Source organism: Antechinus flavipes, chromosome 1 (genome assembly GCF_016432865.1).
Source record: "Antechinus flavipes isolate AdamAnt ecotype Samford, QLD, Australia chromosome 1, AdamAnt_v2, whole genome shotgun sequence".
NCBI lineage: Eukaryota > Metazoa > Chordata > Mammalia > Dasyuromorphia > Dasyuridae > Antechinus > Antechinus flavipes.
This window is the reverse complement of record NC_067398.1, coordinates 698,511,471-698,579,581: the sequence shown is the minus strand read 5'-3', so window position 1 is coordinate 698,579,581 and position 68,111 is coordinate 698,511,471. Positions and strand designations below refer to the sequence as shown.

Genomic DNA, 68,111 nt, shown 5'->3' with positions numbered 1-68,111 from the left:
TCACAATGATTGTCCTGATTCTAGGTATACCATTCTATGCACTGTATCTTTTCTCTGCCCACATATATACATATTATGTATATATTTGTAAATCCATATTAATTTCTTAGTCTACATTTGAAAAATGTCAGAATTTGAAGGAACCTCGGGAGCTATCTAATGTAATCTGCAGCTGAAAAAAAAATCTCTACCACATCCCTGGGAAGTGGTCATTTCAGCTTTGCTTGAAAACTTCTGATGAAGGAGAAACCCATCCCACCCTGAGGCTATCCATTTCACTTGGGGAAAGCTCTCATTGTTAGGAAGCTCCTCTTCATATCAGATCTAAATGTTCCACTTGAAGCGCTCTCTCTCTCTCTCTCTCTCTCTCTCTCTCTCTCTCTCTCTCTCTCTCTCGCTCTCTCTCTCTCTCTCTCTCTCACACACACACACACACACACACACACACACACACACACACACTCCTACTTTTGCCCTTCAAGACCAAGCAGAATTCCAGATTGTCAAAGGCCGTGAATGCCTAAATCACATATTTGCTTTTATAGGCATCTGGTAAGCAAAGGGGGACAACTGAAGTTTTGAAGAAGAGCAATAACATCATTAATCAAGTAAATGATTGATAAGTTGGCACCAATAGTCCTTGATTAGATCAAAGTATCAAGCCCAGATAAAATACTTGACCAAGTACTAACAAAAATGGTCAATGAGATTGTTGCACCAGTAACAATCATGGAGAATAAAAAAGGTACTATGGGATGTATTTAGTAGTTTTAAGTCATGTTTGACTCTTTGTGATCTCATTTTTTTGGCAAAGATATTGGAGGTTTCCCATTTCCTTTTCCACCTCATTTTACAGATAAGGGAACGGAGATAAATGCAGCTAAGTGACATGCCCAGGACCACACAACTAATAAATAAATAAAACTAATAACCAGTGATCTAAAACAGGGTGATCTAGAACACTGTGGTCTGGAAGAGGGTGGTCTAGAACAGAAAGATGCTTCTTTTTGTGATCTAGAACACAGTGGTCTATAACACAGGGTGATCTAGAAAGATGTGTCTTGGGGTGATCTAGAACACTGGGTCTGGGATGGGATGATCTAGAACAGAAAGATTTGTATTTGGGGGAGATCTAGAATAGGACATTCTAGAATGGAAAGACTTGTCTTTGGGGCAATCTAGAGCACAGGGGGTCTAGAGCAGAAAACCATGTCTTTGGGGGCTATCTAGAACACCACGACCTGGAAACATGGTGATCTAGAACAGAAAGACATGTCTTTTGGGTGATCTGGAACATAAAAGTCTGATTGCTCTAAAATAAATATTGTTCTGTTCTAGATCACCCTGTCCAGACCACCATGTTCTAGATAGCCTGAAAAGACACATCTTTCCACTCTAGATCACCCTGTCTTCTAGATTGCCCCAAAAGAAATTTCTTTCTGAAACTGGAACCTTTCCCAGTAAGATCTGGAGTGAAGCAAGGTTGCCCACTATCACCATTATTATTTAATATCGTATTAGAAACACTAGCCTCGGCAATAAGAGTCGAGAAAGATATAAAAGGAATTAGAGTAGGCAATGAGGAAACCAAACTATCACTCTTTGCAGATGATATGATGGTATACCTAGAGAACCCCAGAGATTCTACCAAAAAGCTATTGGAAATAATTCATAATTTTAGCAAAGTAGCTGGCTACAAAATAAATCCCCATAAATCCTCAGCATTTTTATACATCACCAACAAAACCCAACAGCAAGAGATACAAAGAGAAATTCCATTCAGAATAACTGTTGATACCATAAAATATTTGGGAATCTATCTACCAAAGGAAAGTCAGGAATTATATGAGCAAAATTATAAAAAAGTCTCCACACAAATAAAGTCAGACTTAAATAATTGGAAAAATATTAAGTGCTCTTGGATCGGCCGAGCGAACATAATAAAGATGACAATACTCCCTAAACTAATCTATTTATTTAGTGCTATACCAATCAGACTTCCAAGAAAATATTTTATTGATCTAGAAAAAATAACAACAAAATTCATATGGAACAATAAAAAGTCGAGAATCTCAAGGGAATTAATGAAAAAAAAATCAAATGAAGGTGGCCTAGCTGTACCTGATCTAAAATTATATTATAAAGCAGCAGTCACCAAAACCATTTGGTATTGGCTAAGACATAGATTAGTGGATCAGTGGAAAAGGCTAGGCTCACAAGACAGAATAGTCAATTATAGCAATCTAGTGTTTGACAAACCCAAAGCCCCTAACTTCTGGGAAAAGAATTCATTATTTGATAAAAACTGCTGGGATAATTGGAAATTAGTATGGCAGAAATTAGGCATGGACCCACACTTAACACCATATACCAAGATAAGATCAAAATGGGTCTATGACCTAGGCATAAAGAACGAGATTATAAATAAATTAGAGGAACATAGAATAGTTTATCTCTCAGACTTGTGGAGGAGAAAGAAATTTGTGACCAAAGATGAACTAGAGACCATTACTGATCACAGAATAGAAAATTTCGATTACATCAAATTAAAAAGCCTTTGTACAAATAAAACTAATGCAAACAAGATTAGAAGGGAAGCAACAAACTGGGAAAACATTTTCACAGTTAAAGGTTCTGATAAAGGCCTCATTTCCAAAATATATAGAGAACTGACTCAAATTTATAAGAAATCAAGCCATTCTCCAATTGATAAATGGTCAAAGGATATGAACAGACAATTTTCAGAGGATGAGATTGAAACTATTACCACTCATATGAAAGAGTGTTCCAAATCATTATTGATCAGAGAAATGCAAATTAAGACAACTCTGAGATACCACTACACACCTGTCAGATTGGCTAAGATGACAGGAAAAAATAATGATGAATGTTGGAGGGGATGCGGGAAAACTGGGACACTAATGCATTGTTGGTGGAGTTGTGAACGAATCCAACCATTCTGGAGAGCAATCTGGAATTATGCCCAAAAAATTATCAAAATGTGCATATCCTTTGACCCAGCAGTGTTTCTATTGGGCTTATATCCCAAAGAAATACTAAAGAAGGGAAAGGGACCTGTATGTGCCAAAATGTTTGTAGCAGCCCTGTTTGTAGTGGCTAGAAACTGGAAAATGAATGGATGCCCATCAATTGGAGAATGGCTGGGTAAATTGTGGTATATGAATGTTATGGAATATTATTGTTCTGTAAGAAATGACCAGCAGGATGAATACAGAGAGGACTGGCGAGACTTACATGAACTGATGCTAAGTGAAATGAGCAGAACCAGGAGATCATTATACACTTCGACAACGATATTGTATGAGGACATATTTTGATGGAAGTGGATTTCTTTGACAAAGAGACCTGAGTTTCAATTGATAAATGACGGACAAAAGCAGCTACACCCAAAGAAAGAACACTGGGAAATGAATGTGAACTATCTGCATTTTTGTTTTTCTTCCCGGATTATTTATACCTTCTGAATCCAATTCTCCCTACGCAACAAGAGAACTGTTCGGTTCTGCAAACATATATTGTATCTAGGATATACTGCAACATATCCAACATATAAAGGACTGCTTGCCATCTAGGGGAGGGGGTGGAGGGAGGGAGGGGAAAAAAATCGGAACAGAAATGAGTGTCAATATATTGTAATTATTAAATAAAAAATTAAAAAAAAATTATCAGTAAAAAAAAAAAAAAAAAAAAAAAAAAAAAAAGAAATTTCTTTCTGTTCTAGATTACCCTGCTCTAGATTATCCTGTAGTAAATAGAACTAGTAAATAGTAAAATAAATAGAACACTGATCTTGGAACTCATTTTCCTAAATTCAAATATGACCTCAGACTGCCTCAGACTAAGACTGATTGTATGACACTGGGTGAGTCACTTAACCCTGTTCGCTTCTGTTTCTCAACTGTAAAATGAGCTAGAGAAGGAAATGGCAAACCACTCAAGTATTTTTGTCAGAAAAAAACCCAAAATGGGGTCACAAAAAATCAAACTAGAAAATTGAATAGCAACAATAAATACTTGTTGACTGATTATCAAATTTGTATATAAAATAAGTCTAGGAAGCATAATTAATACCCTGGGTCAAAGAGTAAAGGCCCCAAAAGATCTTAACATCTTAGAATATTGGATCAAATCTAAAAAATGGAATTTAATAGGAATAAAAGGAAGGGAAGAAGCATTTATTATTCACCTACTGTATCAGGTGCTGTACCTTACAAATATGTCATTTTGATCCTCACAATAATCCTGGAAAATAGGTGTTATTATAATACCCAATTTTACAGTTGAGAAAACTGAGTCAGGCAGAGGTAAAAATGACTTGCCCAGAGCTACTCAGCTAGGGAGTGGTTGAGGGCCAGATGTGAATTCAAATCTTTCTAATTCCAGGCCAGCCAGCCATCTATTCACCACACTACCTTTGTTGTTACTAGACTGTTAAGTAGTTCAGTAGATAGAGTGCTGAGCTTAGAATCAAAATGACTCATCTTCATGCATTAAAATCCAGCCTCAATATGCTTAAGGCTCTTTGCCTCAGTTTCCTCATCTATAAAATGAACTGGAAAAGGAAATGGCAAACTATTCCAGTATTTTTGTGAAGAACCCTAAAAGAGGTCACGACTCTTTAGACACGACTGAACAACAATACCTTCAGATTCAAAAATTCAATTTCATAAATGTGCTGTGGATCCAAGGTTACTAAGGAGTAATTTTTAAAAATTAAAAGACTTGAGTTCTTTTGAATGCTGTGAATTCAATGCAAGAGGTCAATATGATGGAATCTTAGGTTACATCCAGAATGGAATTGTGTCAAAATAAGGGAGATCCCTTTTCATTCTGTCCTGATCAGATCACACCTAGATAGAGCACTATGGTCAGTGCTAGGTGCCACAATGTGAGAAGGATAATTGATAAATTGGACAATAAGGAAATCTACAATACAATAAGTATAAATCTACAGTAAGGAAGTCTCCTTTTCCCTCTTAGTCCTAGAGAGCAGAAATAGAAGAAATGGGAGGGGGAGGTGGAAGAACATTTCTGCTCAATATCAAGAAAGCCTTCCTCATAATTAGAACTGTCCAGAAGTGAAAGGAGCAGCCTCTGTGGATGGTGGGCTCCCCCTTATTAGAGAAAATTAAGGCTAGGGCACATAGTAGGTGCTTAACAAATATTTATTGAATGAGAAAATGACTACTTGTCAGTCACGACAAATGAAAAATGACTACTTATGATCATAAAAGAGTTCGATCAGACATGAGTAAAACTACGTGGTTTCTGAAATGCCTTCCAACTCTGAGTTGGAGGGATTCTGAAATTCTCATTCCTTGGACAGTCAGACACAAGCAGAGATTTGTAAAAATTAAATTGAATTCATTCCTCCTAAATATGTTTCTCTCTTTTCTCCCACCCTAGGGTCCTGACCCCACCTCCTCGTTTTCCTCCTTTGTCCCCTTTGCTATCTTTTTTTCTTCCACCTCCCCCCCCCCATGTCTCAGCTGGGACAACTCGTCTACTACATACAAGAAAAGGCTTAACAACAGTCAATTAAGAGATGGTATTTGGGGCTGTTCTATGGCAAACAATTCTTTTCCGGTTAACCCCAATGAAGACCCAGCCTCTTATCTCCCGCTTCCCTGGAAACAGGGAAAAACACCAGCTGTAGATTCTCCCACAGTCTCTGCCAACAGTTCCCTCCTGTCACCTGTCCAACCTGACAAAAGCTTGCCCTGATTAGGGGAAGAGGGGGAAGGAGACACTAAGATACAAAGAGACCTGTCCGGAATCCACTGGCACTTGCACCCAAATCCAGAACCTTGTCCCAGTTTTACCACCAGTTTCCTGCGTGGTCTTGGGCAAGTCACTTTATCTCTCTGAGCCTCGGTTTCCTCATCTGTAAAAAGAAGAGGTTGAATTCAATGTCCCCTAAAGTCCCTTCGAATTAATTCTGTGACCCCGTAATTAGTGTCTAGGATGGTTTTCGGGATTCTGAGATTGCTCTTTGGAGGAATCCTCACGTGCCGCTCTAACTCAGCTCGCTCTCCTAGGGATGGGGCTGAGAATTGGGCGGGGGGCAGAAAATATTCATATCCCAGAGAAAGAATATATTTCAATGCAGAATACACTACAGTGTGTTGCTCTCCATCTTCCCCTGGGGGCCATCTGCATGGAAGACACTTTGCTGCCCCCATGTGGTTCTGAGATGCTATTTCCCATAAAGTTTCCCAAAATTCCCCAGGCTGCTCTGTTACTGAGTAGTAAAAAGGCTGCTTCTGGGGAACCAGATTTCCCAGCAAGGCTGGGGTCCTTCAAGCAGACCCCTTTATACAAAGGTCACAGGCGGTTTCTGGAAGCCTATTGAAGAAGAAAGAGTCAGGGATCCTTAATCCATCATTAGCAATCTGGGGGACTTTGGCCAAGTGGAATTGCTGAACACGGCAAGCATTTATTAAGCAGCTACTGTATACCGAGCCCTACTTTTGATGCTGGGAAGGTACAGATAGATACAAATAGCCTCTGACTTCTCAACTCTCAGAGTCGTGGAGAAGAGAATCAGAAGGGGTAAACTGAGCCTGATTTGGGAACATGGAGAAGAAATAGTTGGAGGACAATTATATAAAATGAGACATGGGAAGGTCAGAAAATCACAGAATGTGACTTGGAAGGGAACTCCCTGACCATCTAGTTCAACCAATAGCAGAAAAGAACCCCCATCTATAAAATACTCAGTGATCCTGGGAAATGAATATAAACTGCTTGCATTTTTTTTTCTTCCCGGGTTATTTTTACCTTCTGAATCCAATTCTCCCTGTGCAACAAGAGAACGGTTTGGTTCTGCACACATATATTCTATCTAGGATATACTGTAACCTATTTAACATGTATAGGACTGCTTGCCATCTGGGGAGGGGGTGGTGGGAGGGAGGGGAAAAATCGGAACAGAAGTGAGAGCAAGGGATAATGCTGTAAAAAATTACCCTGGCATGGGGTCTGTAAAAGTTATTTAAAAATAAAAAATAAAAAAAAGAGAGAAAAAAATAAAAAATAAAATACTCAGTGATCAAACAATTAATCCACAAATATCTGTTAATCATTAATGGGGCAAGTGATGATCGAACCTCTCCTGGGAAGATCCATGATTATCTAGTCCAACAACTAAAAGCAGAAAAGGACCTTCTTTATAAAATATCCAATAATTAACCAATTAATCTATAATTATTTGTTAATCACCTCTTATGGCAAGTGATCATCTATTTGATGACCTCCAAAGAGGGACAACCTTCTGCCTGTAAAGGCAGTCCATTCCACATTTCAGCTCTCATTTATTAGGATATTATTTTTTCCTGATATTGGAATAATCCAAAATCAGCCTCTTTTTACTTAATCTATCAAGTAAACAAGGTTTTATGTGCCAGTCACTTAATATTCTTGGTTCTGTCCTTCGGAACCAAAGAAAACTAGTCTATTCTCTCCTCCTGTTATGAAACTTGAAAACAATTGTCACATTATTCCTGAGCCTTTTCTTCTCCAGGATGAAACTTCTTAATTCCTTCCAATAGGCTATGATCTCAGTGTGGTGTAGAATACAGGATTTGATGTCAGGAGTTCACAAGTACAGGTTTACAAGTTTTCTTCTCAACAGAGTGGGATCTTTGGAGCAGATAATCTCAAAGGACTTGAAAATCCTGTGATACTCTGGGAAAAGGAAGAATAAGATAAGGGGAAAGGGCTGGGAGAAATGTGAAAAGAAATATTCCACATTAGTGATAAAAGTATGGATAGGATATTTTGACCCCATATTCATGAAGGGAAGTACTGTCTGAACTGGATGGCAAAGAAAAATAGGAATTTCCACAGACAAGGATGAGAGTCTATTCCAAGAGCAGGGGCTAATGAGATCAAAGGTCCAGAGATGGGAGAAATGGAGACAAGAATAGGACCTTCTGGAGGTGACTAGATGGTGCAATGACTAGAGCACCAGCCCTGAAGTCAGGAGGACCTGAGTTCAAATTTGGTCTCAGACACTCAAGATTTCCTGTGTGACCCTGAGCAAGTCACTTAACCCCAAGCGCCTCAGCAAAAAAATAAATAAATAAATAAAATAGGGCCTTCTGGCCCCAAGAGTATAAGAAATGGGGGTTGTTGAGATAAAACTGGAAAGATAAGTCGTAGTTAAATTATAGAGACATTTAATAGCAGATTTGAGAAAATCTATGTTATTGGTGGAGGCACTAGTCCATAGTGCCTAAAGATGCTGGTCCTGGAGTTAGGAAAACTCAACTTCCTGAGTTTAAATCTGGTCTCAGGTAATAATAACTAACTGTGTGACCCTGGGTAGTCACTTAACCCTGGTTGCCTCAATTTACTCACCTATAAAATGAGTCGGAGAAGGAAATGGCAAACCACTCTGCCAAGGAAATCCCAAATGAAGAGTCAGACACAAGTGAAATGACTGAATAACTACAACACTTTATTAGATGTACAATAGGGAGTCACTGAGTTTTTCAGTCAAGAAGGGACTCACTCTCCTTCTTTGTAAATAAGGTAGCTGGATCTGATGGTCTCTAAGGGCCTTTACAGTTCTAGGGTTCAAAGATTCTATGAACTCAATTAAAACCAAGGCATTTTTATTGAGTATTTGCTATGACTAGTCTTGCACTAGTCTTGGGAGACTGGGTTGAGATGGTTGATGCAAACATATAAGGCACATGCTTGCTTGGAGTCTAGTTGAGGAGAAGAAGAAGAAAACAGTTAGACAAGAGAGAAATATTGGAGATTGGAGTGATTAGTGAAGGCTTCTGGGAGGAGGTTGGGGTTACACATGTCACTTTCTCCAGGGGTACTTGCTGAGAGCATCATGTCAGCTTCAGGAAGTCCGATAGAGAGTTTAATCCTGAAGAGAAAATAGCATTTTCCAACCTCTCAAGGCTACCTCCCCCTCCCGCCAAAACCCCATCTTCCCGGTCTGGCTTACGTACCCAACTAGAGCCTCCTGGGTCCCGCCACTCAGCTCCTCTCCAGCTGGGCTCGGAGGGCCTTCAGCTCAGCCTGATGAATGCTGTTCCCACCACAAACGATGACCACTACGGAGCCCAGGGAAGGACTGAGGCGGCCCTCGGCCTGGAACCGACGCAGGCAGCCGGAATAGATGGCGGCTAGCGCAGCCCCACAGGCTGGTTCCACCAGCATCCTTTCATCATCTGTGGCCACAGGAAGGACAAGAGGGATGCAGGAAAAGAAGTGAGACAGAGAGATCCAGAGAGGACTCCGCCCAAAGTACCATGTGGTCCATTGCTTCCTCAATAGTCTCTTATGCTGCAGTCCATATTGATTGTTAGATGATGCGCAAGACACATCATCAAAGCTGAATTCAAATCCTACTCTTCTCAGCTGTGAGACTCTGAGCAAGTTGCTTAACCTGTTGGTCTGTTTCCTCACTTGGAAAATGATTTTGATAATAGCATCTGCCTTCTGTAGTAGATAGGTTATGAGAATCAAATTGTTATAATTGGATAACACTATTAATGCTCGCTTTTATTAGTTCCTGGAAAGGCTGGGGTCTGAAGGACAAATATGGAGAAGGCAAAACCAAACCTAAGGGACCAAGGAACAAGAGTGGAATATCAGGTCTGGGGGAGATTGCAGGGAAATATTTTGAGAGTAAAGGGCTGCTCTCAAAGACCTTCAGGTGACGGACTTGAATGGCCACCTCATCTGCCTACAGGCCAGGTAAACCTTCCCATTGCACTCACCAAGGAAGCGTTCGATGGCTTCTATGGCTTCCTTATCGTCAACCACCTCCGAGATGATCTGGCATTCTCGGGTACACTCCAGGGCCCGTTCAGCCACCGTCTTGGCACCCAGACATTTGGCCAGGCTGGGGGGAGAAAAAAAAAGGATTCTAACGGAAGACTGGAGAAATCATCTTTCCACGTGTGAGAAAGATACAGATCGCAGATCATAAAAAAGCATACAACAGTGGAAAGAGGGTTGTGATTGGAGACCAGGACATAGGGGTTCAAAGCCCAGCTCTGCCTCTTACTAGCTGTGTGATCTTAGGCAAGTCACTTTAATGTTCTTGGTCTAACCGTGAAATGAGATGGTTGGAATGGATAGTCTCCGAAGTTCCAGAGGCCCCTAGTCATCACCACCTAATCCAGAGTCTCGGGGGTCCTTAGTCATCACTACCCAAGCCAAGATCCCAGAAGCCCTTAGACATCATCTAAGCTAGTTACCTTATTGTTCTTTTCCATATGAACTTGAAATTAAAGATCTAGAACTGGAAGGTCTCAGGGTATCTCCATTTATGGATGAGTAAACCCAAAATGGTCCAATAGTCCTGTCCAGTAGGGACAATAGGGTTCAAACCCAGATCTCCTGAGTCAAGTCCAGGGTTTATTCCAATATAGGTGGCTCCCTTTATCCCCATTGCCTCCTTTCCATACATCCATTCCCATTATTGTAGATCTCTCCAGACTCAAACCAACCCTCCAATAACATCTCACCAAGAACTCACAATTTCTTTCCCCTGCTCTAGATACCCATAACCTTCAGTGACTGTGATCCTCAGGTGGAGAAGGAGAATCTCTGGAGCATAAAACTCTGGACCATTAGCTGGGAGATGCTTTGGGATCAACGAAGCCCCTTGAAAGCCAGGAAATGCCCACCTAGTAATGTCAGGTAAGGTGACAAGTCTCCCAGCCCGGATGGCTTGGTTAAAGCAGTCAGCCCCCCGGGTCTCCATGGCGATGATGGGCACATCCTGCCAGCCCACCTCCTTCAATCCCGCCACGACACCAGCCAGCAGGCCCCCACCCCCTACAGAGAGGATAATGGCACCAGGCTGGGTCCCCAGAGTTTCCTTCAGTTCATGAATCATGCTGCCGTGGCCTTTCCTAAAGACAAGAGCAAGAAGAAAAAGGCCCCCATCACCATCACCATCACCACCCACCAAGGACATATCTGATGGAGTCAAAATCCTGCCTCAGATATTTACTACCTTTGTGACTCTAGGAAAATCACTCTGTCTGCCTCTGTTTCCATATTTGTAAAAATCAATTAGTCAAAATTTTATGAAGTATCTTCTATGTGCTTGATTAAGCAATATTATTAAGCACCTACTGTGAGCCAATAAGGATTTATGAAACACTTATTATGTGCTTGATTAAGCACATATTATTAAGCACCTATTCTAAGTCAGTAAGGATTTATGAAACACCTATTATGATTATGTGTTTGATTAAGCACATATTATTAAGCACCTACTGTGAGTAATTAAGAATTTATGAAGTACCTATTATGTACTTGATTAATTACATATTATTAAACACCTACTGTGAGTCATTAAGGATTTATGAAGCACCTATTATGTGTTTGATTAAGCACATATTATTAAGCACCTACTGTGAGCCAATAAGGATTTATAAAACACCTATTATAGACTTGATTAAGCACATATTATTAAGCACCTACTGTGAGTCATTAAGGATTTATGAAGCACCTATTATGTGCTTGATTAATTACATATTATTAAACACCTATTATGAGTCAATGAAAATTTAGGAAGAACTATTATGGGCTTGATTAAGCACATATTAAGCACCTACTGTGAGTCAATAAGGATTATGAAGTACCTATTATGTGCTTGATTAAGCACATAATATTAAGCATTTACTGTGAATCTCTAAAAATTTATGAACCATCTATTATTGATTAAGCACATATTATTAAGCACCTACTGTGGTTTATGATTTATGTGATTTATGATATATGATTATCAATAAAGATTTATGAACCATCTCTTCTATACATGATTAAGCATGTGTTATTAAGCACCTATTACATGCTACTAGGTATTGTGTAAAACATGAGGCACTGAGGATATATATATATATATTAAAAAATGGAAAGACATTCCCTGCCCTCAAGGAACTTACAGTCTAAAGGGGATAAGAAAAGCTCCTATCTTAGAGGGCTGTTATTAGGATCAGGTAAGATAATGTTTGTAAAGTACTTTGCAAATCTTAAAGTCATATAAAATATTAGTGAGGAGGAGGAGGAGGAAGAAGAGGAGAAACACAGAGCTCTAAAATGCCAGGGCAGAATATGGAATATCAGAGCCGAGGAGGACTTTTGTGATCCTTCCTCCTTTATAAAAGGAAAACTGAGACCCAGGTACAAGAGTCATATTCATGATTACACACAAGTTTGTTGTCAGTTGGGAGTAGAATCATAAAAACATAACCTGGTGCTCCAACACTCAAGTTACTGGCTCTGTGGCCAGCCCAAATCCCCCTTCTTGGGACAATTTAATGTTGGCAAAGAGAAAAAGAAGGGAGAAAAGTGTCAGAATCCCTGTGGATAATCTGAATAGTAATGAGACACTTCCCAGGACCCAAATGTTGGAGGTTTAAGGAACAGAGCTGGGAGGGGGAAAGGGTCCATAGTTACCAGATCAGTGGATGGTCAAAGGGGTGAACTTCGACCCAACCATCCATTTTGACCAACTCCTGGGCCTTCAAATTGGCATCATCCCACACCTACAAGAAAATGGATAGAAAGAATCAATGAATTTTAAAAGATGCTTATTAAGAATCTAAGACAGCCAGAGGGAGGAAAATATATGAAATAATCAGGGAATGGGGTCTTATAACTTAATCATATAATCAGGGTTAATGAGATATAGGAGGGAAGGGGAAGGTAGTGTCTGGGTCAGGGATTCAGACTCTAAAGATCTTAACTGAGACACTGGGGATGAGGCTGTGAGCTAGTGGTTAAAGCCACTTGGAAATCCTATCTTACATGGATACCGATATTCAGATTATGTCCCAAAAATGCTTCTTCTCACTCCTATTCCCCTAATACGGACTAGACTGACTTAGGGCCCAAAATAAATAGAAATAAATGTAGCAACTCAGAGAGAGGACTGTGGGAACTGAGTGTGGTTCACAACATAGCATTTTTACTCTTTTTGTTGCTTGCATTTTATTTTGCTTCTCTTTTTTTTCTTGTGCAGCACAATAACTGTATAAATATATACATATATTGGATTTAACATATATTTCTACCATGCTTAACATATATTGGACTACTTGCCATCTAGAGGAAGGCATGGAGGAAGGGGGAAATTGGAACAGAAGGTTTTGCAAGGGCTAATGTTGGAGAATTATCCATGCATATATTTTGAAAAATAAAAAGCTTTAATTAAAAAAAAAAGCAAGAAATGTAGCAGCTTTTTCCCCCCATTTCTAAATCATCCTACAGTATATGAATGGAATAGAATGTTAGTTACTGTGCTGTAATGAACAGGAAGAATATAGAGAAGCATGGGAAGAATTTTATGAAATGATCAAAAGGAAGTGAGCAAATTCAGGTAGACGAGATCCATGATAATGACAGACAATACAGATGGAAAAAAATAACAATGAAGAAAAACAGCAACAAAACTGAGTGAAGTTATAATGACAAATCTTAGGTTCAAAGAAGTTAATCTACAAGAGTTTATTTCTCTTCCTTTTTTGCAGAGGAAAAGATCTAGGGGTGCAGAGTGTTACCTATAGTTTTTGGATTTGGTTGATGTGTTAGTTTTTCCAAACAGGTATTTATTTTTCTCTTTTCTACAGAGAGAGAGAGAGAGAGAGAGAGAGAGAGAGAGAGAGAGAGAGAGAGAAAGAGAGAGAGAGAGAGAGAGAGAGAGAGAGAGAGAGAGAGAGAGAGAGAGAGAGAGAGAGAGAGAGAGAGAGAGAGAGAGAGAGAGAGAGAGAGAAAGAGAGAGCAGTTAGATGGCACAGTGGATAAAACACTGTCCCTGAAGTTAAGAAGACTTGGGTTTAAATCCAGCTTCAGAAACTTAATACTTCCTAGCTGTGTGACCCTGGGCAAGTCAAAAAAGTGACGCTATTTGCCTCTAAAAAGAGAACTAGAGATTGAATGTAGATCAACACATGCTAAATTCACTTTTTTTCTGTGTTTTTTTTCTCTCTTATGGTTTTTCCCTTTTGTTCTGATTTTTCTCTCCCAACTTGATTCATAAAGAAATGTGTATTTTACCTGCCATCTAGGGGAGGGGGTGGAGGAAGGAAAGGAAAGGAAAAGTTGGAACAGAAGTTTTTGCAAGGGTCAATGTTGAAAAATTACCCATGCATATATTTTGTCAATAAAAAGCTATAATATAATTTTTAAAAAAAGAAAGAGTAAAACAAACAAACAAAAAAGAAATGTGCATTTTAAAAGTTAATCTATATGTAAAAAGATAAAATAAAATACATATATACATGACGGGGAGAGAGGAGGTGGTCCTCTAAGAGACAGTGGGAAGAGACTCTGGAAAGTGAAAATAATATAAAAAACTAATATAGGACTGGGCTTGAAGTTAAGAAGACCTGAATTCAAATTTGGACTCAGACACTTCCTAGCTGTGTGCCCCTGAGCAAGTTATTTAACCCTGTTTGCCTCAGTTTATTCATCTGTAAAAATGAGCTGGAGAAGAAAATGGCAAACCACTCCAGTATCTTTGCCAAGTAAACCCCAAGTGAGGTCATAAAGAAACAGACACGACTCAAAAATTGAACATCAAATAAAAAGGAACTTTCCTGTGACAAAAAGAAAACGTCAGTAACTTTTTTCAAAAAAATTGGCTAGAACAATCCTTCCTGAAACGACAAATGTTTTGCTTGTTTGTTCAACAAATATTTACTCAGCATTTACTCAGCACCTAGCCCTGTTCAAGGCTTTGTAGACAAAATAGAAAGCATCATGGTATAGTGAGGACAGTACTGGACGTGAAAACAGGAGAAGGATGTTCTGAACCTCCTTCTGACGAACACAAGTTATGTGATCCTGAGCTTAAACTTTCTTACCTACTTAGGTTTTCTGAGCCTCAATTTCCTTATCTGTAAATTGAGAATAAGAATTCTTTATTCTTTACGTGTTACCTTCATCCAATGGAATTATTTAATTAATCCAATAATTGATTAATTATCAGTAAAAGTTAATTATTCAATAAGATAAAGGCAGTATCACACACTGGATAGAGAGATGCACTCAAATTCAGGAAGATGTTTCCTCTGATACTAAATGTGAAGACCCATAAAATTCTCTAACAATTATCTATTCACTCAACAACACCCTAATGCTTGAGGAAACCACAGAACTTCTGGCTTTTTCCCAGTCCCTGGCTGACTTTTCTCAAAGGGTAGTTGTGAGACTCAAACTGGATAAAGTATGTGACATCTTTAACAAAGCATCCCAGTGTTTGTTCCTAGCCTCAGGGAGTTTACCGCCAAGTCAAGTTAATAAGAATTTACTTAATACCTTGAATTTGATCATTTCAGGAGTATACTAAGAAAGACAAAAATAATCCTTGCCTTCTAGGAGCTCTATCTAATCTTAACAGCTATGTGCAAACAAAATACAGACAGGATAAATTGGAGATGATCAACAGAAAAAAAATATTAGGGAAATAAGAACTGGGGTTAAAGAATTCTAATTTTAAAGCGTTAGACAACAAGAAGAGTTTAAACTGTGGAAACCAGAGAACATTAGTTCAGAGAACTCCTATCTTATTTATCCCCTTCATGCATTTTTTAAAACACTTGGGGGCTCCTTTGATCAATTACTTTTAAAACCCTTCTGTTTTTAAATGACATTAATTTACAACTAATGCCAAAAAAACTGTTATTTTTCCCTGTAAATTAAAATATTTGAGGGAAGACCCAGATCTGTAATTTCCTTGGTGAAGGGACTCCTATATGAAAACTCCATCCACCACTGAGATTAATTACTGTCTGTAATTTCTAACCTCAGTGAGTTAAATGGGGTTTTAAAAGGTTCCATTATTTAAGGATCCTAGATTTGGAGATTTAAGCCATTTCAAAGAACCCCTCCGTTTCATAGATGAAGAACCAGGAAAGTGAACACAACTATGAAGTGTCTGAGGCAGGATTCAAGATCAGATCTTGGTTCTAAATCCAGGACGCCGCCTAACTTCAACAGTCACTACTTTACCCGTGTGTTATTTAGAAATAAGTGTGATACTAGTAGTCATGAACATTTTGTGCGATCTGACCCTGGAAAGTGGCCCTGGCCAAAAAAAAAGAGATAAGAAAAGGTCAGTGGAAGAATAGAATACACAAAGAATATAAATGCACAAAGATTTGAGTGCAGCTCTCTATCCAGTGTAGTCCCATTTCAGAAAAAGAAATAGAACAAGCTATTAATCAACTCCCTAAAAAAAAATCCCCAGGACCAGATGGATTTACATGTGAATTCTACCAAACATTCAAAGAACAATTAGCCCCAATGCTTTATAAACTATTTGAAAAAAATAGGGAATGAAGGAGTCCTACCAAACTCTCTATCCATACTGCCTTTATCCTATTGAATAATTAACTTTTATTGATAATTAATCAATTATTGGATTAATTAAATAATTCCATTGGATGAAGGTAACACGGAAAGAATAAAGAATTCTTATTCCTAATTTACATTGGAATAATTGAAGTTCTCTCTCACCTAGAGGCAGAAAGATAGACAAGATGACCTTGTAGCCTCAGGACCAAAGACTGGGCAAAGCAGGGAGAGGATTAACCATGGATAAGGCATGGGAAGATCATCTATTCTACATATAGTAATAGTATAGTATAGTATAGTAACATTTGTAATATTCACCTGCTCCAGTTGTTATAGAACTTAAATAATAGGGAAATTAGAAGAAAAGCACTTTGTATTCCTTCAGGTATAGAAATGTTGGCCATTATTACAGTATTCATTATAATATTTGTTATGGTTATATTAATAAATGTAATTCTAAGAGAGTCAAGAATACAAAATGGTACTGAAGGTCAGAATGGCCTGGCTTCAGTTCCCATCTTTGACATACAGACTCTGGCGCCTCTGGTAACTCTCTAAGACTGGTGGTTACAAGACTGGTATACTCTGCTGTAGTACGGGGAGTTACCTTACCGGAAGTTGTTTACACACCAAAGCCCAATAAAATATCATTATTATATTTCTAAGACTAAAGAGGTTGAGGAGATAACAGGGAGAGAGAGTCCATTTGCCCCTTCCACCCTCCCAGGGGGCTATGCTCTGCATTACCTTTCCCACCATCTGCACCTCAGCTCCCTCCCTCTCCAGCCTCCGAAGAAGAGTTGGTTGGGCACCCTTGGGCAACACAATGGTGGCGGGGATGCCCAGCTTTCTGGCGGCATAAGCAGCAGCCACACCTGCATTTCCTCCTGTGGAAGCAAGGAAAGGATTAAAGGATCATACATAGTTAGTCTGACATTTGCATGCACTTAGGAACATATGGGAGAAGAAGAGGGCCCAGAAGGAAGCTGCTGTTTTGGTAAAGGACAGTCTTTTTCAAAAAAGGGGAGTTAAGATGTCTCCCAAAGGTCCATATGTATTCAGAGTTTTATCCCCCATATCAACCAGACACTCTGGGATCAAAGATCACAGTATTTCAAGCTACAATGGACCTTAGAGATCATTTAGTCCAACTCCTTCATTTTACAAACGAAGAATCTGAAACTGGGAGAACCTGGGATTTGTGCAAGGTCATATAGGTAGTTTAGTAGAAGAATCAGGATTTGAACCCAGCTCCTACCATACCACATTTTCTTCCTCCCAATTATCTTCCGTCTATCAGTCAAGTCAGCCTACAAACATTTATTAAGCACCTACTATGTCACTTCTTTCAAAGAGCATACCATCTAATGGGAGAAATGCAACATGTAAACAGTACCTAGCTCCTACTGTATCACATTTTCTTCCTCCCAATTCTCTTCCAGCTTCCTCCTGTCAGTCACAATTGATAAATATCTATTAAGCCCCTACTATGTATCAGACACTATAAACACTAGAGATACAGAGAAAGGCAAAATACATCCCTTCCCACAAAGAGCATACAATCTAATGGGAGAAATGCAACATGCAAACAGTTTTATACAAAGAAGTTATATGTGTATGATTGAATAGAGAGAATCAGCGAAAGGTGTGAAAATTAACAGATAGTGAAAGGTTTCTCATAGAAAGTAGGTTTTTAGTTGTAATGGCCTCATTTTTTTTTCAGTAAAATATGATCCATGATTCTCAGGCAAGATAGGAGGAGGGGAAGCCCTGATCAATTTGAGAACAGCTAATATGATGAGTGGGATAATGAATTAATTAGAAAGGAATAAAAAGATTGTCTAATGACAGTAAGGGTCAAGTTGATTTAATATTTAATTTTAAAGAAAATTTGATATAAACTGATAGGACACACAGTACAGTTGCATAATCTTCTCCACTTCCGTTCAGCACCACATGTGTGAGTGAAAAGACAGCGTATGTCAGGAGTGATGCAAGGCTGAGCCTTGGTAGGGCACAATCAGTGATATGATAAGGTAGCAAGTGACTCAAGAAGAGAGTTTATGGTTGGATTGAATTAGATCACCGAGGAGGTTATAACGTGGGATGGAGAAGAGTAGCTAGTGTGGTAACGTTAGCCTGGAAGAGAACGAAGGCTTAAGGGATTGGGAGTCCTATTATGGTCAAAGAACAGCCAAAAGAAGGGGGAGGGGGGAAACTAATAAATTACGATCAGATTAGGAAATTCAGAATTCATGAATATGGAAGTGATGCATTTGTGGGTTATGGCAAGACCAAGAATATGTCTACTTTTGTGTATGGTTGAAGTGAGGTGGAGGAGGAAGTCTCAGGTATCAGGGTTTCAAGAGGAACATGAACCCTTTTTCTAAATGTTCCCCTGAGCTTTTCTTTTCTTTCTTTCTTTTTTTTTTTTTTTTGGCTGAGGCAATTGGGGTTAAGTGACTTGCCCAGGGTCACACAGCTAGGAAGTGTTAAGCGTCTGAGGTCAGATTTGACTCCTGACTTCAGGGCTGCTGCACTATTTACTGCCCCTGAGCCTTTTTTAAACTACAACAAAAGAGTCCAAATGTCCAAAACAGAATTAATATGATAATCCTTTTATACTCTGCCCAGATCATATCTGCAGGTTTTGTGTTCAGTTTTGAACACTATTGACTAAGACTATTAACAAACTGGAGATCATCCACAAAAGAAAGCCCAAAATGATAATGATGATGATGATGAAACCATACCATTTAAGAGTGAATTGAAGAACTGATAATATTTATTCTGAAGAAGAATAGATCTGTGAGGTGGGGTGGGATGATATCTATCTTCAAAATCTAAAGATATGTCAAGCGTCAATCAAAAGTCAGCAAACATTTATTAAGTGCTTACTGTATACCAGGCACTATTCTAAGCACTAAGGATATAAACAAAGCCCAAAAATCCCAATCCTCACATTCTAAGAGATTAGATTCATTCTACTCAACCCTAGAAGTAGGTAGAATAAAAGAGAGAAAGTTATAGCAAGATACATTTCATTTCAATTTAAGGAAAATGTGGTGTTCTCCACCATATTTTTTGGTATAATATATGATGGTTTTGTATAATATATTATGGTTCTCTCGGAAAAACTTCCTAAGAATAAAAGTTATTCAAAAGTGGGATGGGTTGCTTTGGGAGGTAGTGATGTGCTCCTAGCCGGAGGTCTTCAAGATAGGTAGGAATGCTCCTTGATAAGCATGTAGTCAGAAGGGATTCTTAGCTAAGGATGGATTGCATGAGATGATCTCGGAGATCCTTTCCCATTCCGGGATTCTACTCTTAATCTCTCCAGATTTTTTCCTAAAATCTTTCTTGAGACCTTCCTCCAAGAATTTTTAACTACATAAGGGAGAGAAGTGATAACAAAAGCTAAAATAGAGCTTTTAAAATAGACTATGAAATTGAAAAGTTTTAACATGAACAAAATCAATGTAGCTAGAATAAAAAGAAAAGCTGTTAATTGGGGGAAATCTTTGCAACAAAAATCTCTGATAAGGATCTGTCTAGCAAGATATGTAGGGAATTAACACAAATGAAACAAAACCAAGAGCTATTCTTTGGTGTTAGTGATCAAAAGATAAGAATTAAAAATTGTCAAAAGAATCATAAATTACAAACAATATGTATTGCTCTGAATCATTTATAATAAATAAATATCACAACTACTCCCCACTCTCTTACCCAAGTTCATCTTGTTATCTTCCTCTAACTTAATTTCTCTTTCCAAATTATCCTTGTAACTCAATATCTCTTTCCATCAATCTCCTGTAGTCTCTCCTCAAAATGGCTTACCTCCAATCCCTTTCCTCAATCTCTTCTCCTCAAAGCCAGCCAGTTGTCCAAATGCCCACAAACCCCTCATTCCCCAGTTCTATTACCCTAAGCCTTTGAAGGAATAAGGAGGAATCTATAAAGTATCCCTTCCTTCCCCCAGACTCCAGTTCTGTAGACACTGTAGGAGTCCCCACTTCTTACTCGCCCCTTCATTCTCAGGAAGCCCAAGAAGACTCAGATAGGAAGGATGGGCTTACCTGAGGAACACACAAAGTGTTTGCAATGTTTCTTAGCCACCTGTGGAAAGAAGAGAGGAAGAACCAGACATGTCTTATTTGTCAGAGAATATGTACAATGATGTGGAACCCTGTAGAATTTTTGTATGAGATACTGATCTTTTCAGCCATACACAGATATGGACCCATGAAGAATTCAAATATACATGCTGAGATTTTTAAAAATTCTATCTTTTGTTTTTATATTACCTTTATTTAAATATATATATATATATCCCTTTCCATTCCTTTACTCAAGGAGCCATCCCTTATACAAAAAAAAAAAAAAGAAAGAAAGAAAGAAAGAAAGAAAGAAAGAAAGAAAGAAAGAAGAAAGAAAGAAAGAAAGAAAGAAAAGAAAGAAAGAAAGAAGAAAGAAAGAAAGAAAAGAAAAAGAAAAAAATGAAATCATTTTCATGAAAATGAAAATGAAAAATCAGGCAAAACTAACACTCACCCAAGTCTACTATAGAACCATAGGCCTCTTTCTTGCAAATCAGAGGAGTATAATTTTATACACATGGGAACACTCATTCTTTTACCATCTTCCTCCCTACCTCAAATATACATGGAGAGCATCATTTTAAGCCTCAAGGACATAGACTAAAGTGGCTTCCCATAAGTGGTCCCTAGTCTCCCAGGGAATACAAGGGAAGAAAGGGATCGTAGTATCATAGGCTTCAAGCTACAAAGCACCTTAGAGACCATTGAGTCTCTCCCCTTTATTTGACAGTTGGAGAAATGGAAAACTGAGACCTAAAGAGATAAAGTGACTTATTCAGTGTCGTGTAGGTAGTACTTATAGAGTCATCAATCTAGAGCTCACCTCTGCCATTTTATATATTAAAAAAAAAAAAAAACTGAGACCAATAAAGGTGAAATGACTTGGCCAGAATCACACAAGGATTATGGGACTGGGCTGGGATTTACACCAAAGTCCTCTCATTGTCTAGTGTGGCATTAGCAGGGGTAGAGAAGAGAACTGGAAGAACTTAGAAGGCATCTGACCTCTCTACTCTTTCCTGGGGGAGAAGTGACTCTGATCTACATCCCTAGACATTCCATAGCTTCACCCAGCTTCGTAATCCTGGCTTCCCAGCCTGCTTGGGAACCAGATCCTAAAGGACATCACAGCCCTTCTGCCCCAAGTCAGTTCACCTTTGGGATGAGAGTCTAACTGGGCCAAGAGAAGCTCTGAACACCCACTCCCAATTATCCACGCAAGCAGGCATCCTTCCCTCATCCCTTGATGTCAAGCGCTTTTTCTCCTCTCACCCACAATCTTTACTTCTCTCTTCCTGCCTAGACAACTTAAATGTGCCCTCCAGACCAAAGCCCCACCCTCCAGCACACCCACTCTCACCTCCTGGCAGAAGTGTCCTATGCCCCTGATCTTGAAGGAGCCAGTAGGCTGGACATTCTCGAGCTTTAGAAAGACAGTGGTACCTGCAGCCAGGGAAAGTGTCCAGCTTTCCAGGACAGGAGTGACAATGTGGAGGTGCTTCTTCTGGTCCTCCAGACCTTTTTTCTGAGGACCATCCATCATGGAGCCTTACCTATAAAACCTGACCAATAAAAAAAATGTTAACCAAGAGTGAAACCCCCAAACACCAGGCAGGGACCAACAAACAACAAAAAGAATGTCCCTGACTCAGCCCATTTCAGGATCTTTCTAATCACAATGCAGCCACTTATTGCCTGGTGACCTTGGCCAGAGCACCCCCTCTCTCTGATCTCAGTTTCCTCCCCTGTAAAATATGGATGAAAGACTACCAAGTTCTATTCCAGCTCTCGGATCCTCTGATTTTATATAAAAAGCAGGAGGAGCAAAATAGAAAATTCAAGAGAAAGAGCATAGAAGAATGCAGAAAAAAAAAGAGATAAAGGAATAGAAACCAGGGAACAGGATAATGGAATCAAGACTGGAGCAAAACCACACCAGAGACAGTTTGGGTCTTAGATTTGTTGATCATTACCTGTGTGTCCCTGAGCGAGCCACTTTCCTTCTCTAGAGCTTAATTTCCTCCTTTAAAAACTGAGGGCATTGGAGTGGATGATTCTCAAAGTTCCTTCCAAGAACTGGCCTCTAATTAAGCCGGGAAGACTTGGTTTCCAGTTCAGCCTTTCAGCATACTGGCCATGTGATTCTGGGCAAATCATTTAACCTTTCACTGCTCTAGGAAACTCTCCAAGAGTATAAGACTGTAAGATTCAGAGAAAGTGCCAGCCTACATTGGCAGAGAAAGTCCCTCATCTAAGAGTTCCCTACACCCATGAAATCACGGGTCTAGTCCCTGTGCCAGGGCTTCTGATGTAAGAGTAGAGGACAAGAGGAAATGAAAAAGATCATTTGATATTAGAAGCAAGAGATCAGAGAGATAGATAGCAAGAAGAGAGACAGGTGAAGATACAAAAGAGACAGAGACAAAAAGAAATAATGGTAAAAAGACAGAGAGATACAGAAAAAGAGAAAAAGAGACAAAGAGAGACAGAGACACAGAGAGAAATAGAGGTAAAGAGAGACAGAAAAAGAGAAAGAGATGAAAAAAATCAGAGAGATAGAAAGAGAAAGGAGGAGAGAGGGAGAGAGACAAAGAGAAATAAAGGTAAAAAGACAGAGAGATACAGAAAAAGAGCAAAGGAGAGACAGACAGACACACAGAGAGAAATAGTTAAAGAAAAACAGACAGAAAGAAAGAGAAGAGAGGGAGGGAGGGGGAAAGAGACAGAGACAGAGAGATAGAAAGAGAAATAAGGAGAGAGGGAGGGAGACAGATACAGATAGACACAGGGATAGAGAAAGAGACAGATACAGCCAGACAGAGACAGAAAAAGAGAGACGCAGAGAGATAAAGAAAAAAAAGACAAAGGGGGAGGGGAAAAAGAGAGTTCAAAAGAAGACAACAACAGGGACGGGATGCGAGAGAGGGAAGAAGGACAAATTAAGAAAGAATTTGGGGGGATAAAGGACTGACCGCTCTGCACAGCAATCACTGCAGGGGTCAGGAAAAATCCAGGGTCCTGGGGTCCCTAAGAGACTTCCTCCTGGACCTCTTCAGTCCCAAGTCTCCTGATCCGCCTCCCTGGGCTGCCTTCCCACTTCAGGGGGAGCCGTAGACCAACTCTTATTATTTGCTTCCCACAGACTCCAGGTCTCAGCTCCCTCTCCCACAGCCTTGCTCCCTCCCCTGTGACTCAAGCACAGCCTCAGCCCCTATGTGGCCTCTTCTGCTCAGAGATCTGAATGGCCCAGAAGCAAGGTCTCCCATCCCCCATCAACACCAGGAGCCAAGAACCCAGACCAAGGAAGAGAAGGAACCAGCTCCCACAAATAAGGGGTCCTAGATGTTCTATCTCTCAAACCACACCACAAAGAAATCATCGTTTCACAATTCAGAACTGATTAAAAATAGTGATCCCTGGAACAGATCAGGGTCACACCATGCAGAAGCAAGCAGATACAGCAACGTAATTTTCAGTAACCCAAAGATCCCAGTTACTGGGGTAGAGACTCACAATCGGACAAAAACTGCTGGGAAAACTGGAAAGAAGCAGTCTGATAGAAACTGGCTTTAAACCAACATCTCATAGTGGATACATGACTTAGATGGTTTAAAATGTCGTCATCAGCACATTGGAAGAGCAAGGACAAAATTAACTTTTTAGATCTTTGGATAGGGGAATAATTCACGACCAAATGGGCAACAGAGAGGTTCCTAGCAAATTAAATGGATGGTTTTGATTATGTGAAATTGAAAAGATTTTGCACAAGCAAATCTAATGCAGTTAAAATTAGAAGGAGAACAGATAACTGGGGGAAAGCTTGGCAGTAAGTTTCTCTGATGAACATTTCATGTCCAAGATGTATAAGCATCAGCTCATACTTAAAACAAAAGGCATTCCTCAATTGATAAGAAGACCTAGGGTATCTATCAATAGGTTGTTTTCAAAAGACAAAAAATGAAGTTATCAATAGTCCTATGAAAAAATGCTCCAAGTCACTAATAATTAGAGAAATGCTGATTAAAGTAACTCTAAGCTTATACACTGACAGATGTGACCAAAAAAATGACAAATGACAGATAATGGAGGGCTAAGGGAAAACAGATACATTAATATACATGAATACATCGTGGGTAGATCTGTGAAATGATCCAGATGATCTGGGAAATAATTTGGAAAAGTCACTAAAAAAAGTGATTTAAAAAAGTCACTAAACTGTGACCCAACTATACCATTTCTACGTTCATATCCCTAAAGAGATCAAAGAAAGAAAGAAAAAATACCCCTATGTACAAAAACATTTATAGCAACTCTTTTCATAGCAGTTCCCAAACTAGAGACCAAAGAAGTATCTATTTACTGGGAAAGATGTCACCGCAGATACTTTGTAACCAGGAAGTTCAAATCCAAGGCTTGGACACTAACTGTATGAACCTGGGAAAGTTATTTAACTCCCCTGGATCTCAGTTTCCTCATCTAAAATGAGGAAATTATGTCTTCGAGTAAAATCAGGCTAATAATAGCACCTACCTCCCAAGATTATTGTGAAGATAAAATAAGAAAGTATCTGTATTCTCCCCTTAATGTACTATATACACGCTAGCTGCTACTACTACTATTACTGTTACTTATTAATTCGTAACAAATGATGAAATAGTTTCAGAGGAAATTAGGAAGACGGATACAAACTGATTCAATGGAAAGTGAGTAAAACAAGAACAGTTTATGCAATTAGTTATCCCTTTCATATCTCGGGGGTCGGAGGCACATTGCCCTGCGGTCTGGGAAATTCAATTCACATACAATTTTTTGATCCTCCTTTCATATCAGAGAAGCCTGAATTTTTTCATTTTCTTTTCTGGAGTGTTTACAGCACCTTCCTGTAAAATTTGGGTTGAGTATTTGGTTGTAGGCTCTGTGCCATCTTCTGGGCATTAAGTGAATCTGTGATTTCCATGAAACTCCCCCCAAATTCCCATTTAATTTCTTATGCTGACATAAAAATATGGAAACCCCATGGGAAAAGTAGAAATATAGAAGGGATAACTGTACAAGTGTTTTAGAGGCCACTAGGTGGCACCATAGAGCACAGAGCAACAAGACTGGAGTCTTGGGGAGATGTAAGTTCCGTCTGTCTCAAACACTAGCTGTGGGAGCCTGTGGGAGTCATCTAACTTCGATTTGCCTCAATTTGCTGCTCTGTAAAATGGGGATAATAATACACTTACCTCCCAGAGTTGTTGTGAGGATCAAATGGGATAATAATAATTGTAAAACTTAGCACAGTGTCCAACACGACTAAAACACTTCCCAAAGGTACCACTACACACTTTTCAGATTGGCTAAGATGACAGGAAAAGATAGTAATGAATGTTGGATAGGATGTGGGAGAACTGGGACACTGATACATTGTTGGTGGAGTTGTGATTGAGCCAACCATTCTAGAGAGAAATTTGGAACTAAGTCCAAAGGTCTATCAAACTGTATACCCTTTGATCCAGCAGTGTTTCTACTGGGCTTATAACCCAAAGAGATCTTAAAGGAAGGAAAGGGCCCCTCATGTGCAAGAATGTTTATGGAAGCCCTTTTTGTAGTGGCCAGAAACTGGAAACTGAGTGGATGCTCATCAGTGGGAGAATGGCTGAGTAAGTTATGGTATGTGGTTGTTAATGGAATATTATTGTTTTATAAGAAAAGATGAGCAGGATGATTTAAAAGATGCCTAGAGAGACTTACATGAAGTGATGCTGAGTGAAGTGAGCAGAACTAGGAGATTACTGTGCACGGCAACAACGGATTATATGATGATCAATTCTGATGGACGTGGCTCTCTTCAATAATGAGATGATTCAGGCAATTCCAATGGTTTTGTGATGATGAGAGCCAACTATATCCAGAAAAAGGATTGTGGGAATTAAGAGTGGATCATAACATAGCATTTTCACTCTTTTTGTTGTAATTTGTTTGAATTTTATTTTTTTCTCATTTTTTTCCCTTTCTGATCTGATTTTTCTTGTGCAAGAAGATAATTTTTTTATTTTTAAAGCTTTTTATTTTCAAAACATATACACATATAATTTGACAACATTGACCTTTGCATAGTCTTGTGTTTCATATTTTCTCTTCCTTCCCCCGACTTTCTCACCTAGATGGCAAGCAATCCAACATATGTTAAACATGTTAAAATATATATGTTAAATCCAAGACATATAAACAGATTTATACAATTCTCTTGCTGCACAAGAAAAATTAGATCAAAAAAAGAAAGTAAATGAGAAAGAAAACAAAATGCCAGCAACAACAACAAAAAGTGTGAGAATGTTATGTGGTGATCCACATTCAGTTCCCACAGTCCTCTCTCTGGGTTCAGATGACTCTCTTCATCACAAGATCATTGGAACTGGCATCAATTATCTCACTTTTGGAAAGATCACTTTCATCAGAATTGATCATTGTATAATATTGATGTTGCCATGTACAATGATCTCCTGGTTCTGCTCATTTCACTCAGCATCAGTTCATGTTAAGTCTCTCCAGGCCTCTCTGAAACCATCCTGCTGGTCATTTCTTATAGAACAATAATATTCTATAACATTCATATCCCATTACTTATTCAGCCATTCCTCAATTGATGGCTGTTTCCAGTTTCTAGCCACTACAAAAAGGGCTGCCACAAACACCTTTGCACATGTGGGTCCTTTTCCTTCCTTTATGCTATCTTTGGGATATAGGCCCAATAGAAACACCGATAAGATAATTGTATAAATATGTATGTCTATATTGGATTTAACATATATTTTAACATATTTAACACATATTGGATTACTTTCCATTGGGGAAGTGGGAAGGAAAATTAGAACACAAGGTTTTCCGAGTGCAAGGGATAATGTTGTAAAAAATTACCCTGACATGGATTCTGTCAATATAAAGTTATTATTAAATAAGATAAAAATTTTTTTTTAAAATAGAACACAAGGTTTTGCAAGGGCCAATGTTGAAAAACTATCTTTGCATGTGCTTTGAAAATAAAGAACTTCAATAAAAAAATCTCATTAAATGGAGTAAAGGGGAAAGAAATTATAAAAAAGAATGGAGGGGAGTCCTTCTTCATAGATATAGAGAAAAGGAGAAAGAAACTATAAAAAGAATAATGAGGAAAGTGTCCCTATTCTTTTTATAATTTCTTTCTCCTTTTGTAGATATTGAAGGGACTTTATAAGCCATCTAATCCTTTCATTTTACAGAGGAAGAAACTGAGATTTAATGAGGTTAAATGAGTTGACTATGGTTAAAGAGTTGGTAGTTATGAAAAGCGTGATTTGAACTCAATAGTTTAATCACTCCAAATGCCGGCCCTTTCCTTTGGGCTCAAAACACGGAAGATGTGTTAACAACCCTGAGTGAGGAGAGTAGCCATCATTTTTTTAAAAAAATTAAAATCTTGAATTGAAAGCAAGAACATTGGCATTGGGACGATCTATAAGGCTATTATGAATGGTTAGACACCTATATCCTAATATCTCTTTTCCAGGATCCTGGATCCCAAAGAGATTTTAAAGGTCCCACAGACCTTTTCTCCCATAGTGCTCTCTGGCCCAAAGAGCTTCAAGGGAGGTGTGAACTCATAAAGGTATAAAGTTTACTTTGTGAAGCTGGCATACTTGTGAACTCCAGTGAGTAAAGGTGTAAACACAAGCCTTGCATTAATTAGTCCTACTTAGTACCTTGTTTCAGGTTCTGCCCAAAACATCTTCTTGTAAGATTAGATCAACTCTAATTAGTTAGCAGTTTGTAAGGATTCCAACATCTCCCGCTTTCTTTTGTTTTAGAACATAGGGTGGTCATGACCTCCCTGATTTCTCAAGGAGGTGAGAACCCCACCTAAAAGGTGATTACGCCTTCCCTGAATACATGGTATACATAAATTCATTAATATGGGAGGCATTACACATAATTTACAATAGCACATAGCAATATAACACAGGCTAGTATTAATGTAACATACATGAATCAACCTGAAAATTTACACATGTCCATAAGTCCTAGAAATAGTCCATAAGCAATCCATTGTCCATTAGTTCATGTGCCAGGAATCTAATAATTCCTGTAAGCTCTGAAGTACTGCAAAAGTCTCATCAACAATTTTTCATCTCAGGGAATCCAATGGTTCTTGCTGGTTTTTCAAGAACTAAAACAATTTCATCCTGTGTTAGGAAATCCAATGATTCCTGAAGATTTTAAAAGTCCTTTTTACAGTCTCATTGTCAGCCATCTGATTCTTTCTCCATCTGTGGAAATATAAGCAGATCCTCCTCCCCAAGCAGTTAATCTAATTCCCTTCTATTTACCAAATTTGGGATTTCTCCTCATCATCTGGTAATCACATTGGAGCCATTTGCACTGGATATTGCCTTGTTGTCTTAAAAGGCCTGTATTCTTCCCAACTGTAATCCTGATTGCTTTTGTGTTGGTTGATGATATCAGAGTTCAGAATTTCTAAAGTCTCTCTGGGTGTAACTTCAGCTGCTATCATGCCCCACCTGTTCTTTGATTGATACTTTGGAGCTGGGCCCTGCCTCTCATTCCTCTGGGTCAATATACATTGAGAGGCCCAGTGAAAGCCTCGGTTACATTTTGGACATGGGGTTTTGGGTTTTCTCTCACCCTGTCTTCTCACTCTATCTCCATATCTACAATGAGCTCTCAAATGTCCAACTTTTCCACACTGAAAACATCGACGAATTTCTCTAGAAGTCCCTTGCCAAGAGGGACCCTGTCTTCCCATATTCATCATAGTTTGGGTATAATAAGCATTTGTGCCCACTGTGGCACAGCGTCTTATGATCTCTTCTAAAGGAGCATCTTTGTCTAGCCCCCATATAATTCTTTTGCAAACCTCATTGGCATTTTCCTTAGCCAAGTGAACCCAGGCACTTTAATCTAAGACATAACATTGTTTCTGGGACCTGTCATTGGAGTACATTTTAAAAGAATAAGAGGGTTGAAGATAGCTTATAGGGTCATCTCCCTCATTATAATGTGAGCTCCCTAGGAATAGGAACATTTTTACCTTTCTTTATTTCCCCAGGACTCAGTCAGTCATTGATAATTTTTTTAGTAGCTACTATGTACCTGGCACTGTTGCAAGCATTTGGGATACAAAGCAAGGCCACATTCTAATAGGAATGACACAACATGCAAACAACTCTCTACAAATAAGCTACATACAGGATAATTAGAGATAATCAGCAGCGGAAAGGTACTAGAATAAGAAAGATTGAGGAAGGCTTCCTGGAGAAAATAGGATTTTAGCTGTCCTTTGAAGAAAGTATCAGGCACATTATTGTTGAGTTGTTCAATTATATCTAATTCTATCTGACCCCCATTTGGGGTTTTCTTGGCAAAGACACTAACACAGTTTCCCATTTCCTTCTCCAGCTTATTTTACAGATAAGGAAACTGAGGCAACCAGGATTAAGTGACTTGCCCAGGATCACACAGCTAGTAAATGTCTAAGGCCATATTTGAACTCTGGAAGATGAGTCTTCCTGACCCCAGTCCCACACATTATTTTACTGCACAAAGTAAGTGCTTAATAAATCTTTGTTGCTTGATCCTACTCCTCCACAGAGCTCCCTGAAAAGAAACTTTTTTCCTTGATGGAGATGAGTGCCAGATCTGCAACTTATAGCCTGAGACAGAGATGGCACGCATCAAAGATGGAGTTTGAATCCATGTCTCTGCCGACTCTCGGCACTGCTTCTTTTTCCTATTATTCCAAATTGCTTCTCATAGGGGACTCCAGGCTGGGAAAAGTGAACAAAGCTGGTTTGGAACTGCAAGAAATGTGGTATATGAAGAATTCTGAGAAGAGTGAGAAGATTTAGGTGAACTGATTCAGAGAAGAGGAAGAAATCAGAAACAGGAAAAGACAAACAGAATAACTATAAAGATGTCTACAATAATTACAAAGATAACTACAAATGTTACTGTGCCATAGGGTACCAAAACTCAGGTCAAGACAGTAGACAGCACTGATACTTTTCAATTAAAGAGCATCCTTCCTCCTGATGATGGGAAAACCATAAAAAAGAAAATGGATTTGTGCTCTCCGGCCCTCAGAAATCCTCTTTTAGATGGCTTTGGTTGGCTGTTTTCAGGGAGTTTACTTTGGGGAGGGGTTGTTTGTGTAATTGTCGGGTCAACAAAAGGTGTCAACCAAAATCTGTGTGAAAACAATCCTCTTCGGGAGCCTGCCGGGTTCTTGTCTCAGCTACCAGATTTGGAAAGATGGAGGAAAAAAAAGGGAAAGTCACAGAAAGATGCAGAGCTTGCTAAGCAAAATCTCAAGAAAACGGAAGCCACGGGCCCTCAGCAAGTAAACAGAGGCAAGATTGGATCCTAGATTTTCTGACATTAGATTGTGATCTTCTTGAAGGCAGAGGCTGGCTTTTGCTCCTTCTGGTATCCCCAGTGCTGAGCCCAGTGCCTAGCACAGACAAAGTAGGCACTTAATAAATGTTGATTTATTGATTATGATCAATTACATTAATTGATGTAGAACTCGGGACTCTGAGGATGGGGAAGGTCTTTTCCCTTTTGTGTGTCCTCAGCACTAAGCATAGTATCTGGCACATAGTAGGTGCTTAATATATTTATGGAATTGATGTGAATTGACTTCTTTTCTTCCAACTTTCTCATCTTGGAGAGAATTACCGTCCTCACCTTCCTAACCCCTGAGCTCAGAGGAATGTGATCAAACAGAACTAGAACTGACCTGAAACCATCCCGAAGGTGGAGTTACCCCTATGTCCCAAAAAGCCAACGGGTCATTTCTCATCCACCCATCCTCTTGAACTTCATGATCTCCAAAACAACTGGAGAACAGTATCTGCCCCTAACAAACCTTAGCAAATTTGGGGAGGTTCTCTCTTCTGAGTTTCAGTTAAGTAATAAGTTCCTTATTAATGTGCTTCTAAAGGTTCCCCCATCTCTAACATTCCCTATTCTAAGGCCCCTCCCAGCCCTGACACCCCCTGTTCTAAGACCCCCTCCCAGCCCTAACACCCCCTGTTCTAAGACCCCCTCCCAGCCCTGACACCCCCTGTTCTAAGACCCCCTCTCAGCCCTAACGTCCCCTGTTCTAAGACCCCTTCCCAGCCCTCACATCCCCTGTTCTAAGACCCCCTCCCAGCCCTCACATCCCCTGTTCTAAGACCCCCTCCCAGCCCTCACATCCCCTGTTCTAAGACCCCCTCCCAGCCCTCACATCCCCTGTTCTAAGACCCCGTCCCAGCCCTGACATCCCCTGTTCTAAGACCCTCTCCCACCTCTGGCATCCCCTGTTCTAAGACCCCCTCCCAGCCCTCACATCCCCTGTTCTAAGACCCCCTCCCAGCCCTCACATCCCCTGTTCTAAGACCCCCTCCCACCTCTGGCATCCCCTGTTCCAAGGCCCCTCCCATACCACGATGATCAGGAAAGCTCCCTGTTACAGGCCCCAGGAATTCCCAGCCCCCAGCCTTTCCATTGCAGTACACCCAGTTGACCACTGGGTGGAGGCCCGCATCTCCTAGACATTTGACCTCCAAGGCAAGCATTAAGTTCCCAGAAGGACAGGCTGTGGCCCCCAGGGAGGAGAACTGGGGCCAAACAGGAACCGCTGAGCAGGCTGGCCTCTGGTCCAAATCGGTCAGTTCCAGTTCCTTGGAGTTTGACCTTGTTTACTTGCAGGAGGAGATGACCTTGGATATTTCAGATTGAAAACAGCCCCCTCCCCATCCCAGATCTTCAGCTAACCACCTGGGTGACCGGGGGTAAGTCAGTGAAGCATCCGGAGCCCCACTCTCTGTCTACAAATGGCCTCGTTGGCCCAGACGGTACCTAAGCTCCGTTCCATTCCTTCCACCCTCCCAGAATCCCCGTCATCGGGCTTCCGGGGGAATGGTTGGGTGCACGTCAGAACGTCGGCAACTTTTGCTCTCCAGTCAATCTTCTTGATCATCTCATTGTGTTCTAAGGGACCTAACAGCACGTCAGCAGGACAGAGAGGAGGGAACGCAGTGCTGGGCTTGTATGAAACTGGGCTTATATATATTCTTAGCATCATGTCTGGCATACAATAGGTGATATAGATATATAGATACTCTTAATATAGGGCCTGACACACAGTGGGCACTCTTAGCATAATGTCAATCACACAGTAGGCACTATATATAAGCTCTTAACATAGTGCCTGACACACAGTGGGCACTCTTAGCATAATGACAATCACACAGTAGGCACTATATATAAGTATTTATATATATCATAGTGTCTGACACACAGTGGGCACTCAGCATAGTGTCTGACATACAGGCACTATATATAAGCTCTTAGCCTAGTGCCTGGCACATAATATGTACTAAATAAAAAGTAGGTTATCTATTTTTGTTAGTTCGGAGAAGTAAATGGCAAACTATTCCACTATCTTTACTAAAAAAAAAAAAAAAACCTCCAAGTAGAGTCACAAACAGACAGAGATGATTGAAATAACCCAATGACAAAATTATCAGTCACGAGGAAGTTAGGGGGCATAGTGGACAGAGTACTGGACCTAGAGTCAGGAATACAAGATTTCAGGTCCAGTCTCAGACACTCTCTAGCTGTATGACCAAAGATAAATCACTTCACTCTATTTGCCTCAGTTTCCTTATCTGGAAAACGGCACCTAGCTCCCAGGATCATTGCAATGATTGTAAAGCATTTTACAAACTTCTGAAAAGAAGCCCTGTGTAAATGTTAGGCCATATTATTCTCAATTAACCTCAGAAAAAGAGAGTTGACCTCAGTAGAGCGCATCTCTTCCCCCCAACTCATCAAACATCACTTTGACATGCTACCAGCTGGTGGTGAAAATAATCACCATCAATTCAATAAGCAGGTTATTAGTTAATATTAAATATAAAAACCTATTTTTCACACAAGTTGGCCTCTTCCTATCTTGCAGTAGATAAATGTATACCTTTCCCCCCCTCCACACAGTCTGTGGTATAGCCAGCTTGATCTTGTTTCTGTCCCTGATAGAAGACATTCCATTTCTAACCTCCACGCCTTTGCAAAGGCCTTTCCCCCTGCCTAGAGTGCCCTCCCTTTCTACTCTGACTCTTGGAATTGTTTCAAGATCATTTCAAGCACTATCTTCAATACAAAGTCTTTCCTAATTTCCCCCTCCTACGGTGCTAATGCCCTCTCTCCCTCCTAAACAGGCTTGTATTGATTTTGTATTATATATGTATGTATGTGTGTGTGTGTGTATATATATATATATATATATATATATATATATAGTCTCCCTCATTGCTTGTGAGGGAGTAAGGATTAGTTCATTTATGTCTTTGTATCCCCCCACAAAGGAGTTGGACTCGTTGACCAATGAAGTCCTTTCTAGTTCTGAAATTTGCTCCCATGATCCTCCATGACTTTTCAGTTAACCAAACTCAAAATTCACTTGGGAATTAACAACGACATTAGAATTTCTGAATGACAGAAGGAAATCCCTGATCAAAATAAAGGATAACCATCTACAATCTACTATCATATTTTTTTAAGCTGATGGAGCAGTATCATATGTGTGTGTGTATATATAGTATAATGGGTGAAAAATCCAGTCTCTTTAAAAAACCCCAAAGACCTGAGTTTGAGTCCTATCTCTGAAATATGGCATGGGATAAGTGCTCCAAAAAGACCCCTGACAGTACTCGTAGAGTTACCTCCTCCAACGAAATCACAGGTTCAGCCCCTCTCCCTAGTTTATGGCCGGAGAAAAGAGGCTCTTCCTGTTTGTGGGGTTGGGTACATGGCAGAATTGGATAACGGACCCTAATGCTCTCATTCCCAGTCCCTTACTGCTTCTCAGAGGCTTTTCTCAGGTGGTTTGCTGGGTTTCAGCATGAGGTGCCCCATAGATGATTCGGAGATAGAGGGCTATCTCAATCAACAGCTGGAGGTCATAGGAGGAGGTCGATCGTAGATTCAGAGATTCACAATCAGAGGCCATCTAGTCCAACCCCACTCATTTTACAGATCAGGAAACTAAGCCCAGAGAGATAAAGATCCAGTTCTAACTAAAATTACTAATAAATAGTAAGCCTCAAGGGGCAGCTATGTGGCACAGTGGCTAGAATTATGGACTTGGAGTCAGGAAGGCTCCTCTTCCTGAGTTCAAATCCATCTTCAAATACTTAAAAAAATATATATATATATATATATATATATATATATATATATATATTGCTGAGGCAGTTGGAGTTAAGTGACTTGCCCAAGGTCACACAGCTAGAAAGTGTTAAATATCTGAGGTCAGATTTGAACTCAGATCCTCCTGACTTCGGGGCTGGTGCTCTATTCATTACCCCAACTAGCTGCCCCTGCCTCAAATACTTTCTAACTGTGTAACCCTGTTTGCCCCAGTCTCCCCATCTGCAAAATAAGCTAGAGAAGTAAATGGCAAACCATGGCACTATCTTTGCCAAAAAAAAAAAAAAAAAAAATGGGATTGGACATAACTGAAATGACTGGAGGGAAAAAAATCAGTACGTTCCAGAAGCAGAATTTGAATCCAGGCCCCTGAGAGCTCACTTTACTGTCTCTTTTCACCTAAAATACGGTGAAAGAACAAAGCCCTGACAGAAGTTTCTAGTTTGAGCCCTAGCAAACCTGTGGAACTCTGGTTGCCTCAGACCTTTGGTCACTTAACTCCTAGGAGACCCGATAAAATGAAGATAAGAGCATTTCACTTTCCTCCCTCCAGAGTAGTAATGATCAAAAAAAGATTCTAAAATGTATAAAATACAGGCGGGAACTAAAATACAGGTTCATCCAGAGGTCAGTTTAATATTTCCTAGAGTATTGGTAATCAGGTCCAAAGCCTTATCTTTTATTTAAAAAAAAAAAAAAGAAAAAGAAAAAGAAACCAAAGCACAGAGAAAGAGTGACTATAGAGGTAGGAGAGAGTCATTAGCATTTATTGCAATAAAGGATCGATTAAATCACGGACCATTCTATGGGGTACATCTGTGGAGACCAGAACCACCTGCCTCCTTACTCTCCCCTAGTTTTTGGACACAAAGAAGACTGAGCAGAAGGCTTCGAGCTGCCTCCCCCTTCCCTGGTCTCCCCGTTTTTCCAAGTCCCACAAAACAAGGGTGAAAAATAAAGACTTACTTCCAATAGATACCAGGGATGGGGGCTCCTTTCTAAAAATAAACCTCCAAATGGCAGCTGTCTCACAGAGGGGGAAAGGAGGATAGTTCCTGCCCCAGCCTCGGGCCCAAAGCTTCCCTCATCTCCCCAGAATCACTTTTCCCAGCTTCCCCATCGCCAGTGAAGTGTTCTATTAGTTTCTAGAAATCGCAGATAATAATTAATTAAATAAATATTAATAATAATTTTTGTTGATAATAAATTAATAATAAAATAAATTCTCTGCTCTCCTCTGGGTAGCCAAGCTTCTCCCCCTCATCTTTTCATTCGCTCTCTAGAAGTCAGGTGATGATGGGACAGTCAATCAACAAACATTTATTCAGTGTTTACTGTGTACCAAACACTGGGTTAAACTCTGGAGCTAGAGATAAAAACAGCAGAGGGGCCCTCAAGCTTCTCCCCGATTGTCCCAGGGAGGCCCAGGGCTTGGCTTACCTCACTGCAAACTGATTGATTCCTGCTGGCCCTCCCTTCCGACTCAGTCCTCGGGCAGCTGGCCCCTAGAACCTGACTCAAACGTCCTGCTGGAGTTTAGACCTTCAGCTCCTCCTCCTAAGCAGAAAGGACACTTGGCCCTGGCCCCTGGAAGACTTCCAGATCCAATTATGGAAAAAAAAAAAAAACCAGAGAGAGGTTAGGGAGAAAGGAGCAGCTGGAGAACTCTCTGGAATAAGTGCAATATGGTGGGAAGAGTTCTGGAGCTGGAGCTGCCATTCACACTCTGGAAGAGACAGCTCAGAGACCACGCAGGTTAACCCCCCTCACTTTACAGACAAGGAAACTGAGACCCGGAGTTTAAATGGCCTGGAGTCTAAAAGACCCTTTACCTCCCAGGTCACTGAGCCAAGCCTCAACATGCTGGCCAATTGTGTAACTAGAGAGCTATTTTCTGCTCTGGAAGTTTTCCTCCACCTTCATCAAGGATGTCCTCTGCAGATGTGTAGATCATTGACCAAGATTTTAGAAAAACATCCTTTTCGCCCTGGAACCACTTCCTCTTCTTGGGGAACTGCCTTGGGGAGGGAGCTAATTGGTAAACTGATTAATGGGGTGACCTCAAGCCAGGAAAACCTGAATTCAAATCTGGCCTCAGATACTTAGCTGAGAAAATCCCTTAACTCCTATTTGCCTCAGTTTCCTCATCTGTAAAATGGGGATAAAAATAGCACTATCAGAGGCTGGCTTATCTAATCCCTGTGTTCTAAAGATCAGAGGCAGAATTTGAATCCAGATCCACTTAAATCCAAGTCTAAAGTTCTAGCCAGAGCAAGGCGGAGGAGAGCAGGACTACCACTTATCTTTGTTCGAGAACCTTTGCTTTTATGAATGTATTGATGGAAGTGGGGTGATAGAGTGGAAATATTTTTGGATTTGAAATGAAATGAGCTGTATTCGAATCCTGGGTCTGTGTGATCTTAAAGAAGTAATTTCCCTTCTCTAATCCTTAGTGTTTTTCTATTTGTTTTCATTTTTGTTTCTTTTTTAAAAATCTCTTCCATGAGGAGAACTAAACAAACCCTTAAGTTTTCTTGATATTATATGATATTTCATATATCACATATGATAAGATATATATGATATTATATGAATTTCCTTCCTTTGATTGATTTGTCAGAACATTTTAAACTCATGCTGTGAAGGGAATTTTCTTGTAAGATTTGCTAACCATTTTCATTTAATAAAACAATCAAGGTTGAAAAAGTATGATATTATAAGAGGGATAGTTCCTACTTAGAATTCATCACTTTTCTCAATCCAAAAATGAAGGGTAAGGAAAGAAAAAAGCACTTATTAAGCACCTACTATATACCAGCTTTTGATCTTCACAACAACCCTGTGAGATAGATCTTTAATATCATCCCCATTTTTAACAGTTAAGGAAACTGAGGCAAATACAAGTTAAGTGACTTGGTCAGGGTCACACAGCCAGTGTCTGATTAGGATTTGATTTAGGATCTTTCGTGATTTCAGTCCCAGCACTCTTATCTGCCCCAGAAATCTCAACAATAAGATTTCTAGAATTCTACAAAGAAATCGGAATAGAGATGGCTTTGACAGTCTCTAAAGCCCCTTCCAACCTCAGATCTATGATTTCTTACCTCTATAAGCCTCAGTTTTTTAAAGTTTGTAAAGATTTAAAGCTGGAAGCCATTTAATCAGTCTCTCTTGTTTTATAACTGAGTAAACTGAAGCCTAGAGAGCTGAGTTTCTGGGCATGGAGCCTTGAACAAAGTCACAAAACGGTGAGTAGGAAAAAAAAAAAAGTAGAGTAGCTGCTTTCTGTAGCTACAAGTTATAGACGTGTACAAGGACAGACAGAAAGACAAGCATCGAAAAGAACGGGAAATAAATAAATAAACAGATTTATAAAATATAATCTTTCTATAATGTATAATATATAACAGTATATATTATAAATCATTATACATTATATGTAATACAAATTACACATAATATAGACACTTGGAACCCAAGATCTGCAAAGAGCACCGTGTCCTTTCCACGAAGCCACATCGGGTGTTCTCCCAGAAGGCAGAGGGCCAGGACTGGTGCTATGGGGAAATGGTAAGAGCAGGAACAAGAAGGACTTGGACAGGGAGGCTGGGGCCTGGAGTCTAAAAGACCCTTTATCTCCCAGGTCACTGACCCAAGCCTCAAACCTGCCGGGTGGATGTTCGTCAACCGGCTTCCACCCTACGGCACCTCTTGCCCCTGATTGCATCTATTGGCCGCCAGACACACACCTCTCTGTGTCCCTGGGTTACTGTTTAAGCAGTCATTTCGCCACGCTCGCACCTCCCTCCCACCCCCTGGGCCAGTTGGCTGGGGCTGCCGTTCTCAAGATAAGACTCTAATACTGGTCCCCCTCCTCTCCGAAGAAGGGGTGCTTTGAGGGAGCTCCTTTGGACTTCTTCAGCAGCTTGCCTCATCTCCCTCCTCAGAAGGGACATGTAACCTCTCAGCCTTAGTTTCCTCCTCTGTAAAAAGAGGGAGTCGGACTTGATGGCCTCGAAGATCCATTACAGCCATCACTTACCTCTATGAACCTCAAGTTCTTCATCTATAAACTGAGAAGGCTCTGTAGCTCTCTTTGAAAGTTTGTTAATTTTTGTGTTTTAAGGTGTTTTACAAACCAAATATCATCATTTGATCCTCACAATAATCCTAAGAGATATTCTCATTCCCATTTTACAGATTAGGAAACTGAGGTAGACAGAGGCTAAATGATTTGACCATTAAGTGACAAATGTGAGTCATCTAGGTATTTTAAAGATCCTTCTGTCCAATACTCTCCTGCTACAACTGAGGAAATTGAGACACAAAGATATGAACTCACTTGCCCAAGATCATATCACTAGTACACGTGTCAGAAGCAGGGTTGGGACCTAGATCCGCTGATATATCAGAGGTGATCATGTCACACTTATCACAAATAGCAACAAGGAGGTCTGGGGCTAAGTGATAGCGGGGAAGAGAGACTACATACATAGGGATCTCTCCTTCCTGCTCTCCAGGGCTGAAAAACTCAATCCTAGTCCAGATCTCTGCTTTCTGTAGATTAGATACAAGTTATAGATGTGTACAAGGACTTTCTGTAGATACAAGTTATAGATGTGTACAAGGACAGACAGAAAGACAAGCATCGAAAAGAATGGGAAATAAGTAAATAAACAGATTTATAAAATATAATCTTTATATAATGTATAATATATAACAGTATACATTATAAATAATTATACATTATATGTAATACAAATGATACATAATATAGCACATATGATACATTATAAATTATATATCATATAATTTGTATATGATTGTTACATATAACATATATAATGTTTCTGTATACAAAATTTAATATTATAAATTATTTAATATATAAATTACTTACTTATGTACACACATATCTCAATATACATAAATAATTTGTTCCCGTCACTGGTCCCCTCACCTTCTGGCAAATAGAGGGAGAAGAAATGGAACCGGTGTCGGATTTGCTATTCCTGGACCCAAAGATCACTGCAGACAATGATCGTAGCCATGAAAACAAGATGCTTGCTCCTTGGAAGGAAGCAAATCCGGACAGCATACTAAAAAGCAGAGGCATCTCCTTGCCAACAAAGTCAAAGCTACAGTTCTTCCCGTAGCAGTGTATTGTTGGGAGAATTGGACTGTATGGAAAACTGAGCTCTGCAGGATCAGTGCTTTTGAATTGTGGTCCTGGAGAAGGCTTTTAAGAGTCTCTTGGATAAACTATTCAATAGTTTAAAGAAATTAATTCAAACTATTTGCTGGGATGTCAGATACTGAAACCGAAGCTTAAAATACTTTGGCCTCTAAATAGCAAATGTTTGGGAGCTCCCATCATATTATTCTTGACTTTTTGTTTAGTTGTTCTTGTTTTTTCAGTCAAGTCCAACTCATCGTGACCTCGTTTAAGGGTCTCTTGGCAAAGATATTAGCTTGTCATTTCTTTCTCCAGCTTTTTTTTTTTTTTTTTTTTTACAGATGAGGAAACTGAAGCACACAGAGTGAAGTCATTTATCCAGGGAGTGTCTCAAGTAAAATGGCCTTCCTGATTTCAGATTGAACACTTTATCAGCTGCACTACCTAGATGCCCATTCTTGATCTTGGGCCTACAAATGTATAGGTTGCTGAAAAAGAATCTCACCTCCTCCTCTCTCTCTTCCCTGATTTGAGCTGAGATCTTATCTCTCTCCCAGCTGAAAAGCTCATTTACTTTAGTGTATTTCCTAGTAGATTCTAATCTGTAAAACTCCAATTTCTATTTGTTGTTTTGCTTAGGGAAAAAAATTAATTACTTGCTATTCACTATTTGTGATGATCTTTTGTGTAACAGGTTGAGTGGAAAGAAACTAAACTAAAGGTTATCATATCCCTTAAGAGTGATCGGGTTTTTCTTGCGCAGCATGTTAAATGTGGAAATATATTTAGAAGAACTGTATGTTTTTAACGTATGTTGGATTGCTTGCTGTCTTGCCAAGGGGCAGGTAGAAGGGAGGGAGAAAATTTTGGAATACAAGGTTTTGCAGGAGTCAATATTGAGAACTATCTTTACATATATTTTGAAAAGTAAAAAGCTATTACTTAAAAAAAAAAAAAAAGAGTGATCCAGAAAAACAGTTCTCATTCTGAAACCTGACTTATTCCCCTACATGAAAAAATATGGGGACAGCTAGATGGCACAGTGGATAGAGCTACCAGCCCTGAAGTCAGGAGGACCTGAGTTCAAATCTGTCCACAGACATTTAATATTTCCTAGCTGTGTGACCCTGGGCAAGTTACTTAAGCCCATTGCTTCAGCAGAGAGTGAGAGAGAGAGAGAGAGAGAGAGAGAGAGAGAGAGAGAGAGAGAGAGAGAGGGGATAGAAAAGAAAAATATATGAGAGGTTGAAAGAAGAGAAGAAGAAAAAGAAGAGAGAGAGGAGAGAGAGAGAGGAGAGAGGAAAGAAGAGAAAAATATATGAGAGGTTGAAAGAAGAGAAGAAGAGAGAAAGGAGAGAGAAGAGAGAAGAGAGAAGAGAAGAGAAGAAGAGAAAAAATATATGAGAGGTTGCAGATAGATAAAATTCTAGCCCTTTTAAAAAGGCTAGCCATCTTTAAAACCTGGAGAAGAGATTGCCCAGCTTAGCCTGTCTTGGACCTTGCCTACCTTGACCACCATTTATTATGTTGACACTCCAGGCAAAGTCTTTATACTCACGGCAAAGACGAACTAGATTTCATACATAGCTACTTAAAGCACCTGAAAGCTGTATTCTAACTGTCTGACCCTATTATCTAAAGGCACTTAAACTGTTTGCCTCATCACTAAAATGAGAATACTAATAATACTTAACTCCCATGTAGGATAAAATGAGATTATATTTATAAGGCATTTTGTAAATCTTAAAGCATTACATGAATGTTAGCTATCATCATTATAATTAATATTTAATGACATATTATATTTATCCTTTTATATTTAGACAATTCCCACATGAATCTTCCATTTAGTAAAAATCCGAGAATAATGATTTATTTTATAAAAGGATTCTTTGTTTTTTGGAAGGATTTAGAATTATGGTTTGAAAATTGGAATTGAATCCATTCACCATTTATTAATTACCTACTATATTCAAGGCACTTCTGAGCACCTCATTCAGGGAGCTAGTCAGGCACCTTCATTATATAGAGAAGGAAATTGAGGCGCCCAGAGGTTAATCAATTTGCTTAAGGTCACAAAGGTAATAAATAATAGACCAGGGTTCATGACCAGGCCTCTGACACCAGCTACCATGTTATTTCTTCTATTCTATGTTGCCTCTAGACAGATCAGGTAACTCAATTTAAGCATGTCAAAGCCCCACCTGCCCTAAATTCTCCCCTCTCCCCCCCTGGAGCTGCTAGAAATAACAAGGCAGGCCATTTAGCCCTTCAAATTAATGGGGTGATATCAAGAAATAGCTGTGGTATAACAAAAAAAATCAATAAAACAATACAATTTTTTTAATTTAGAAAAATTTTTTAAATTAAAAAATAAAAATAAAATAACATCCCCAAAAGAAATGCAAAATGTACAGGAATTCTGATGATAAAGAGTGTATTCTTTAGGGTAAAGGAGCTAGAACGTGAATAAGGAGTCAGATTCCCACTGTGAAAATGGTTATTCCAAGCAAAGGAAGCATCGTTGGCAAAGACATGGAAGTGGGAAGAGAAGTTGGTTAGTTTCAATGTACCTCATAGTAGCTCAGTCTTGCTGGAGAATGGGCTTTGTTTTGGGGGAACAAGCCAAAAAGAAAGGGCAGCCCCAAATTTGGGGTGGGCCTTGGATGGCTGACTCAGAAAATAGAGCTTTTGGTTGGTTGACTGGTTGGCTTCCTTCGTTCTTGAAGAGAATGGGCTATGTTAGCGTTGAGTTACGGTGTTTCCCTCTGTGGCTGATCAGACCAAACACTCTGCCATAGCTCAGACACGAGGAGTTCCCATGAATGTTTGGAGTGGATTCTCTAACTTTGTGCACTTGGAGTTTCTTCTGAGCTAACTCAGTTCTGCTTTGCTCATAGAGCCCAGCACCTTCTCTGATGAGGGCACGCCATGCTGGGAGGTCCTATACCAATGTCTCCCATGTCATACAAAATGGAAAGCCATTGAAGATGTTGGGGGAAGTGGGGATGAGCATGATCATAGCAATGCACTGCAAGATCAATCTGGCAGCAATTTCAAATAAAGGTGGGGAGAGACTGAGGCACCTAGTACAAGATATTAATGCTAGGAAACACGTAACAAATATCAAACAAATAAATGAACCAGTTATCGGTTGAAAACTATCTTTGCATGTGTTTGGAAGAGTAAAAAGTTATTTTTAAAAGTGATTAGTTAGGTATATATTGCAGGGGTGAGATGAAGGTCTGGGTAGAACTGATCCATTTAATATGAATCAAAATTCTACTACCAAAATATCTTTCACATGTCCTTTCTCCACTCACACTGCCACTCTCTGTCAAATCTTCATTACTTCCCTGATAGGCTATGGAAATAGCCTCCTAGATTGTTTCCCTGATCCCCATTTTTTCCACTTCTATGTCAAGGCATTCTTTTCTTTGTTCATTACAAATTTTTAAGCCTAGAATTTCAGGATCTCTTTAATCTATCTTTAATTTACCCTTTTAGGCTTATTTTTTATTTCTTTTTTTTTTTTTTTTTTGGTGGGGTGTGTGTGGAGAGGGTAATTGGAGTTAAATGACTTGCTCAGGATCACACACAGCTACTAAGTATTAGATGTTGGATTTGAACTCAGGTCCTCCTGACTACCTAACTGCCCCTTTTAGGTTTATTTCACATTACCCCCATTCATTCACTCTATCTAGCCAATCTAAGTTTTTTCCCCAAATTCACCATATCTCCTTCCTCTGTATATTTACACTATTACAGTTGGAAAAGGTCAATGAATCCCAGAATTCCAAAATCTCAGAGTTGGAAGGCAGCTCGGCAGCCATTTAGCCCAGTGTGTACCAGAGCAAGAATCAGCTCTGTACTGTCAGCATTAAAGTGGTCATCCAGTTTATGCTTGAATACCGCAAAGGGAGGGGGAACTCACTATTTCCAATGCACTTTGGGACAGATTTAATGTTAGAAAGTTTTCCTGATGTCAACCCTAAATGTGCTTTTCTGCTACTGCCCTCTCTGGCCAAATATTAATAATATGACTAATATTCATATAAAGCTTGCTATATGCCAGATATTGTGCTAAGTGCTTTACAATTATTATTTCACTTTATTCTCACAATAACCATGGGAGGTAGGAACTATTATGATGTCTTTTTATAGACCATTTTCTTCAAGAAGACTAGTGAGGGAGGGAAGGAAGAAAGGAAGGAGGAAAGGAAAGAGGAAAGGAAGGAGGGAAAGAAGGAGGGAAGAAAGGAAGGAAGAAAGAAAGGAAAGGAAAAAAGGAAAGAGGGAGGGAGAAAAGAAGGAAGGAAGGAAGGAAGGAAGAAAGGAAGAAAGGAGGAAAGGAAGAAAGGAGGAAAGGAAGGAAGGAAAGAAGGAAGGAAGGAGGAAGGAAGGAAGGAAGAAAAGAAGGGAGGAGGAAAGGAAGAAAGGAGGAAAGGAAGGAAGGAAGGAAGGAAGGAAGGAAGGAAGGAAGGAAGGAAGGAAGGAAGAAGGAAGGAAGGAAAGAAGGAAGGAAGGAAGGAAGGAAGGAAGGAAGGAAGGAAGGAAGGAAGGAAGGAAGGAAGGAAGGAAGGAAGGAAGGAAGGAAGGAAGGAAGGAAGGAAGGAAGGAAGGAAGGAAAGTGGGAGGGAGGGAAGGAGGGACCATATAGATAAACCCTGCTCACTTCATAACCTTACTTCAGGCCAACCCTGCTGGGAAGGACAAACAGAATAGAGATCTGAGTGTTCTTCAGAGATCTGTGAAAACAAGCGTCAAAATTCCCACCTCCTCCTGAGCCAAGGACACACAGATCGAAATAGGAAGATAGGAAACCCAGGGGGATGAGTGATGTAAGCAGGGCAGACAGATCGGTGACCTAGAGGTCTCTGTCACATGGCCAGGGCCTGTTGGGGGGAGGGTAGGAGCTGCTGCATTCAGGGAGACGAAGAACTTTTATACTTTCCTTCATCTTTGACGGGAGTCCTCTTGACAGGAAGAAATTGAGGCTGGCAGAAAGGTCCCACCCAGAGTGCCTAGGATTGTTGCTCACAATGACCTCTGCACCCAGCAAGTCTGAGGTTCAGGCCCCCCAGGTTAAACTAGGCCCCCTTTAAGCAAAGATCTTTGACAAGAAAACCCCAAATGGGGACATAAAGAGTCGGATATAGCTAGTTGAACAACAACTATCAGCTTCTGTGCCTCAGTTTTCTCCATCTGTTAAATGGGAAAATATAACCCCTTTCCTAACACCCAACAACTTTCAGAGCATGATTATGTATGAATACTTGGTCCTCTCAGAAATGCTCAGAAAATCATTTCTGGGCATTAGAATCACTTCTTTCACATTGATTGGCTGTGTAACTTTAGGAAAAACATAAGCAAAAATTTCCTCTTTCAACTTCATAAACATTTATCAATTGTTTGCTGCAGAGAAACTACTGTTAGGGGCTAAAGATAAAAAGGTGGGGGAAAAACATTCCTTATCCTCAAGGAACTTATGTTCTCCTGCAAGAAACACACACACACACACACACACACACACACACACACACACACACACACATATATACACATATATATATTAGCTTACGTTTATTTATAATTTAAATATATGTATATATACACACACATATATGAGTATGTCTGCACACTTGTATGTGTGTATGAATATGAATGCATTTGCGTATATGTGTGTGTGTGTGTGTGTGTATGATTAATCGTGATCTGTACTTTCATGTATCATGAATGTATCACAAGGGTCCTCAAACTTTTTAAACAGGGGGCCAGTTCACTGTCCCTCAGGCTATTGGAAGGCCGGACTATAGTAAAAACAAAAACTTTGTTTTGTGGGCCTTTAAATAAAGAAACTTCATAGCCCTTGGGGAGGGGGATAAAGGTCCTCAGCTGCTGCATCTGGCCCACCGGCTGTAGTTTGAGTACTCCTGGGAGTATAGAATGTGTATCCAGAGGGCTGGGGGAGAGTGGTTAGAGACCCTCACTTTATTGGGTTTTATCCTATAAGAAACAATGAAAGTGTCATCTGCCTTGGGCTATAGAAGCCACTGATGGGAGTCTCAGCTTGGAGACCTTCATTGAGGAGGAACCCGCTATCACACAGGGCAGCACTTTCCCCCATGGGATGGCTCTCGGTCTTAGGAAATCTTTCCTTACATCTAGGCTACATCTCCTTTCTTCCTTCCACCCAACGTTACTAGCTGTCCCTTATGGGACCAAGTCTAATCCTTCTTCTAGGTATCAGCCACCCCCCTCCCCAAGACCTTCAAAGGGCTCTCATGTTGCCCCTAAATATTATCTTCCCCTGCTACTCTTCCCCAGTGCCTTCCACTAGTATGTCATTCTTGGAAAGCTTTTGTTCACCCCAGCTGCCCTCCACTGGACACTCTCCAGCTATCAATGTCCCTCCTGGTATCCAGAACTGAACATTATACTGGAAAAGTGGTTACTGGGTAACCATGGATAAGTTCCTTGCCTCCACGATGCCTCATTTTCCTTATTCGTTCCCATGAGGCAAAGCCCCAGTCCTCTCTGTCTAATCAAGGGGTGTTAAAAAAAAATGAGATTTTGTAATATGTTTTTAGCAAGTCACTTGTCATTAGAGTTTAAGTTCTTTGAGGGCAGACATTGTCTTTTGCTCCTTTTTGTATCCCCAGAGCTGTCTGCCACATAGTAGGTGCTAAATAAGTGTTTATTGACTGGCTGACTTCACTTTGGGCCTCAGTTTCCTCATCTGTAAAATGAGAGGATTGGACTAAATCATCTCTTGGCCTCCAACTAGCTGTAAATTTATGAACTCATGAGATACAAAAGAGTTCAGTTCTCAAGCTCTTTTATCCAATAAATTCTCCCTAAAGCTCCCATTTTCCCTAGTTCTTTTTCTTACTCCATGCTCCTATAGGATCTCTTCCTTGAAGTAATCCTGGAAGACTACAGGAAGTAAGAGTTAGGAAATGGAGTGGATGGTTCAGTGAAGTCCAGTAAATGGTTTAACATCATATACAAGGCAAATCCCCCTCTTCCAACACACACACACACACACACACACACACACACACACACACACACACACACACACTTCCAGCTTCAGCCAGTAAGCAGGTGATAAGAGCTAGCCAGTTCTGATTTCACCATTCTCCCCAGCTCTGCCGAAAGCCTTTGGGGAGGGGGGAGAAGAGAAAGCAAAAGAAACTCCTCTGGGAAGTGCTCCATTTTTTCTTGCTGGGTCTTACAGATTGGGTGTTGATCTGCAACTGCTGAGAGACGCGGGACACACTGTCCCTGGGAAAGAGAAGACTTTAGGGATTTGTTTTCTTCTCAACTGCCTTGTCCACCTCATCATTATTCTGGTCCCAGCCTTCAGCTCTGCACCCTGGCTGGAGCCCCGACCACAGCTATCTGACTCGAGGCTTTGTCTGATGGGCCAAACTCTGCTGTGTGTGTGTGTGTGTGTGTGTGTGTGTGTGTGTGTGTGAGAGAGAGAGAGAGAGAGAGAGAGAGAGAGAAGAGAGAGAGAGAGAGAGAGACAGAGAGAGAGAGAGACAAAGAGAGAAAGAGAGAGAGAGACAGAGACAGAGACAGAGACAGAGGGGGAGAGAGAGACAGAGGGAGAGAGAGAGAGAGAGAGAGAGAGAGAGAGAGAGAGAGAGAGACAGAGACAGAGACAGAGACACAGAGAGAGAGACAGAGAGAGAGACAGAGAGAGAAAGAGAGAGAAAGAGAGAGAGAGAGAGACAGAGAGAGAGAGAGAGAAAGAGAGACAGAGAGAGAGAGACAGAGAGAGAGAGAGAGAGAGAGAGAGAGAGAGAGACAAAGAGAGAAAGAGAGAAGAGAGAGAGAGAGAGAAACAGAGAGGGGGGGAAGAAAAACAGAAATACACAGAGACAGAGATATAGGGACAGGAACAGAGAGATAGAAACAGAGAAGGATGGAACAGAACAGAAGACAGAGATAGACAGAGACAGAAAGAAAGAAGAGAGACAGAAAGAGAAAAGAACAGAGAGAGAGAGGAGATGGGGAGAGAGAAAAGAGAAAAGAGAAGGAGAGAGGAGGAAGGAGAAAGAGAAAAAGAGACAGACAGGCAGACAGAGAGGGACAGAGAGAGAGACAGAGACAGAGACAGAGAGAGATAGAATCAGAGACAGAGATAAGAACGATACAGGGACAGAAACAAAGACAAGGAGAAGGAAGGGACAAAGACATAGAAACAGAGAAAAAATGGAAAGACAGAGTCCCAGAGACAGCAAAGACACTGAGAAAGAAAAAGGAAACCAGAGCAAAAGCCAATGACAGCACAAGGGACAAACCCTTGCTCTGAAATCATGGATTCAAATCCCACCTCTGAGGGTAATTAACTCTGTGACTTTGAATAAGTCTGGACCTCAGTTTCCTCATCTGTAAAATGGAGGAGGGACTAGATAGCTTCTTAGGTTCCTTCCAAATCCAAGATGCTATGACACCAAGATAGGAACAAAGCAGAGGCTATAGATTAGAATTCACTTCAGGTTAAGCAGAGCTCCCTCAAACGTACCTGGGGCAGATGGATACAAAGGGCTAGACCAGATGATCTCGCAAGAGCCCCTCAGTTCTAGGATGCTACAAGGAGGAAAAAGCCTGAGAGGCCATCTTGGGCCAATCAAATGGTTCAATATCAGAAATGAATGTGGTTCAATTAGTGGAAATAATGCTAAGGAAGGTATGTGACCACCTGTTTTGTCATTGTAGTCTAAGATCCATGGGATCTTTCCATCTGACTTCCAGCCTCCTATAGTTATAGTCTTCCCCATTATAAAGAATGTAAGCTCCTTGTGAGAGGATGTCTAATTTTTCTATTTTCAGCCTCAGAACTTAGAGCAATCTCATTTATTGCATGCTTTTTTATTCATGTATTCAACCACCCATTATACAGATAAGGAAATAGAAGCCCAGATAAGCTCAAACTCAAACTCAAATCCTCTGATACTCTTTCCACTAGAATTATAGAGAGGAGGATAGAAGATTGGAGAGAAGTAAAGTCTAGAAAGGGGGAGAAGACAGAAAAGGCAGCAGTAGGACTGGGAGTTGAAAATAGGGAGAAAGAATGTTTTTAAAAAGCAAGAGAGATGTAAAATGTGAGGGGGCAAGAGAAGAAATGGAAAATAAAAGAGAAGAGATAGGGGAGCAAGAACAAAGTTGGCCATTATTCTATTAAGTCACTGTGCTAAGCACTGGGGAGAAAAGTAAGAAGTGGAACAGAGGAAAGAGAAATATAACAGAGAGACAAAGAAGCGAGAGAGAAGAAAGACTCTGAAGAAAGAGACAGAGAAAAAAAGAAACAAGGAGAGGAAGAAGGAAAATATAGAGAAGAGAGATAGAGGAAAAAGAAAGAAAATTTAGGAAAGAAGGGAGAAAGAAGACAAAAAAGGAGAAAGGAAAGAAAGGAGAGAAGAAAGAAAAGGAGAGAAAGAGGCAGCAAAGAGATGGGGGGAATGGAGCTGTCCTCTGGAGTGTGGACAGAGCAGAGTTTGTCCCCGTGTCTGTCCCCGTGCCTCTCCTAGCCCACCCTTGGGCTTCCCCTGGGATAACTGTCTGCTCTCTACAGGTCTCCTAAGGGGAGGGGAGGGACCTGGCATCAGGGGAGGAAGGGAGGCGAGCTCCTGTCTGTACTTCCATTGGCTCCACTGGGAACAGCCAGCCTTTATAAATTTGGGAGGGCAATTAGGAACTGACTGATAGTACTTTCCCCCAGCCCTTAGAGGAGGGCTCTGGATATTCTCTTCACACCTTGGCCATCTTCTCCTTGGTGAGTGAATTTTCACTTCTCCCCTATCCCTCTCCCTTCTCCTTCCCTCTCCTGATGGCCAGAGTAATGGGGGAAAGGATTGACTAAAAGATGAGTCCCCAGCTGGGAGAGGAAAGGGAGATCCTAAAATAAACAACAACCAGAAAAAAAAATCCTAGAAGTGCCTTTTTGGACAGCTCAGAGAGCAGGGAATGCCCTAGCTGATCCTTATTTTCCCCATGGTATTTGGGGATGAACCTAATGAGTATGATGGAAGGAAAGGGAAAAGCTTACCCTACCTTTTAAATCATTCAACCCCATCCACCTGCAAGGGGCAGCTATTTGGGCCTTTTGAGAACTGAGATCCCAAGAGCCTGGCACTGTGGGCACTGCCAAAGCTGCCCCAAATGTCTTTTAGTCAATGCTGGGCAGATAAGAGTCACGTTGCGAGAAACTATCTCAACTATAATTTGTCCTGGGGGGTTTCTGAGGCTTCTTCCAGCTCTGAAATGCTATTTATTCAAATCCTCTGACCTCCATCAATCCAGACCCCAGAGCAGTGAGAATGTCAGCCCCTGATACCTAAGTCCCCAGTTCAAGAGCCCCTTCCTTTCCAGACTCGCTCCCACAAACTCAGAAGCTCAAAGCTTTGGGATGGAGTGTTTGGGTGTGAGTGTCCAGAGAATACTGTCAAGCCCTGCTTCCCCCTGGAACTAACTAATCTCCTCAGTGACTCTATATAAAACACTTCCCTCAATACAACCCTTAGAGAATGATATTGCAAGCATTTTTATTTTTAGGGACACAGGGAGACCAGACTCATGATTGTATATGAGTTAATTCCAATGTGGAAACTCCCTCCTTCCATCAATGTGCCTCATTTATCATCCATAATCTTCCCAGAGATGCTTCCAGCCCAGAGAGTTTGAATACTTACCCAGAGTCACCCAGCATGAATCAAAGGGATGTCATTCCAGTCTTCTTCCTCCAAGGCTGGCCCCTCTATTCACTATGTCAAGCTGTCTCTCATCACAAATTCTATTATTCTTTTTATTATTACCTTTTTCTCCTTTTTTTCTGTTTAGATAACAGCTTAAGAACTGTTATATCTATATTAAGAGCTTTCATATTTTTATTTTATATTTTAGAATTCATGTATTAATGGCTAAAATTTTGTAATTAAGTAGTGTTTGAATGTCAGCTCATCCTTTCTAGATTTAGTTTTAGGATCTCTGGATTTAGGATTTAATTGAACAGGAAACTCCTAGTGAAGAAATTCTATCAATGCAGATCCATAACCATTCCTCTCAAGCCCAGCTTGAGTTTAAGACCCCATTTGGGTTCTTGTAAGTGAATATGGGGGTTGTGAAATTATGATTTATCATCGATAAATGTTTGGTTCGTATGTCTATTTCATCTACCTATATACTCGGGGCCACATAAAAGTTTCTTGAGTGAAAAGGAGTCACAAGTGAAAAAAGTTTAAGAAGGCCTTCTCTAAGGGATAATGCTCAGGTAGAAGCTCTTTATCTTTCTGGGGTCACAGACCCCTTTTACAGTCTGTGTGTCTGTGACCCCCTTCTCCAAATCAGGTTATGGCCCACATTGGTGATAAAATAAAATGCTAAATTTCAGTTAGAGGTCAATGAAAATAAAGATGTCATTTTTTCCCATCCAAATTCATTTTGACAGAAGTCACCTTGTCTTATAGAAACTGCAAGGTTAAATAGTAGTGTAGTAGCTAAAGCAATCTGTTGGAATCTTTACAAACTGCTAACTAATTAGAGTTGATCTGACATTACAAGAAGATGTTTTGGGCCAGAACCTGAAACAAGGTACTAAGTAGAACTAATTAGTACAATGCTTGTGATTGCACCTTTACTCATCGGAGTTCACAAGTATGCCAGATTCACAAAGTAAACTTTGTAACTTGGTGAATTCACACCTCCCTTAAAGCTCTTAGGGCCAGAGAGCACTATGGGAGAAAACCCATAATCCCATCTTCTCAGAAGAGTCAGATTTAAGGCCAATGAAGAGAGATCTATTCCAGAATATTTTCCACTTGGCTGGCTGGTGGTGGAAGAAGAGTTTTCGGAGGAAGAAGCTACGAGTCGAGAGTTCAGCGGACAACCAGATTCATCTTCATCTCACACCACTGTGGTAGGTGGCTGGGCTCCTGCACTCCCCCGACTGAGACCAAGCTGGTCTGAAAGACTCACCAGAAAGCTAGCCGAGCCCCAAGTGAAGGAGACAAGAGATTCATTCCATCTTTGTGCTGGCTGGAGGCAGAAGAAAGCAGAGGCAGAGGCTGAAGGACAAAACCCTTGGATTTGAAGATATCCGGAGCGCTCTAAGCTAACCGGGCTATATTGGAGATAATAAAAGATCTGAACTTTTATCACCTGGCTGTGCATTGAGAAGAACAAGATCACCACAGCAACAGACTTAGAATCAAAAAGAGCTGTAGGACCCTCTCCCCTCCAAGAAAATCATCAAATTTCTCTTTTAGGATTTAATAAGGTAAGCTAAACCATAAGTGCCTCAGTTTCCTCATCTATAAAAAGAAGTTAGGTTCTTAAGGACCCTTCCAGCTGGGGGTAAAGCCACAATCCTAACCCTTGCCAGGCACTTTTAACGCTCTTTCCCCAGTCAATATACTAGAAATGAATGGGGACTCTATAGGGAAGGAAGGGAATAAGCATTACTATAGTCTCTACAATATGCCAGGTCCTGTGCAAAGCACTTTTACCCATATTGTCTTTTTTGAGCTTCACAACAATCCTAGAAGGTAGGATGCTGTTATTATCTCCATTTTACATATGGGGAAACTGAGACAGACAAAGGTCAAGTGATTTGCCCAGGATCACACAGCTAGTATATGTCTGAAGCTAAATTTGAATTCAGGTCAGCCTGATTCTAGACACAGTTTCCTGTGCACCAATAGCTGCCTCTGAAGAGGATAAGTAGACTGGTCATCCCCTTCCTCTCTCTGCCTTTGTAGGAAAGAGGCTGAAAGCTGAACCAGAATACATGGATTTAAACTAATCTGACCAAAAGATAGTGTGAGAGATAATGGTGATAATGATCTCTTATGTTTCTATGGGGGGAGCCCCCTCCCAGCTCTTCCATTTACTTTTCTGTGTGATCTTAGGCAACTTGCATAAAATCCCTAAGTCTTCCTCTCACTCAATCTCAGTTTTTTTTATCTGTAAAATGGGGATATTAGATTCATGACCTGTTCTAAAACTAGGATTTTGTAGTGGTTAGGTCTTACAGTCATATTCAGCATTGTAAAATAATGTCACAATTTAAGGGGAACTTAAAAGTACAGTGGCTATAGGAGCTACTTTGAGCCAAGTGAAGTTGGGTTCAAATTCTGCCTTTGACTTTTACTAACTGTGTGAATCTGGTTGAATCTACTGAGGAGCCTAAACCTGATTGTTATCACTTGTAAAATCTGGCCTACTTTGGATTATTGTGAAGATCAAACGAGATGATATTATAAAGCGCTTACCTGGTACACACTAAGTGCTTAATAAGTGTTTATTCCTGTGTTTCCCTAATGAACTTTGCCTTAAAGGACTTAAAATGTGAGCTATTATGACGTTGATCTCAGAGACCTAGAGAGATTGTGATTTGTCCAAGGTCATTGGTCATGAGAAGCAGAAAATGAACGCAAGCTCTCTGATTATTGCTCTTAGCATCCTAGATTAAAAACTAGAATAGACCTTGGAAGCTATCAAGAATCTCTAAAAACTAGATAGTGCAATGGATAGAGCACAGGGCCTGGAATCAGGAAACTTTGGGTTCAAATCCAGCCTAAGACACTCATTAGTTGTATGACCCTGGGCAAGTCACTTAACTCTGCTTGTCTCAGTTTCCTCATCTGTAAAATGAGGGTGATAATAATAGAGCCTGTTTTGGAAGATCGTTGTGAAGATCAAATGAAAGAATTATTGAATAGTGCTTAGCTCAGTGCCTGGCATATAATAGGTGCCTTATAAATGTTAGCAGTGATAAGTATGGAGAACACATTGAGGTTTTTCTTCATATCCCCAACACCAAATTCATTCGGATGAATGTCAAGTCCCTTCATCTTACAAATGAGGAAAGCAAAGCTCAGAAAACAGTTGTGAGTGATGAGAACTTAAGGATCTTTCCTCTGGACCACGATAAATCCAGCCCTGTTAATGGAAGAATTTCCAAGAAAATCTTTGTCATTTACAGAAATCACATTAAAATGAAACTGCGCTGAAAGGCACAGATCAGCAGTAGGCCAGAAAAAAGTTCCACAGAGTAGGTAGGGCAGGGTATCCCCACCACAGGCTTCCTCCTACTTCCTTCCACATTCATGCTATTTCCAAGGAAGCCTACCCGCGGAAGGCAAGCACAGGCAATCCAAGGAAAGAAATAAGCATGTATTAAGTACCTTCTTACTTATATACTTACGCCATATAACAATAGTGCTAAGCACTATTAAAATTACTCCCTTTTGATCTTCACAACAACTCTTTGAGGTAGATTTTTAAAAGAAGTCCCATTTTACAGAAAGGGAAATTAAGGCAAATAGACATTAAATTATTTACCCCAGGTCAAAGTTGTCTGTTTGGGAAGAATCCCATGCTTGGACATAATATTTTAGATTTAGAGCTAGAAGGGGTATTAGAAGTCCTTCCACTCCATGCCCATTTTATAAATGAAGAGAGTGAGACCTCCAAGGTTGAAATGATTTCCCTTAATCAACTTCAGGATTTGAACTCAGGTTTTCCAAATTCAAATCTAACATTTTTCCTAATGGATCATGGATATGGGGAAAAGACAAGGGAGGGATTTAGAGTCACATACTTAGCTCTGTGCAAGAGTCTTCTAGCCCAAGTTTATCATTCTGTAAATAAGAAAACAAACCCAGGAGTAAACAATCTTTCCAAGGCCCCAGATGTAGCAAAGGATAGAGTCAGAATTCAAACCTAGATCCTCTGACTGTGACTTCTTTAAAGGTAGCTCCTGACCCAGAACAATAAAGTAGGGATTCTCCTGAGTTCTTAGCTATACCTGTTTCACAGAACAGGATTACAAGGAAATTGGGAGCCTCATAACCTTCTCTGTTCCTCTGTTTCTAAAAATCATCCTACTTTCAATATCTCCTTTATCCTCACCATATAACAAGCCAGCATTCCAGACATTTATCCTTTCCATTTTACAGATGAGGAAACTGAGTCCTGAAGAGGGACAGTCCTCCTATTCCAAATCCCTCAAAAGAGGGGGTAGGTTGGTAAATATTTCACAGCAGTACTCTCTCCTTAATTATTAATTAATAATTATAAATAATTCACTTTTAAGTGGAATTTCTAGTATTAACTTTATCTCCATCCCCTTAAGTTTAGAAAATCAGCAAATTCTCTTACAATTAGGACTGACCTAAAGTGGAGTATACTGACTTGAGACGTCTCCTCCTTGGAGATTTCCCACAGGTGGAATAGTTACTTGTTGGGGCAGTTACAGAAGTTCCAAGTATGGATTGAACTAAACAAGATGATTACTAAAGTACTATCCTACTCTTTATTTAAATTAAATTTTTATTTTTTTTCTCAATTAACAAAAATCCAACTTATCTTCCTCCCATCCATCCACCTCCACGAAAGGTAACAAAACGAAGTCCCATATTAATTGTGACCAAAAATACATTTCCCATTCTGTACCCTGTGTCCAGCAATCACCTGCAGGCAGGTCCCATGGTTCATCATGAAGCCTTTGGAATTTTGCTTGGTAATTGCGTTGACAAGATTAATCAAAGTTGATTGACTTAACGATGTTGTGATTGTCATTGTTGTCCTGGTTCTGCACACTTCATTTTGTATCCGTTCATACAAATCTTCCCAGGTTTTCCTAATATCATCCCTTTCATCATTTCTTACAGCATAGTAATGTTCCACCACATTCATGTGCCATAATTGTTCCGCTATTTCCCAGTTAACTATAGACCCATTCTCTTCTGAGACTGATTCTGTAATGAAAGTTGTTCTGTGTGTGAATTAGGGAAGGGTCTCATTGTTTTATACAACCAATAAGACATAATAGAAAGACTTGAGATCAAAATCTAGCTCTTCTACTGCTCAGCTCTGTGACCTTGAGAGTGCCCCCGGATATCAGAGAATCTCAATTTCCTTTTCTATACAATCAAGAAGTTGGACAAGATGGTTTCTGATCTGAGATTCTGGTAGTTTGTCCAGGTCAGAAAGGTTTCTTCTGCGGATGGTTTCTTCTATCTCAGCCCTTGCTTCTCTCTCTTCCATTGCAGTGATCATGTCTCAAGAACCTCTCCACGTGAAGACCCCCATCAGGGACAGCATGGCCCTGTCCAAGGTAGCCGGAACCACTGTTTACCTCAAGATGGACAGCGCCCAACCCTCGGGATCATTTAAGATCCGGGGCATTGGACACTTGTGCAAGACGGTGAGAAGGGAGGGAACAAGGCGATGGGGAGGCACCGGGGATGGCACAGCAGACATTGTCCTGGGTCCTTCAGAGGAAAGTGAAGGGTCTCTCCTGCCTTCTAGGTCATTAGAGGAGGGAAATGTCCAAAAGAAATGACCTATTGTGTAGCCATGTGTCTTTTCTTTAAGTTCCTCTCTTTAAAAGCACAGCCATTCCCTGAGGAAGACAGTTGGGTGCAATAGTGGCCAGAAATCAGAAAGAACTGAGTTCAGATTCTGCCTCAGATACTAATAACCCTGTGTAAGGGTCCTATAACCTGTCAGCCCCAGTTTCCTCATCTGTAAAATGGAGATAATGATAATATCTAATAGGATTGTTGTGAGGATATTGAGCATCACATAAATGTAATTATTCATATTTAGTATGGATGAGTTAGCATATTCTCTCCTCTGGGGCTATTAGTAGGAAATAAGCAAGAGGAAGAGTTTAGTTATAAAGTGGGGGAGTCAAGGGGGAACCAGGACATAGAGCTCAGGATATTTTCTAGCTATTTGGGCTGCTGCCTTGGAGAGCTCTGGACACCAAGCAGGGGGACATGAAGTCACTGCACAGTTGAGAGAGGAAGGTGCTAAGAGGGGAATTTCAAGAACCCTGGGACCCTGGAATAAAGGGAATGGAAACATAGGATGTCATACCTAGGAGGGGTGAACAGGGGATGTCAGAGCTGGGAGGGACCTTAGAACAGGGAATATCAGAACTAGGAGGGGTCTTGGAACAAGCATTCCTCTACCTCTCAGTCTGGCTTTTCTTCCTGCCCTCTAACCCCCTCCCTCTCTCCTTATCTCCACAGTGGGCGGAGAGGGGCTGTGAACACTTTGTCTGCTCTTCAGGTACGTTTCCAGGTTCCTGTCCACAGAATCGGACCCCACATGTCAAGAATTCATGGGTAGTAGAATAGGGGAAGAGAATGCTCTTCAGGGACACAGAGGGTCCTCGTCTAGTCCAATCCCTTCATCTCACAAATGAAAAAAAAAAAAAACTAAGACCTAGAAAAGTTACTTTTAGCCCTTTTGTATCCCCAGCACTTAGCACTGTGCTGGCATACAGTAGGTGCTTAATAAATGTTTGATTGATTGATTGATTGCCTGACTTGCTCATAGAAACTGAACCTGGAATTTCATCAGTGAAGGTCTCCAGCAAGACAGCTCAGGGCCTGCCCTACAATCTATAGTCTTCCAGGCAGGATGTGTCAAATCTGGGCTCAGGTATCCCTGGGTCCAAGCCTCGGGAAATCTGGGCCTTGTTGGGCTCTATCCCTCACCAGCTCAATGGGACTTTGGACATTAAAAAGCCCTAATTTGCTATCAAGTCTTTCCAGGAGTCTTAGGTTAGAGGAAAAGGGAGGAAGAGAGCTTTTAGAATAGCCATAGACCATCCTGGATCTGTCTGGAATAATGCAAACTTTCCTTCTCCCAACGAACCACCCACAGCGGGCAATGCTGGCATGGCCGCAGCTTATGCTGCCAGGAAGCTGGGCATCCCTGCCACCATCGTTGTGCCTAATACCACGCCCCCCCTCACCATCCAGAAGCTCAAGGGTGAAGGTGCCATGGTCAAGGTCGTAGGTGAGGTGAGTGCTCGAGAGGGACATATCCATGCTGGTGGGGTGATGTATAAGGAATGGACTGGAGTAAAGTTGGAAGTTTGTATTTGATTCTAGGCACTAGGGAGCTACGGGAGTTTCTTGAGCATGGGAGTGATGAAGTCATAACTGCATTTTAGGAATATCCATTCTGCAGCAATGCGAAGGATAAATTGGAGAGGGAGGAGAATGTGGGGTCAGGGAGCCACATGGGGCTCTACATAAAATGTCCAACTAATGGGATCTTAGAGAGAAGAGCCTCCCTTCACTTGTTTCCCTTGACGATTCCCAGACGCTGGCCGAGGCGTTTGAGTTGGCAAAAGCTCTTGCCAAGAACAACCCGGGCTGGATCTATGTGCCTCCCTTTGATGACCCCCTCATCTGGTAGGTATTGGCCAGAAGGCCATCTCTAGGCTGATGATTCTCAAATCTACTTTTCCAGCCCTTACCTCTCACCTAAACTCCAGTCTCACTTCCCTAGCTGCCTTCCAGACATCCAGTAAACATCTTAAACTCAACATGTCCAAAACTGAACCCTCAAATCCACTCCTCTCCTCCGTTCCCCATGACTGTAGAGGGCACCATTATCCCATCTCTCAGGCTCCCAGTCTAATAGTCATCCTGGACTCCTTTCTCTCCCCCCAGATCCAATGGTGTGAAGGTCTCTCCAGTATACCATCAAAAAAAAATCTCTTGAATACGCTCCCTTCTTTGCTCTGACACAACTATATCTCTGGTTTAGACCTTCATCCCCTCACACCTGAACCACTGTAATAGCCTGCTGGGATGGGGGGACACGGCTGGGGGAGGGTCGGCCTGCTTCAAGCCTCTCCCCACTCCAATGCTTTCTCCAATTGATCACCTTCCTAAAACCCAGATCTGATCCCCTTTCCCCTCCTCCTCACCCCAATGACTGCCCATGCTCACATGCCCCTGTTAAACCCATACTGGGAAGCCCAACTCAAACACTTCCAGGCAGATTTCCCCGATTGCCCTAGTCAGTGACATATTGTGCCTCATAGGATCCATTGTCATAAAATAGAACATAGGATCCCAGATCTAGATGAGTCCCGAGAGACATTTCATATAACAGATGGGTACCAGCTCTAGAGAAGAGACTCAGCAGAAGTCTGAGGGAGGCAGCAGAGCATGGTGACTACAGCACTGGGCCTGGGTTCAAATCTTGCCTTAGATACTTGGCAATTATATGATCCTGGAAAGGTCATCCCTCTACTTCTTGCCACAGGCAACAATAACTAACCTTTATAAAGTGCTTTACAAACTTTATATATTTTTTTCCTCACAGCAACACTGGGAGGAGAGGTTCTTAACTTCATTTTACAGATGAGGAAACTGAGGCAGACAGTTGTCAAAGACTTGTAAATGACCATGTTCAGGCAAGATAGAATGAATTGGGGGAAATCTTAAAGAGAAGGTGCTAACATGAAGGGGGACAGAAAAAGGTAGAAGGCAGGACTTAAGCTGGGACTTGAAGTTAGGAGACAGAGATGAGGAGGGAGGGCACAGCTAAGGAAAATGCCTGGAGATGAATTTCATGTGGTTATGTGTAATAAAGAACTATTTTAGGATCACTATAGATTTGGTTTTTTAAATTAAATTATATATTTTTATGGAAATAAATTTGTTTTGCATGATTGCATACGTATAATTGATATATCGGCTGCCTTCTCAGTGGGTACAGGAAGGAGCTGAAGGAAAAAGAGAATTTGCAACTCAAAACTTTAAAAAAGATAATGTTAAAAACAAATAATAAAATGTAAAATATAGATACAATTTTAAATAAATTTAAATTTTCCAATATATAATATACATAAATATGAGTTTTTCAAGAGCATCATAAATTTGAGAGGGGAGACTAGAAAATCTTTTCTATATTATATATATCTATGTATACACACACACACATATATGTATATATATAATGTACATATACATATACATATGCAATACAATCAGGATAAGTGACTTGCCTGGATCACAAAGCTAATAAGTGTCACATGCTTAAGGTCAGATTTGAACTCAGGCCCTGATTCCAGGGCCAGTGCTCTATCCACTGTGCCACCTAGTTGCTCTCATATTTATATATTTTTAAATTAACAAGCATTTATTTCCCTCCCCCAATGAAAAAGGAAAAAAAAAAAAAACAAACATTTGTAACAAAATATCCAAAGCAAAGAAAAGCAAATTCCTACATTGGCCATGTCCAGAAATGAAAAACACCCTGAAAATAGAAGTTGTCTGCAAGAGGACTGGGCTCCCTTGGAAGGTAGTAAGTTGCCCATCCCTGCAGGTGTTCAAGTGAAGGTTGGTGGTAACTCGTGCCTCTGGTACAGACTGAACTATTCTCCAGAGGCCCTTCCAGTTCTGAGATAACGCTGTCTTCTGATTCCCAACTTTCAGGGACGGCCATACCTCCATTGTGAAGGAGCTGAAAGAAAATCTTCCTGGGAAGCCAGGGGCCATCATCCTGTCAGTGGGTGGCGGGGGCCTCCTCTGTGGCGTGGTGCAAGGCCTGGCCGAAGTGGGCTGGAAGGATGTGCCCATTGTGGCAATGGAGACCCAGGGGGCGCACAGTTTCAATGCAGCCATCAAAGCTGGCAAGCTGGTCACACTTCCCAAGATTACCAGGTAAGGGAGAATGAAATGTGCATTTATTAAGCGCCTACTGAGTGCCAAGTTCTTTACTATTATTATCTCAATTGATCTTCACAACAACATTGCAAGATAGGGAGCTACACATTTTACAATTGAGAAAACTGAGGCAGACAGAATTGGTAAGTACTCTGGTACCATCTAGCTGGAATGAAAGGATGCTGACTGATGGTAGACAGCAGGTGCAGGAGCCCCTGTTCTAAATGCAGAGTTCTCCCTCCACCCCAAAGAGGACACGTAGCACCTTGGATGGAAAGCTGGAAAGTATAGATCTGATTTCAAATCTTACCTCTCCCCTCCTCCACTCAACTACTGACTTCCCTGGAAATCTCACTTTCTATTGGAAGCTTTCCCCAAGCCCTCTCCATTCTTTTCCTCTTAATCATCTCCTATTTATCCCCTATTTAGCTTGCTTTGTTTATATTTGTTTCCTTGTTATGTCTCCCATTCGATTGTAAGCTCCCTGAGGGCAGGAACTCTCCTAAGCCTCCTTTTATGTCCTTAGCACTTAGCACAGTATCTGGCACTGAGTGGGCACTTAATTATTTACTGATTGATTGACATTGAACAACTTAAACTCTCTTTGATAGCTAAGCTACTCCCTAAGACGCCAAGATGAAGACTAATGAAATCACCGGTCCAGGACCTATCCACTATCCACTCTGGACCCTGACTTGGTTTTCCCGTGATCCTATATCTTGGTTGCTTGGTCCCTAACCACAAGAGAGCCCTTGAATGCTAGTCTGTCCTATCCTGCTCCCTTCAAACCCTTGGAATTCTAAGCCAGGCCAGAATGATTGAGTAGATCCATTTGGCCCCCTTTCCTCTGCGGCTTTTAGAATAGAGTTCAGGCTTACAGACGGACAGAGGGACTTGCAGATCTTGCCTCTAGCACTTACTTTCTCTGGGGCACACAAAAGAATCTTTAGCTGAGTAGCTAATGCTTGTTGTGAATCATTTAGATGATGTAGGTAAAGTATTAGATTGGTGGCAGTTAGTGAAAGTATTTTAGGATTGGTACAAGGAACTCCCAGGTGAGGAAATACTCTTTATAAATGCTAATTGCAAAAGGGAAGTGATTTGTTTGTACAGCCGGAGAGACTTGATCTACCATTACTGCTTCTTAATAATTATTAATTACAAAATTATTATTTATAAAAATCCACATTACCCACCTTCTTTACATCACCAGATCACTGCATCACCAGGTGCTCCCCTACAGGGGTTGTGTTGGAAACACCCTTTAAATGTGTAGATGAGAATCACTCTCATGATTCCAGTACCTTTTCTCTCCATCTCTCCTAGTGTGGCTAAAGCCCTCGGGGTGAACACGGTTGCGGCTCAGGCCCTGAAGCTGGCCCAGGAATACCCCATCTTCTCTGAAGTGATCGCAGACCAAGATGCAGTTAAAGCTATTGAGAAGTTTGTGGGTAAGTGTAAGACTGTCCTAAGAGGAGGGTGAGAAATTGGGGAGGGTGGGATTGAGTGAGCCCAGAGGTCTTTCTTCTACGCAGGAGTGTGCTGGTAAATGTTTAACAACCAGATTCTCCAACTATCTCTCTCTGTCTCTGTCTGTCTCTCTGTCTGTCTGTCTCTCTCTCTGTATATTACACATATACATTCTTTTAAATTTCATTTGCATTATTAACATTTTCCCATCACTTTTTAAGTCCAGATAATCAACAAAACAATAACAAAAGTAGATTGTGTCTACCTATTTCAATGGTGGAAAAGATCACGCAGGAAATTTAATAATCAGCTCTATAACCAACTTTCTAGCACATCACTGCCTATAGTCAGTCAGCAAACATTTATAAAATGTCTACTACTTGTCGGTCACTATGCTAAGTCCTAGGGATACAAAAAGAAGTAAAAAATAGTCCCTGTCTTTTGATCATGGGCAAGCCCCACCCCTCAACCCTAAGACTGTCCCACTCTAGTGTGAACTACAATCTCAACAAATCAACAAACATTTATTAAATAAGTACTATATGCTAGGCACTGTGCTGTGTTGAGAATACAAATATAAATGCAAAGAAAGACAATTCCTGTCCTCCAGGAGCTTCCGTTCTAATGGTAGAAAACCATTCTAAAAAAGGGAGCTGAAAAAAGGGATGAGACATGATGGGCAGTGCTTTGCAAAACATAAATTCTACATAAATGGTGGTAGCTATTGATATAACAATATTGATATTCATAATATAACAGTATGGCCACCTTTAGCTCCTTATTCTGTACCTTCTCTTGTTTATCTCACATCTTCATTTTTATTTGCATATCACCTTGAGGACCAAAATTGCTTCTATTTTTTGCTCTTCTGTATGTCACATGTTCATTTTAATTTACATATCATCTCTACGAGAATGGAAGCCCCTTAAGGACAAAAAAAAAATGCTATTTTTTGCTCTTTTTTTGTGTCTTAATAAGTGCTGACAAATGCTTGCTGATTGATTACAGCTAGGGCTGAGGAGATTGGTTGCACTGTGCAGCCAGTTTCAGGGACTTCCTGTAGAGGCAATAGGTTCCCCAAGACTCCACACCTAAGGTGTCAAACCCTAATTTTGCCTTCTGGTTCCTGCAGATGATGAGAAGATCCTGGTGGAGCCAGCATGTGGGGCAGCTCTGGCAGCCGTCTACAGTCAAACAATCCAAAAGCTACAGGGTGAAGGGAAGCTCCCGGCCAAGTTGTCCAGCGTGGTGGTCATTGTGTGTGGGGGAAGCAACATCAGCTTGGCCCAGCTGCAAGGGCTTAAAGAGCAGCTGGGCATGAAAGCTAGCTGAGTGCACTCCCACCGACCTCCTCCGGCACCCTGCCAAGGATGGGGCTGGAGTTTTATCCAGCACCCTATTTTATTATTGTTGTTGTTGTTGTTCTATTGTTGTTGTTGGAGGGTACACATCCATGGGGCTAGAAGAGACAGATCTCTTTCTGATATGGGGGCCAAACCTAGAGAGAAAGTCTTCAGCCACTTGTGAACCCTGACTTTACATGAGGAAAAGGGGAGCCGTGGCCTGTTCTGGGACTCCTACTTAGTCCCATTTTAATCTATCCCTTCCACCAGTCCCATGGAAACCTGGGTATCCCAGGAATGAGGAGGGAGGGGCAGAAATGGGTTACAGAACTTTCACATGGTGTCCCCATCTCTGTCTCAGATTAGAAAAAAGGGGGGCAGAAAGGTCAAAAGAGAAGGCTCGAGGCTGGCCCGGGGAGTGAGGAGTATTTGAGTTTCTTCTCCAAAGCCCACCCCTCTTGGTTGCCCTTCTCCAAGGCTGGAGAGCCAAGACCAGCCCTTCCTCATTTTTCTAATGTCCAGATTTTTTTCATTGAAGAAAAAAAAAAAGAAAGAAATACATCTATTTATGAAAGGTGACCTCTGGGTCTGTTGCTTCCTTAGTGTCTTTCCATTTCTTTCTGCCGGGAACCTTAATGTCCCCAAGAAGGATGGTTTCCTTAATGACATATGGAGGCTGAGGAAAACACCCCCTCACCCTAGCTGTGTCTCATAGAGGAGCCATTCCAGGCCCAGGGAAACAGAGGAAACAGATTTTGCTGAAATCTCATGGACACCGGAGAGAAGAAAATGCTGGAGTCAGATCCAGCCCTAGCAGGGACAGCTCCTGGCCCCTACTTCATGCAGGGAAAGCTTTGACCAGCAGGGGACGCTGTGGTGCTACCTAAGGCTGGGAAGAGTCTCAGCTCAGGAAAGATGCAACATTTTAAAGCTAAAGATGATGGGACTTGTTACTTTGTCAAGTGCAACATACATTTAATCAACCACACATATTGGACAGAGGGCTGGTCTCGTAGCCAGGAAGACCTGGATTCCCAATCCTGAGTCTGACACAGGCTGTCTGTGTGATCCTACACTGATCACAAGAATTTCTCACAATCGATGAAATCCCAAGTCCAATCCCTATCCCCTATTCTGTGCAGAGCCTTGGAGATACAAAGATAAAAAACAAATCCTGCCTTTAAGATTACTTTTTATTGCAGACATTAACATCCATTTCTTAAGTGTATTAAGGTTTACAAAGCACTTTCCTCAAAACCACCGAGTGAGGCAAGGAGCGTCAGGTTATTCTATTAAAAAAAAAAAAAAAGAAAGAAAAGAAATGGAAACTGTAATGAAAGAAGAAAACAATTTATTAAGCGCCTACTATGTGCCAGGCACTGGGCTAAGTGCTCTTTACAAATATTATCTCATTTGATCCTCACAACAATCCTGGGAGGTAGATTGCTATTTTATCTCTTTTTACTGTTGAAGGTACTGAGGCAGGCAGAGGTCCCATGGCTAATTAAGTTTGAGGTAGAATTTGAAGGTCTTCCTTCCTTAGGCCAGATGCTCTATCCACTGTGCTAACTAGCTATCTACTATAACTCAGAAGCAAGATCAAAATTTGAACCCAGGCTGACTGCAAAATCCAGTTCTTTTCATTGCATCTTGAAGTCACCAAAGCCAACAGGAGAGGATCATCAGGGCATTCTTCTCAACTTCTCATTTTCTCTCTCCTTCCATTCAGTAGCTAAATCTCATTTTTACTAGCATCCATCCTCTTCTCTAATTCTAGAGTTTCATCTCCTCTTGTTTGAATTATCTCGAGCTTACTGGAAGATCTTTCCTTATTCCCTACTCCAACTTCACTCAAGCTGCCAGTGATTTTCCTAAATCACAAGCCTAACCATGTTACTCCCCTACTCAAGCAACCCTGATGGCTCCCTACTACCTCTGGGATCAACTATAAACTCCTCTGGCTTTGAAAATCCCTCACAAAATATCCACCAGATATCTTTCCATCCTTCTTTCTGTTCATTACAAGACAAAACACCGTCTTCTACCTCCATGCCTTTGTAATTTCTATGATGCCTGAAATGCACCGCCTCCCCACCTCCAATTCACAGAATCCCTCACTCCTTTCAAGATTCAGCTCAAGCACTCAATGGGGGACTTGAAACCCTTGAAATGAAACCTACATGAAACCCTTCTGGCACCCCCAAGTTACTAATGTCCTCCTTTCCAAACCTCAGATTAATTTTGTACATTACAAGTATATTACAGATTTGATGGGGTTTTTTTCCATTAGGAAAAATAGTCTTCCCATCCAGTGTCTGGTACAGTGTCTGGCATAAAGTAGGTGCTCAATAAATGCTTGTTAAGGAATCAGTCGCCTCGGACAGGGAGTGTTTGGCGATCAAGATCCACCTCTCCCTTCCCAAGTCCAAATCCCATCTCTTCTAAGTAACTCCTCCCTTCTATCTCACACATCCTGGTGCTGATTCCTCTTCCCTCCCCCTCCCCCTCCCTGCCCCACCCAGAGTGAATTCCCAAGAAGAAGCACTGAATGGTGCAGCTTGCTGTCAGCCTGGGGAAAGTAGGAAGGCCAGTATTTATAGATCATAAGAAAATGAAAGGGAACTTGGGCTTCGTAGGTATGAAGATGAAAAAGAATCAAGGATTTCTTCAATAAACAGGGAAGAGAGAAAGTGGAGAAGAGAGGAGGGGAGGAGAGAAGAGAGGGAAAAAAAGAGAAGAGAGAGGAAGAAAAAAAGGAGAGGACATGAGAGGAAAGGGAAAAAAGGAGAGAGAGGGGAGAGGTGAGGAAAGAAGAGGGGGAAGAGCTGTCACACTAAAAGACCTAGGGAATGAATTGTAAACATTTCTGCAGTGATTATTAGACCTGAGTTAGGATCCTGGTTCTGAAACTGAAATGAGTTTTGTGAACCTAGGAAGTTACTACCTCTTTCACCATTAAAAATGAAGTTATTGTAGTTAAGTAATAATAGTGAAAATAAATAATAGTCAACATATATACAGGGCTTTAAGATTTACAAAGCACTTCACATTATCTAATTAGCTAATAAGAATTATCTCAGGTGATCTTTAAAACAACCTTGAGAAGTAGATGCTATGATCATCTTTATTTTACAGATGAGGAAACTGAGGCAGACATAAGGTTAAGTGACTTGCCCAGGCTGTAAGTAAAGATGGCAGCATTTGAACCCAGGTCCTCCTGACTCTGAGACGAGGGTTCTATCCAACCATTTGAAATCCCTTCTAAATTCTATTAATCAATGAAACAAGCATTTATGGAGTGCCTGTGAGCCAGAGGTTGCAAAAGTCCTGAAAGGATAGAAGACCTTCCCCTCCCCTCCAACACACCTTCTTTCCCAGCTGTCTCCCAGCTGGGACGTTCCCCCCTCCTCATCTCTGCTTCTTGGCGACCAGCTAAAATCTTGCCTTCTAGAGTCTTTCCTGATGTCGTTGATCTCCCATTTATGCTGCCCAGAGTTTGCACATTAAATTTGTATGTTATGTCTCCCATTAGCCTGGGAGTTCCAGGGGCAGCTGTCTTGTCCCTTTCTTTATATTCCCTAGCAGTTAACACACAGTACTTACTGACTGACTGGGAAGATACTGGACTCCATAATCCTCCTTCTCTTGGTAGGGAATCCAGAGCTTGGATCCACTCTTCCCATTTTGCCCACTCCCTCATAAACTAGACCCCTCCAGGCCTGACACACAGACTCACACACACACACAATATCAATTACACACACAGTGTCTATTACACACACAATGCCAATTACACACACAGTGTCAATTACACACACTACCAATTAATTACACACAGTGCCAATCATACACACACTCACACACGCAATGACAATTATACACAGTCAATTACACACACAGTGCCAATTACACACACACAATTATACACACAGTGCCAATTGCACACACAGAACCAATTACACACACAGTGTCAATTGCATACACAGTGCCAATTACACACACACATACCAACCACACATACAATGTCAATTACACACACAGTGTCAATCATACACATACACAGTGCCAATTACACACACATTCACACACACAGTGTAAACTATACACAGTGTCAATTACACACACAGTGACAATCACACACCCACACAGTGCCAACTACACATGCATTCACAGTGCTAATCACACACAGTGCCACTCACTCACACTCACACCACAGTGCCAATCACACACAGTGCCAATCACACACACAGTGCCAATCACATATGCACAATGCCAATCACACACACATATAGTGTCAATTACACACACATTCACACACACACTATATACAGTGTCAATTACATACATACAATATCAATTACACATAGTGCCAATCACACACACTTTCACACAGTGTCAATTATACACACACAGTGCCAATTACATACACACTGCTAATTACACACACACAGTGTCAATCACACAGTGTCAATTACACACAGTGTCAATTACACACATACAGTGTCAATTACACACACAGTGCCAATCATATACACAATGTCAATCACACACAGTGCCAATCATACACACATATACAGTATCAATTTCACACAGTGCCAATTATACACAGTGCCAATTACATGTATACAGTGCCAATCACACATACAATATCAATTACACACTCACAGTGCCAAGCTCCCACACACAGTGCCAATCACACACATACACAGTGTCAATTACACACACATTCACACACTGCCAATCACACAACCGCACAATTACACATGCATTCAGTGTCAATCACACACAATGCCAATTATATACACACAGTGCCAATTACACACATTCACACAGTGCCAATCACACACATACAGTGCCAATCACACACAATGTCAATTACACACACACAATGCCAATTACACACACACACACACACACACACACACAC

The 68,111-nt window shown here is 40.8% G+C and overlaps 2 protein-coding genes across 8 annotated transcripts; one reads left to right on the top strand and one right to left on the bottom strand.

Annotated features, from left to right (window-relative positions):
* Positions 1-8,461: 8,461 nt before the first annotated feature.
* Positions 8,462-36,248, bottom strand: SDSL (serine dehydratase like). 4 transcript variants are annotated; one of them, XM_051972853.1, is made up of 9 exons: positions 36,141-36,248; positions 21,823-22,024; positions 20,442-20,481; positions 17,110-17,249; positions 12,463-12,551; positions 10,680-10,907; positions 9,765-9,889; positions 8,991-9,212; positions 8,462-8,905 (listed from the first exon to the last, which is right to left on the bottom strand). In XM_051972853.1, the coding sequence occupies exons 2-8, from the start codon at positions 22,003-22,005 to the stop codon at positions 9,019-9,021; spliced, it is 999 nt and encodes a 332-aa protein (XP_051828813.1). In that variant the 5' UTR covers positions 22,006-22,024; positions 36,141-36,248; the 3' UTR covers positions 8,462-8,905; positions 8,991-9,018. The 4 variants fall into 4 exon arrangements, with proteins under 4 accessions (XP_051828813.1, XP_051828814.1, XP_051828811.1 ...); XM_051972854.1 differs by lacking the exon at positions 36,141-36,248 and adding an exon at positions 26,199-26,708; XM_051972851.1 differs by lacking the exon at positions 36,141-36,248 and adding an exon at positions 23,435-23,697.
* Positions 36,249-49,137: 12,889 nt separating this feature from the next.
* SDS (serine dehydratase) lies at positions 49,138-63,763 on the top strand. Of its 4 annotated transcripts, none has more exons than XM_051972848.1 (8): positions 49,138-49,663; positions 55,941-56,095; positions 56,928-56,967; positions 57,568-57,707; positions 58,012-58,103; positions 60,141-60,368; positions 61,698-61,822; positions 62,974-63,763. In XM_051972848.1, the coding sequence occupies exons 2-8, from the start codon at positions 55,946-55,948 to the stop codon at positions 63,171-63,173; spliced, it is 975 nt and encodes a 324-aa protein (XP_051828808.1). In that variant the 5' UTR covers positions 49,138-49,663; positions 55,941-55,945; the 3' UTR covers positions 63,174-63,763. The 4 variants fall into 4 exon arrangements, with proteins under 4 accessions (XP_051828808.1, XP_051828809.1, XP_051828810.1 ...); XM_051972849.1 differs by lacking the exon at positions 49,138-49,663 and adding an exon at positions 51,498-52,162; XM_051972850.1 differs by lacking the exon at positions 49,138-49,663 and adding an exon at positions 54,601-54,906.
* Positions 63,764-68,111: the final 4,348 nt, after the last annotated feature.

What these genes read in the sequence shown, in the direction of transcription:
- SDSL (XM_051972853.1), bottom strand. Translation starts at nt 22,005, where the DNA reads ATGATGGATGGTCCTCAGAAAAAAGGTCTGGAGGACCAGAAGAAGCAC. An exon ending in ACACTTTGTGTGTTCCTCAG is followed by an intron (nt 17,250 to 20,441) that starts GTAAGCCCATCC and finishes TTGCTTCCACAG; the next exon opens with GAGGAAATGCAGGTGTGGCT. An exon ending in TTTGACCATCCACTGATCTG is followed by an intron (nt 10,908 to 12,462) that starts GTAACTATGGAC and finishes TCTTGTCTTTAG; the next exon opens with GAAAGGCCACGGCAGCATGA.
- SDS (XM_051972850.1), top strand. Translation starts at nt 54,846, where the DNA reads ATGAGGAAACTGAGTCCTGAAGAGGGACAGTCCTCCTATTCCAAATCC. An exon ending in TTTGATGACCCCCTCATCTG is followed by an intron (nt 58,104 to 60,140) that starts GTAGGTATTGGC and finishes CCCAACTTTCAG; the next exon opens with GGACGGCCATACCTCCATTG. An exon ending in ACACTTCCCAAGATTACCAG is followed by an intron (nt 60,369 to 61,697) that starts GTAAGGGAGAAT and finishes CATCTCTCCTAG; the next exon opens with TGTGGCTAAAGCCCTCGGGG.